The 72,089-nt window shown below is 32.4% G+C and overlaps 4 protein-coding genes across 4 annotated transcripts; 2 read left to right on the top strand and 2 right to left on the bottom strand.

Moving 5' to 3' along the window:
• Positions 1–1,460: 1,460 nt before the first annotated feature.
• On the bottom strand, positions 1,461–4,936 carry LOC132757640 (cytochrome P450 1A1-like). Its single transcript, XM_060748968.1, has one exon. The coding sequence runs from the start codon at positions 4,762–4,764 to the stop codon at positions 3,256–3,258; it is 1,509 nt and encodes a 502-aa protein (XP_060604951.1). The 5' UTR covers positions 4,765–4,936; the 3' UTR covers positions 1,461–3,255.
• A 1,739-nt stretch (positions 4,937–6,675) lies between these two features.
• LOC132757647 (uncharacterized) lies at positions 6,676–15,467 on the top strand. The gene is made up of 9 exons (XM_060748975.1): positions 6,676–6,878; positions 8,539–8,656; positions 9,126–9,229; positions 10,719–10,860; positions 11,459–11,553; positions 12,462–12,567; positions 12,928–13,012; positions 13,709–13,910; positions 15,140–15,467. Exons 1-9 carry the CDS (start codon positions 6,738–6,740, stop codon positions 15,266–15,268), a joined length of 1,122 nt encoding a protein of 373 aa, XP_060604958.1. The 5' UTR covers positions 6,676–6,737; the 3' UTR covers positions 15,269–15,467.
• An 8,491-nt stretch (positions 15,468–23,958) lies between these two features.
• LOC132757639 (zinc finger MYND domain-containing protein 19-like) lies at positions 23,959–40,801 on the bottom strand. Its single transcript, XM_060748967.1, has 6 exons — positions 40,624–40,801; positions 29,300–29,359; positions 28,382–28,488; positions 27,015–27,292; positions 26,231–26,345; positions 23,959–24,666 (listed from the first exon to the last, which is right to left on the bottom strand). Exons 1-6 carry the CDS (start codon positions 40,672–40,674, stop codon positions 24,567–24,569), a joined length of 711 nt encoding a protein of 236 aa, XP_060604950.1. The 5' UTR covers positions 40,675–40,801; the 3' UTR covers positions 23,959–24,566.
• A 12,157-nt stretch (positions 40,802–52,958) lies between these two features.
• On the top strand, positions 52,959–54,375 carry LOC132757625 (steroid 17-alpha-hydroxylase/17,20 lyase-like). The gene is made up of 2 exons (XM_060748948.1): positions 52,959–53,222; positions 53,557–54,375. The coding sequence occupies exons 1-2, from the start codon at positions 52,959–52,961 to the stop codon at positions 54,358–54,360; spliced, it is 1,068 nt and encodes a 355-aa protein (XP_060604931.1). The 3' UTR covers positions 54,361–54,375.
• Positions 54,376–72,089: the final 17,714 nt, after the last annotated feature.

Below are 72,089 nucleotides of genomic sequence, written 5' to 3'. Positions count from 1 at the left end.
GAACATGCCATTGCTGGGGCACACTTGTACAACTCAACTGGTCAGGTACATTACTGATGTTGTGTAGTTTCAGTCCTTGAAGGGTTTTCACTAGACCAATAATGTGGGAACAGTGGCCTGTTAATCTGAAATATACAAGACTGCACATTATTATTGTATCAAACAGTGATTCAACAATGATGATGATAAATCATGAGGATGATGATGATGATCATTTTTGTTATCATAAGATCTTTTTTGATTAAGTTGACAGAAAAATTTCACCATGACTCTTTTATCTGTCTATACAGTAAATCGTTTTAACAAAAGCACGAAAATGTTTCTACAAGACTACATCAGACTCAGTACAATTAGGCCTATTCAAGGATGGTTAAATATATTTCTTTTTCTGCATTGAAGGGAATTAATAAAAATCCGACATAGTTATTTAATAAAAAGGACTACATAATGGTGTATAGTCTATACATTTTTTTTATATTTTTTATTTATCTATTTTATTTTATTTTATTTTATTTTTTTTTGAAAGTGGGAGGGGTGCAATTCATTTTTTATTCTAAAATAGAGAAATACAGAATCCCCAAAGAAAGCCAACTTAAGTTGTTGACAAATCAAATCAAATCAAATCAAAATTTATTTATTGTCGGTATACATATATAACATTTTACAAAACATAAGCTATGTTAATGTATAGCTTTTGACCGACAATTTTACGTACTTGATTACTTACCCAACCTTACAAGAGCAGTATGACTTTGTTATAGTATCTTTAAGAATCTCAATGTGCAGAGTGTGCGGCTTTTCGTTTTTCCTCATAGATCTCCAACACCGAGCAACAACCTTTACCTTGGGTTTATCGTCAATATGAACCCTGATTTGATGGACATAGCCTTGTAGATAGTAATTTAAACCTCTTTTTATAATCCTTTCCATAAGACTTCTGTGATTAGGTAGAAAACTAATAGATATATTATCGGGTACATCTTCTAGCTAGTCGGTTGCTGTTGATGAAACAGGTACGGCCGCCATTTTGGATGCCGGCTTGTGAGGCATAGCAACAATCACTAGGGATTGCGCAATAGGCGGAAATAATCGGAACGGTCCCTTGCCCCTCACCGCTGTGGGTTCGAATCCCGACAGGGACTTTGGATTATTTCATGTGCAGAAGCTATCCAGCTAGCATACTGAACGTCGGTGGTTTAGTCAGGTACCCGTTCGTGACTGAAATGGTGCACGGAAGGGCACCTGAGGTTTTCCTCCACGAATTAAGATGGAAAGCCGCCATATGATCTATACTATGTCGGTGTGACGTAAAACCAAATTTAACAGACAAAACAGCTACTTTTTTAAATGTTTGAATAATGGGCTACATTACAGTTTGTACACAACGCCAATGACAAAGAGTGAAAACACACCATTATTTCTGCTGCTTAATATTTATTTAAATATTATGAGTATAGCACAGATATTGTGTCTTTATGATGTGTAGAGGTTGTAATCACGTTTTGACCAATTCAATTATTCCGGTTGTTAATTTATCTAATTTTTTGTGTAAATTTAATTAATTGATTCGGCGTAAACTTACCTTCTGATTAAATGCTATCCCGTTAAAGTAGTGCATCATAGTAACGTTTTAGTACATATCTTAAACATGATAAACCAGTAATAAAACACTCAAAAGAAATATATGAGAAATGAAACCAGACCCATCACATATGACTTAAGATAAAACAAATAAAGAACTAAATCACTTACATCCATTGTTGCCTTAAGGCACTGAAGATATTGTCATTGGTGTGTGAAATAAAATATCACAGTCCAAAATTATGTCAGCCAATAGTGTTCATAAAAACTATACAAACGTATGTTTAAAGTTGAAACATAAGATAATAACATATTTACAAAATGACTTTTGACTGACAACTTTGACAGTAAAAAGTTTTATAACAGCCATGATATACAACTGATTTTGCGCCATTACATTTTACACTTTGGAAACAATATAGAATAAACTTTTACTTGATCTTGTCTCATATAAATGAATATAGTTTTTTACCTATATATTCAGCTGCATCACCGAAGTTTTTATTAAACTAACGACATTACAGTTCCACTCTTTTTTAAACAGGCAACTTATTCAAAACTTTAGAATGTTCATTCTCAAAATGTGACATAAGACCAGGATTATGTACGAACAAAGTAAATAGATTCAGAAATTAGTAGTGTCATGAAACTTATAACGATATGGTCATTAAAGCATGTTTCAGATCTCTTGATTGAGGTTGGCCCTATAGTAATATCTACAGTAGATGACGATATATGGCGTACTGTTAAAAGAGCGAGATGCTGCTTATTAATGATGAAACATATTACCAAAAAAAAAAAAGAATGATTTGACAAACATTAAAAATTGAAATCTTTATGAACAAACATAGATGTAGACTTGGTGATAAATAGAACTTTAAAATAACATGATGTAATGTAATATAATGAAAGATATATGTCATCAGAATCAAGCATTCAAGATGTTGAATCATTAATTAACCCTTCTTGAACAGGTTCATAGATGTAATATTGATGAGATATTGTAAATGAAAATATTGATAATATATTCTTCGTGAAAATATAGTCAATCCCTTTACTGATTCTAACTGACCAACTGAAGGCTCTCAAAAAATGTTTTGTGAAGAAAATGCAGTAATGATATACTAAGTTAATTATAAGCGGCAAATATGCTCAGTTATAATTATAGTGAATATAAACGTTCAAAGGCGAAAGCGGTCTCAGTCTGATTAAATATGTTATTGTTTAGATAAAACCTTTCATATATGAAAATTAAGTACATAAACAATAAGAAAATCCCCTTGATACCCCTACTCTACCGGTCCGCTCTTTGTATTTGACAATTTATTGTTAGAAACGAACGTCACAGACGCGTTATAAAAAGCTCTCGGTACGATAAAGAAGGCTTTACAGTGATGTGATGCACTTTTCCAAGATAAAATTACTTAATTACTTAGTTTGAAACAACACAGAACTGTTTTTTCCAAAAGTAAATGAAAGACGAAGGCCGCTTAAAGTAGTATTATGAAATAATCATCATACTCCATTGACAAGGTCCAATTTTTTTAGGATCAGTCAAACTTAATATCGATGATATATTTATCTGTTCCCTTTCTGTCCAAATTTGTTAATACACCATCTTATTGTCTTCATTAGTTTAAAGATTTATTAACATCACAGGAATAGAAGTTTCGTCTAGAATCTTCTTTTCACAATGACTTTGAATGGTTTTGGCGACAGAATAAGACCTCTAATGGGTTCAAGATCAAGGTCACATCCGTCAGGTTTCTGAAATGAACAGCGCTGTAGCAAAGTTGAAATTACAATGAAAATGTTCATTTTTGCTAACGCCTCACCGAGACATTGACGCCGTCCCGTGCCAAATGTGGATAGAAGGATATACGAGGCTTTTTCCCTGTCCAGTTTACCTGAATCATCAAGAAGTCTTTCAGGTCTAAAGATTTCCGGATCACCCCAATATGACTCTTCGTTTGCTACTGAATGATAGTTAAAAAAGACAACTGTGCCTTTGTCGATGTCATACTCTCGCAGTTTTGTGTCATGCAGTGTAAAATGAGGTAGAGCGAATGGAGTTATTGATGCTTTTCTCATAACTTCAAGGATAGTTGCCATTACGTACGGAAGGCTCGCCTGATCTTTTTCAGAAATATTCCTGTTACTTCCTAATTCTTGATCAATCTCTCTCTGTGCACGCTCCTGTACGTCTGGATATTTAGTCAGATATAAGATGATGAACAGTAACAGGCGACTTGTTGTTTCAAACCCGGCACCTTGCAATGTCGAAATTTGAAATTGTAAAAGTGTGGCTGATGTTTTACCGTTGCTGTCATGATCGGGTAAATCCTCTGATAGCTCACATAAGACATCTAAAATATCCCTTGTTTGGCCATTCTGGTATGAAGTTCTATGTTCAGAAATCTTCGATTTTGTGATGCCATAAGTTGCTGTTATCGCTTTTTTGAATTGATCCACCTCCATTTGTTTCACATGCCTTAACCAAGGAATAACATCAACTAAATTTCCAGACTCGACAAATTTTGTAAACGTGTCCGATGATTCAATGATTAAGTTCAAGTGTGGTTTTATTTCATCTTCTTTTCCTCTGCCGTAAAGCATCTGATACAACGTACCTATAACAGCCAACTGAATATCTAAATCTAAAGATACGGGCTCATCACATGGATATCTCAATAGTTTTTCTGTTAATTTTTCAGCTTCTTCCCGAAACAGTTCATTTGGAGGATAATCGCACTTATTGATATATGTTCGTATGGCCGTTGTTGTCCGTTTTCTGACTTGAAGATACGTCGGTGAAAAGTTACAAAAACTAATAGCTTCTAAACCATCGAATTGCTCTTTGATAGCAATTTGTGAAACGAATTCGGGTCTCCCGGAAAAGGCATCGTCCTTTCGTTCCGCGGCATCTTTAATAGCTTCATGTCCATTAACAATTATTGTTTCCCAACTACCAAAGCGTATACGAAAAATATCTCCGTACTTTCTCCGCCACTGCAAATACTTTAACTCCGGTTTTTCTCCTAATAAAGGCAGGTGTCCTAGTATAGGGAAGCCCCATGGTCCAGGTGGATACCGTTTTTTACTGAACCATTTTGTCCACCATGACAACACAAGTAATGTTATCAAAGTCAGTACAATACCACTTAATGTAAGAGATGCATCCATTAGTATAACTGTCTCACTATCTAAACTTTCAAATTTTCTTATAAAACCGAATCATAGCAAATGACATACAAAAATGTCTTTTTAACAATATTTATGTTCAATTTGTTTCACATTACAATTTCATTGCACATGATCCAACAAAAGGTAAAGCGGAAGTTTCATGGTCGGTGACTTCATATGAAATAAAATGATTGTGACAAATATCACATTCCTATAAGTTTTTCTGTCCATTATTCGTGAAAATGCGCAGTTAAACATGTTGCATGCACGGTAAATTTATCTCATTCAACATATCGCTTATTATGTCAGTGTACATTACTTTATCAGTTACAATTTGTATAATGCGTGTATATTTAAAGCGTATGTTATGAAATATTTCAATAAACTTTATAAACAGTTAAATTATTTTGCGCCTATATTAGTATGGTTGATTCTCGAAATAATTGTAACATAGATTGTCTCTGTTATCTTACACACAAAGATGTTTCCCGTAAACAGAATAAAATGCTCTATATTTCTATTTTACGTAGAGATTTAACCGATCATCAATCTCTTCCTGCATGCGCATTTTTTTTTCTAAAGGAAATATACAATAAATTAATTTAATAAGAAAACAAATTCAATATACAAAAAAAAAATAAGAAAAATACAAAATGTGTGTGCAACAGATACAAAAAGGAGTCAGTTAACTTCCGCCATACAAGTGCACGAATTTAACTCTAAAAACTTTTATGTGACCTAAGGGTTACAGTTACAGTTTAACTAGGTAAAGATATTTATATAACCTGAAGGACAAAAATAAAAACTGAGATCAGTATAATAGTGTTGTATCATAGTTTGGGGACCTTTCTGTTGAAAATGTGTCAGAGTTAAATCGTATACATTTACATGCACAGTGCGTTAACTTGAGTGCAGGTAAAAGTTACCCGCACGGTAGGGCAAGCCCATTGATTGGTTCATTTTGTCTGGGGTTTACATATTGTGACGACAGAGAAAAGGATAGCGATGGAAAGATGCTCGTTCATTGGTAACTTTTTTCTGTGGTTTCATATTGTGACATTAGGGAACGTGTTTTTATTTTTGACTATGATACAAAAGAGAAAGAACATCAAAACACTCGGCAATCTGATTTATACTCGGGGGCTACGCCTCCTCGTACAAATCAGATCTCCTCGTGTTTCGATGCTCTTTCTTTTACTTATGGTTTAAAGTTGATTGGTCTACAACGGGCACATTTTTCATAAGTATTCCATAGAATTCTATTAACAAAAGAAATGTTATCCAAATTATTCTTATGAAATATTTTTGACAAATAAATTTTTGAGATAGTTCTAAACAGATTAAGTATGAACATATACTTGTATATGATGAATCTAGAAAAGTTGCTTTTTGCTAATTATAGACATGTCATATCGGATCGTGTATCTTCTACTTGCCGACGACGTCCACTTATGTAATTCGTTCGTGGTTTGTTATCATCTATGATATCAAATAATATCAAACAATTTTTTTTATGGTATTGAAGACCTTCAATTAAAGATTATCCTTAAGTTGGCAGCCTGTAGAGGGCAGCCTAAAAGCCTAAAGTTGCTAAAGACCAATTCGATAAGATAAACAAATGACAATCATTGAAATGCATGACCTAGTCAGTGCAATATTATCTATCTTGGTAATTGTATACCACCCATTTTTACAACTGCGTAATGTAATAGGGCGTGTACATCTATGGCTTAAGCGAAGTGCATTTCACTCCAAATTGTACGTCTATCCGAACACCTCTTATTCTAAACCATATTTACTTGCAAAATGAGGTAAATGCTGATGGGTTTTAATCTTACAATTTATACCAACCATTGTATTTGTACTTGTATTTAATCTTAACTTGTCACAAAAGGGTGTCAGATAGGTCGATAGTAAGTATACAGATTGATAAAGATTATTTCGATAACAATTATTGTTCATAGGAAAACACCATGGCCGATATTAAAAGTTACTCGGGATTTACTGGGGAACGTTTCCCTGAAAAGTTTGATATTCGGGCTATGCCAAAGCAACCAAAGGTACTAAAACCCGGTCAGCTTCCAGAGGATGAAATCAGGAATTATTTTACAAAGGTAAATTGTTCACTTAAGTAATATTCTATTAAAAAGTGCACATTCACCACAAAATGTTAGTCGCATCTCTAGCTATTTAAAGAGGTCACTATAAATCGTCTTGAATACAAGACTTTCGTATGGATAAATATTAATAATATTAAATATGTCCGAAAAAGAGGTCTAGAATGCAAATCAATGAAGTGGGCACAAAGATCGACATTAAACATTCAGTTCGACATTCGATTTATGAATGTCATGACCGGATGTGAAGCTGGTTAGAAGACATTCAGCACAACATTCAGCTCGACATTCGTTTTTGTCTCATTTGGCAATGTCGAGCTGGAGTGTGAAGCTAGCACAACATTCAGCAGTGGAGAATGAGAACTATTATATAAATTTTAAGATATATTATATTAACTCTAAGATAATGCTTTTACAAAATAATTGAATACTATGCTCATACTTGAATAAAATATTTCAATCACTGAAATTTATGAAAGTTTTACTGAATATGTCTAATTTGAACAAAACAATGAATAAACTACTCCTATATATGTTTAGGAAGCTTTATTCCCTATTAACGGTTAAGTAAAGTTGTTTATTTTTTCTTACAAAAAAAAACTGCTAGTCTTTTAATAACATAATATAGTCATATTGTGATCACCTACAGTGTTTGTGTAGAATTTTATACATAACATGTTACTTTGTGTGAAGTCAAAACATTGTAATGAGACTGTGTACGTGTAGCCATTATCAATATTTTCTAACTTTGGACATAGTGTATCTGGGTTTATCTGTACTACATATTAATCTGTCAAGTTAGAAAATGTTTGGGTGAGTAACAAAAAGTAGGGTGAAGTGATTTAAGTCTGGTATCTCTGAAATAATTTTCAAAAAAAGTGAAATTCATCACCAATAACACGACGGGGACAACGGGGACATAAAAAACTACGTGTACGATCAATATCAAAATGACTACATTTTTTCAATAGAAAACAAATGAATCATGGTTCTAAATTAACATAGATATTGGAAATATATCTTAATAGTTTTACAAACAATGAGTATTTTACTATGAAGGATAAACTTAAAACTTAAGGGATTATCAACGTTATAATATCGATCTTGTGAAAACTGATCTTAACGCATTCTCTTGTACTTGAGGACCTTACGCCACTTTTCATGGAATGACAGTAACGTGTCACACGCTGTGGATCACTTGCTTTATGTAGACTTATGTATAAGGAAACACATCTAATATTTAGGTTGAGAACGAGAATGCCAAGAGCTTAGATATTTGGCATGCAGCACTGTCTAAAGGACCTCTACAAACGTTTTATGAATATGAAATTACTCCTTCCCTCGGGATCACTTAATTAGTTTCATATGGATAATTTAGATATAAGAAATTGGACGAGTTTCATGAATGGGTCTCTTCCTTAATTGAAAAGGTCAATTTTGATTACGCAAACAAATTTCATTCGGGACTATAATTATTGCCCCGCCTTTGCGGTGATCTTGTCTTAAATAGGTATGGAAAGTATATGTGCGCACGGATTGATATAATTCCGCGTAATATAAATCCGTGATGTGCGCAAGCAGACGCTTGAACCTTTGTGGTCCACCAAAGATTTTTGTAAACTGTATCAAACTTTGGAATGAATAATATTAATTACAGGGATATTTGGTGGTAAAAGATTACTTCACTGCCTCAGACCTAGAGCCGGTGAAAGAAGCCATAAACCAGTATGTGGACATACTCGCAAACAAACTTTATAAGGCTGGCAAAGTTAAAGGTAACTAAGTTATAACAATATTTCAAAATTTAGATGTCAGGTCATACTTACATTTGATTAGAATATCAAATATCAAGTTTCAAAACTTGTATTAACATACTTATAAAGCTATTTCAAAGTAAATCTCTATTATCTGCTTTTTTTAATTAAGTTTAGTTTTAAGTGACTTAATTATGCACTTTTTTATACCGGATGGCTTATTCAGACTTGTAGCTGCAGGAGGAAGCCTTCAGATTATGAAAGTAAATTACCATTGCTGCGACGAGCTACAAGTAGATTTACATTGTAGCAGTTTTTATTTTTTATCTTACACAATTAAATACCGCTTTCCTGGATGTATTAGACACAGATCGTCTATGATAAGATGGTCAAAGCGAATGGCTTCTCCGTGCGACAACGTTTGGTCCTATTATTATTTAATACATACACGAACACAAAAAAAAACTTTAAAACCTGTTACATATTTCAGATTTATACAAAGATCATGGTTACCGAGATAGACTATGTAAGCTAGAGGAAGACTTCCCGGGTGCAAACATTCTATGCTTTAAACAGATGGGCAAGGTCCCAAAGGTAAGGATTTTTAATATATGATTGAACAGAGCACAAGAAAGTCGTGCAATATGTGGTGGCGGCGCATGGGGGTATGGAAAATCGGTTAGGATATCGCCTGACGCGAACTTACTTCCGCGTTTTACAGCAGTCATTGGATTATATTTCTCTGCTGAAATATATTATGTACGGTGTCCTTATCGTGTCATTTATAATGTCGCCCGTAGCTACACGAGAATGCGAAATATCATCGCAGCAATAAGATAGAAACTTAGAAAGGCTCGAGTATATAAGCCTTGGAAGGCCACTTTTGAGTTTCGACTAGGGGTGTTATGAGTTTTGACTATCATTGTACAAATTACATATCGGATGGCAGCATCACTGTCAAGGTAACTTTAAATAGACAAATCACATGAAAGTGGGATAAAAAGATAGAATATATAACTGAAAGGAGTTATAGTCGGTAAACGCTTTCTCCCCCTAAAAGAATAAATTTATTTTTAATATATGATGGATTGCAAAATTCTAAGGATTTTTTCCAAGGTTATCTATAGAACCCATAAAGAAGTTTTGTCCTTTTGATGCGAAAACATTAGACTCAGACCTACGGCTTTTATGGTCAATTTCTACGCATCAGCACTCCAACCGGTTTTAAACAGCCTTTAAACTCCGCTGATACTAATATTATCTGTTAATTAAACGTAGTTTCAAATTTCCTCTTCACTGTCTTCAATCACGTTATTATGCCATGTCGTCAGGAAAATGCAACAAGATAGATCTGGATTTCTCTCTGGACGTACTCTACTATGAGTGTTGTCTTGTCTGTCATAGACGTTGATTATACCTAGATACTTGGAGTTAAGCTTCTATATTGCAATCTGCGATTCCGCTGCTAACGTTCTGACAGAGCTAATAGAAAGTGCGATATTATTCAAACGTTACTTTGCAATGTAGAGAGTCGCTTTAAATTTGCATTGTCAAGCGTTTATGGCATTGTCGCAATGTCATTTCGCAAGGTCGCATTGTCAGTGTTGATTGCCGCGGTCACACTTTATTATCATTATAAATGACACGATAAGGACACCGTAGTTATGGACTAGCTATGTTTTCTGTTGCTACAGTTCATTTAAAGTAGCAACCTACAATTTAGAGCTTGATTTGATTGTACGCAACGACATGATAATTTGGTTATTTATAGGTGGCATCGGCTTGGGTTTTTTTAAAATATGCGCTCAAAACATAAATGCATTTTCGTGGACAGATAAATCGTATAAATTGATTTAATTTAAAAAATTAGACATAACGTACTACAAAACTGATTTTTAGTTTAGCACTTTTTGAACTTTTAGGCTTGTGTACGTCTGTATAAGTGTGTACATAGTCTACTTAAACATTTCCAACTGACACCAATCCAAAAAGTGCAAATATATCATTATTAAACTTAAAAGTATATGTCTATACAGCTAAAATATTGTAAAAATGTATCCTTTCTTCTCTTTCATACACGCAGGCACTTAAGGATTTATGGTCTAACGAGCGACTATTAAACCTTGTTGAACAGTTGATTGGTCCTGATATCGCGGGAAATCCCGTCTGGAACCTCAGAACAAAAACGCCGAAAAATGAGGCAACAACGGTTCCATGGCATCAAGGTAATAAAGCCGTATTTGGGTTATATAACGAGTGTTATAAGGTCTAATTTTTAGTGACATTTATATGAACATGCCAAATGAAGTTATACTATAATGCTAGAAAATGCAGTGTCGAGTTCTCCTACGTGCAAATATTGGCGTATTTTTTCAAAGTTCTGTTGAAATAATCTTACTTAAAAGTCAGCCGGAGTTACATTTGCATAAAATAGGCGTTATATATTGTCCAAATAAAGGCATTTTTCCAAATGACACAACTGTTAAATACCCCGCATTTAATCTCGTTAGTGTTCCCAAAGATCCCCACTTGCACAATTGTTAGGTGCATGTCTTTTTCTTTAAAGAATAATTTTTTTTATATACCTGTTATTGCTTATGTAATTATTCATATATTTTAGATTGCTTCTAAGTATACGGACAATAGCTCCTTTCATAGTATTTGTTCTAAGGGCATAATTTCATTTATTTTAGATTTCTCCTATACCGACAGGCTCTTCTAACATTATTTGTTCTAAGAATATAATTTTATATATTTTAGGTTATACGGACACTAGCTCCTCTAATATTATTTGTTCTAAGGATATAATTTTGTATATTTTAGATTGCTCCTATACGGACAATAGCTCCTATAATATGCTAGTTCCTACCGCGTGGATTCCTTTCCTCGATACTGACGAGAACAATGGGTGTTTACAGGCAAGTTGTTCTTGTATTTTACTCCCCAGTTACGTTAGTTTCCTCTACATATTCCAAGTTGAATTTTATGGTGATATTTGTTTGTCATTGTTGTCTACGTCGCTTGTGTTGTCGCAATAGTATTAGAATTGGCATGTTATTAATTGCTTATCAGTTGCATGTATGATATTCTATCGTAATCCCTTTTTACTGTAGGTCGTTTTCCAAACCCCAAATTCTGGAAAATAGTTGGGCCGTGGGGTCTTCGTCTTTTTGATAATCAAACAGCTGGTTAAAGAAAAAACTGCCCCGCGAGCACAAATGGTAAAATCCTCGCTGAATGACAATTTTCACTATACCCACATCCACACTGCAAGCTGATATATCCCCATTACAAATCCAAAACCAAACCTCTAAATTGACCCGCAATTGCGAGGACAGCTGGATTGCTAACTTTCCCTTCCCTGCTGTCTCTCAAACTGTATGGGAGCCAGAGTGCCAATAGGCACTTGTACAGATTGGCACCATAACTTCAAGTTGCTGTCAGTCAATACTTTTGGTGATATAAATACATATGCTTCAATTTGTTGATACAAAATAACAGACTCACCAAAAACTATGTTTTCGCTCTTTGTTGTTTTCTTATAAGACAACAAAGTAAAATAACTTTTATGGTTTTAACTTTTAATGGTATAAAGAAAAGACATTGAAGCTCTGGTTAGATTTTATTGCAAATATAAAGGAACAGTCTTTTTGATATTTGTGTCTAAAAGTCTGTTGCAAAGTTAGAGAATATTCTTACCTCAAGAAATCAATGCCTAAACATTAATTACTTGTAATGTAATTTCATAATACAAGTAGCTCTAAGTACTTACCTATTGGTTTTTCGACTATAAATCTCTTATGCCCCTCATTTCGTATTACTTCAGATGATTGAGAATGGTCACGAGAAAGGATTGGTTGCTAGGCATCAGTGTTGCTGGGGAGGCACCTGGTATACAATGCTTGATGACGAAGAAATGAAAAACACATTAGGTAACAAGCAGACGTATGATACTGCGTTTGTTTTTTTTTCTTAATGCTAAAAATAGCGAACTATATAGATTTAACCGAGTAATTTTTCTTGCTGAAAATATTATTTTCAATAAATCATAGTAATTTTCAACTTGAATTGTGTTGTGTGCAGAAAACAAATATGCTATGTTTTTTCCCGACCAAGCCGATGTACTTGATTATAAATAAGAAGATTCGAAGCAATTATGCTTGTTGACAGCGACATGTACAATTTTAAACAAATTCGAATAAATGGTTTAGTAAGGCAAACTTACGTATTCAGGTTGGAATTGATAAATAAGATGAGCAAACTCTTAACCTATTTTATTTACATACTTTTAGGAATCGACATAGAAAAACAGTTGAAAACGTTACCAATAAAATACGGCAGTATGGTTTTATTTAACAACGTGATACCACATCGCAGGTAGGCAAACAATTTAAGTTGAAGTTTCATGCCTCCAGAAGTGCCAAAATATTTCAGTTAAATCAAACTTGAAAAAATTGTAGTCAGATTTAAAGTAGAAAATGAAACAACGGAAACTGCTTTATTATTATTAATATTATTATAATTCTGGTTAAAACTAAATGGTATGTCGTCTTGCTGGTAGGAGTTAACTTACTTTAATTGATCTAACGTTAGGGTTCTATTCTATCATGTTCAAATACAACGTAAGAAAGGACCTAACCATGCTGAAACAGAACCGAACATCACATTATCAAGGGGAAGAACTCAGCCTTCTAAAAAAAAACTCTCTTCAGCATTGATTTACCTCCCATTTATTGTTAAATGTCTGAGATAAACTTTAATTAAAGGCCCATTATGCCTCAAATGCTGTCGTTTTTATTTCACAAAACTTTTGAAATTTCCCAAAAATACTCATTTATCTTTTTTATAAACTATCTTTGCTTCTTTTGTTTTATTGGCAACTTTCTTCAGCTGTTAAACATCTAACATAATATAAATCCACTATTAAAACATTATTCAACGCATGTTTGGCCTTTCTAAAGAATTTAATAAATATGGATTTCTGAGACATAGTGTGTCATAGTGTGTTATCAATTAAAAAATATATAAAAAATTAAATAAATGTTTCAAAAAAAGAGACTCACTATTCCACAGCCTTGATAATCTGTCCGATCACGTGCGCTGGAGTGTTGACTTGAGATGGCAGCGGTCTTCAGACCCGGCTGGTTTCTACGGGCTTAAAGACGCTGTTGTTATGAGATCATCTACGGACCCGGACTTAAAAATAGACTGGGACAGTTTCGATTCTATAAATAGACACGAGGCACAGGACAACATGCTAAAGGAGGAAGAAATGGTCAAGTCACATACATTTTTTGAATAAAAAAATAGACAATTATGTTATTAGGACCATTATAAATTCGGATTAAGAGTTAAAATGCGAACTATAGAGAATAATAGGTTGGTGCCGCGGATGGAGAAAGTTTATCTGGCGAGGCGGAGGAATTTATTCGGTGAGCCGAAGGCGAACCCAATAAATTCCGGAGCAGAGCCAGATAAACTTTCTCCATCCACGGCACCAATCTATTATTCTATTTATCCTGTCACCGTTTTTTTAAAGAATTTTATTAGGCAAACTAGCTTTAATCACACTATCGGAAATGTTTCTATATAAACAAAGAAGGCCCGAAACGTGCATTATTCTACAACAATGCACTCGCCGTTCTTATTATCTCCCTGTGTATTTTCACATTGAGGGCGCCATTTTGTTTGAAAAATGTGATAAAAAAACAACAATTTTTTGTCGAATTTTGTTGTGAAAACTATCTAGAATGAAAGAAAATGGTCTTACTAAGAAAATGAATTCGAACACCAATATCTTTTATTCAGTCGTTAACGCTGTACAGAAGTTTAAAGTATTGTTTACGTGACGTCACAATGTAGCGCCAAACAGCACGTGCAAAACAATCAAATCAATTACGCTATTTTAATGTCGCAAACGAGTTAAGTTTTACGTTTATTTCACTTTTAATAATTTTTATTTCGCTTGAAAAATTATAGAGTGAAATAAAATAAACAAACAAAGTTTTATCAAAGTTTCCAAATTCGTTATTCTACACACAGAAGATTCAACGACAGTTTTTATATTTTTTCTTGAAAAGTAGTCCGGCAAACATGCATACCACGTGATCAAGTGCCGTAGATCAGTAAAAATATACGGCACCTTGTTATCGGGCCGAAATTGATACAAGTGACAGGATAAAATCATATTTTTGCGTCATATTCAATGTTCTATGAGAAAGGCATGAAATGATAGGAAAATACATATTAATCGTTGAAAGGAATGACGTAATTTTTCTTTGTGGATATAACCTTAGATAAAAATACAGTTGACTCTCGGTATCTCGAGTCTTCAGGGACCGAGCTTGATTGTACTGGAGATAAAACTAAATTCGAAAAAAAAAAACAAAAAGAACATTTATTTAAACTTTTACTAGTAGCAATTTTATACTTATAATTTATGTCGTTTAATTACACGTAAGAATAACTGTTTAGATTTTGTATTCCTTCTTCTTTAAATTATAGGCTAAATCAGTTCCGCAAACTGACCCGGATTTCGATACCAGAGTTTTAGGCCCTTGGATGAAGAAATGGGAAATTGTGCATATGAACAGACACACGGAGGAGTTCGCACGGTCCGAGAAGGATCTCTAGAGAGAGAATAAAACAATAATTATTTCCTATGGTTTATATTTCAAGAAGAATATGTGTGTGCAAGATGTATTTTCATGTGTGTTTAACTTGTAATGGTTAAATTAATATGACAGCTATATGTGTTGGAAAGCTGTGAGATGGAAAGAGCTGTAGCCAAATTTTAATATGTGCTTATTTTGCTAAAAACGAATAAAAAAAATCAAGTTATCAGATTCTGTATAAATATATGTCGGCTTGTCCGCTCACGTGTCCGTGTCAATTATTCCTATTCATTGTTTTGCTTTGTAAACGAACCCCATACATGTACATGTACATATCGACCATAGCTTGGTAGCACATGTACTCGTAAATAATTTGTAACAATGTGGTTCGTTTTAATGTCGTCAAGGTCGTTGCTATGCATACAGTCCTTGAAATAATGAGCAAAAATTACAGCTGTCTAAAACAAAGTCAACAATACATGTAATTTCTAAAATCATTAGTGGCTTAAATAAACAAGAGGGCCACGATAGCCCATATATCGCTCACCTGATTATTAACGTTCTTAGTAAATATTGCAATGAATGAAGAGCAGATGAAATATTAAAATCTAAAATAATATCCTAACATTCATATCTGCACATGAAACAGTGCAAATAAAAAGGTTTTTTCCATATTTAATTTTGGCTGTCAGCTAACTTTTGACCCCAGATGGCCCGTATTTGAAACTCTGTATAATGGGCTAGCCCTGCTTTGAATTTGGAACTTACCATTGTAAAGGCGAGGTATTTCAAAGCTAATATTTTACAACCATCATTATAGTCTGCTTCAATAACATAGGTGTTCCGATTTCCGGTCTATTATCATAGCAACGGTCTATTTTTCATAGCAACGGACAGCGTCGTAAAAAGGTCTTTATTTTGTTGACACAGGCATAAGTAAGTATCAAAGGGCTTTGAGTGATTACTTAATTCTCAAGAGGGTAACAAAAGAGCAAGCAAAAGTCATATTTTTTAAAAAGAATGTTTATTTTGAACATGCAATTACAAAAAAAAATACAATGGAATGATTCAGTAATTAACAGAAAGTTGAACTTTTTGGGAGAACATCAAGGGTTATACAAGATAAGGAGGACAGAATTCTAACAGGAACATTATTATATAGAGTTGTTCAAAGTACATGTATATTGAGAATAAACTTTCCTTTTAAAAATATACTTCGTACTTAAAGCTTTATCTCTTTAATATACACTCCAACCTCTAAAAGGTGACCCTCTGTTAAACAATAACCTCAGTACAATAAAGCTTATAAGAGAATAATTTTCACTTCTCGCGGCAACAACCAAAATCTTTGTCTCCAAAATGGAGTTGCTCTGTAGCAGTTTAACTGTATTTTTTCAAAATTTGATGTTTAAAGAACAATAACACTGGATATTCATCAATAGGTAATACATATAGCAAACATTCATTTAAAACATTACACAAATGTGCACTATATCAAAACCTAAATTGTCCCCGTAACAAGTCAATACAATTAATATCTCATAGCACATATTCTAAAATATCTTAAGTTATTGCCAAATCTTAGAATTCTAAAAACAGAAATGAGGACGGTCCACTTATAAGTCATTGAAAAGACAGCTCTGACAAAAAATTAATACAGTATCAGTTATTGCACAAATGGAGCAGTTAATCTTAAGAAAAAAATAATAAACTCTGGGGAATGATTTTTGGCATAGGCATTTGCAACTTTAAATATGAAATGATGAAAAGTATTTCAATGAAGTTTACTAAATGGCATTAAAAGCATTGCAAATAAATTAATAACATATTTTCAAATACAATCATTAAGGAAATGAAAACTGGGTACAGTTTCTGGATAAAGTTTCAGAAAACAGTGTTAACTCTTAACCTAGTGCAATTGCATAATGGACTTGCCCAGCTTGAGAGTTTGGAACAGTCCATTCAAAGTGTAAGGGATTTCAGAGTCAGAAAACAAAAACTGGGCTACCAGAAGTATCGAACCCAACCAGACTGCATGGATGTCTAGGCTGGTCCAGCTCCATACCGTTGGCAAAGGCAAATCGCATGCGGTTCAAGTAGATAAAGATTTAATAAATTAATTTGCTTAAGATTGAGAAATGATCAAAAAAAGAAGAGATAATATAAAGTTTTAAAGCTAATAGCTAGAATATATAGTTATATATATATAATTATGAATACAACAAAATGACTAAAATTTGTTAGCTCTAAAACAAAACTGGACTAGGAATTAACTTGTTAGTAAAATATATATAAAACGTGTACATCGTAAATAAATATATATGACTAGTGGGTTAGGGCACTCGAAAATCACTCTGTTAATTCACCACAAAACAATAAAAAATATACATAATAACACATAATTTACATATTTTACGTAAACATTTTCCATTTTCATGTAAGTTACAGCACTAAGAAAAAGTTCTATTTTTAGAAACTTAGTCTTACTTTTAGTGGCTTAGTCTAATAATAATAGTTCTTACTCGTAGTGACTTAACTATCAGCTTTTTTTCTACTTTTTACAATTTCAAATCTTAAAAATACCATTAAATTTTGGTTACTTCGATATATACACATTATATATTCAAAATCATGGTAATTTTTCCACTCGGAAAATCTCCAGTGACTTAGTACAAATTTTTACTTAACCACCATATACAAATTTAATTTTACATAAAATCTTTAACATCTAATATTTATACTTTTAACACATAAAGTTGCTTGTTTCCATAGTAATATATTAATGACCTATGTCTTTATACCACACATTTGTATATACAACATCATTATATTATCACTCATTGGAATGATATATGGTTAGTTATAAAGATTTTTGACAGGTTATATAGCCCTTTATAAATAGTTGATTGGAAATATATTGATTGGTTATATTGCAAACAACTATTTATGTATGACCATATAACATGTCCGGAAAATTTATAACAAATTTTTAATACGGCATACTTCCTTCTTAAGAGAAAAAAGTGAGATTTCTTCCTAAATTTATGGTAGCCGTGTATATAAAAAAATATAAATGTCATCATTATCCAATGATACAATGCAACATTACAAACGCGCAGTATTATAATTATATTAATCATTTGTTTTATGTTTTATCTCTAAACACGACCCAGGTTTTACAAGTTGTGCTTCAAGATTTACTGACTCTTTCCAAAACAAACTGAGATTAACTAAAGAAATACAAAACAACATTATTAGCTTTTTAATGGAAATTTTAAGTCACACCCATGCTGTAACTGTCATATGAGAACATTCCAGTTTATCCGGACCCCAGTTGCCTTTTTGTGCCGAATTCCAGGCATCAAATTAAAAACTGCCAACTTTCCATATGCAGCATGTAGCTACACAACTTCCTCACATGAAAAGAATCAAATTTTTTTATTATATTTTTGGTTGGGTTTTAACATTGCACAAACACAGTATAGGTCATAATGGTTACTTCCAGCTTTACTGGTGCTCTTCTGTACATTATTTCAGACACAAAGAACACCTGAGTAGAACCACCAACGTTCCTTAAGCTAATTGTAAAAAGAACCAAAAGGCCCGCTAGGAATTTGAATCCATAACATAGACTGTACAGTGATCTGAAGTCACCAACCATTACCGTTTGATAACGGACGCCCGATAAAACAAAATGGGGAAAATTGTAAAAGAAATATACACATAATCAGAATGTAAATAATGTTACAGACTTGATAAAACAATAAATCTTTTCTCTCATGGCTGGATTAAAATTAAAGTAACAAAAGTAAAATGCACAAAAAATAACTATACAGTTCATATGAAGAAGAAACAAAATGGCACAAAAAACAGAATATACATAAAAATTAAATGCGTAGATTTATAGACGGTAACTGATATTAAAATACATTTTTTTTTGGTAAAGAAAAGAAAGGTCAATTAAATAATATATTACATATCGGGAGACAAAATTAAGCTGAGCAAAAAAGCATCAAAAAAGCTAGTACAATCACTGAGAAAATTTACACTAAAACTCCTTTTGCAGTTTTTTTAACATTATAAAAGTGGCTGGCCAATTATACATGTACAAGACTTTTAAACAAATTTCTTTACAGAAAACTTAAAGAGCGCAAAATGCACTTCATTTAATCTTAACAATATTACATAATACTATACATGTACATTTTTTTCTCACAGAGTTTAATGTAAGATTGTAATATGAAAGTATATATGGCAACTTTCCAATTATGACTGGTTCCCCATTGTACATTGTTTCAGGAATTAATATGCTTCTTAGCGGAACCAGTCTAAGGTATCTTCCTTATATGAAAGAAATAAAAATCTCTGAAATATATTTAGCATCTGAAGGCCAGTGGACTATATCATTTACCAAACAATCAAAAATACCAATTATGAAAAATTGTAATTGAACAATCAACTACTAGTATTCCAACAGAATGATTTAATACTTAAAAAAAAAAACATTAGAAATTACATATTTCTGATAATTTACTGTAAAATCAGAAATTTTCACATGGGATTAAATTTTGCTAACTTTGCAAATTGAAAATTTTTGTTAAGTATCACATAAATTGAACAGAACTAAGTGAAGAAAGTTAGAACTTTTTTAACCCCACCAATTAGTCAGAAGTGTAGATTTCTCAAAATTTTAGCCTTGCGAAAATAATATCTTACTTTACAGTATCTACATACATGATTTTTACATCTGACTTTATTGATCATAGATTGCAATCTATTACAATCATTACAATCTATTTATTCAAATGTTTGTACATTTATACTTCAAAACAATCGAAAGGTAAATTCAAGAACATGAAATATGAAACATTAGCACATAAAAGTTTGTGTCAAATAAACATGAAAACTATTTATATACACTCTAAAGAAATATGGGACTTTACCTCTATCATGGTAACATGACAAGAAAAAAGAAAAACAACTAAAAACGTAACTTGCATGCTTAATTGCTTGCGTAGCAAAGAACCTTTAAACAAATAATTTTAAAACATGATCAAGTCCCAACAAAAAGGTAGGGGGGAGGAGACACCCATCCAGCCCCAAAACGTTTTTCCTTGTAAAAAAAATGATTATAAAAAAAATGGCGCAAAAATATTCAGAGGAATGTTAAATGCAATTTCATCGGAATGTTTCAATTTTTTTTTTACAAAATACTGTTATTCTCTATATGTGAGGCTAGACAACTCTAGAAGGTGTTCTTACATTAACCATTTAAAAAATTTTGATAACCATACTCCCATTTATTTTGTGCCACTCTATAAATAACTGGTTTTTAAAAGAGAGATAATATTCATCACTCATTGTCTATCACTTACTTAAATAGATAAAACCATGACTTTTGTTCTGTAAAAATAAAACGAAAACTTGTTTGTTATGCAAGGAATATTGAAGATGAATTCACCTACTTTATTTTCTTGGGCTTCAAATTTCGTGTTTTTGTCACAAAGAACATATTTGCGGGTTTTAAAATTTGTGGACTGTTTATTTTTCTACAAACAGGCACACAAAATAATCTTACAGCAGATGAAATGAAATTTTGTTTGATCCTAAATTCATGCATTTACCTATCCACGAAAACACCACAAAAATTAGTTCCCCACAAATAATTATAATTTTGCAGTAATACCAAATTAAATTGAAACAAAACTAAATACATGTGTAATACCTTTCCTTCACTCGGAATTGAGGTATTATTCAGTAACTTTAATACAAATATATATGTATATATAACTTATCCTGTAAAATTGTAAAATATTTCCTTCTCTATTTTGAGACTGGCTTTAAAAAGATCTAAAAACATGAACTGGAATGTTTAAACATATCATGCAGTTAATACATGTATATATTACATATTATAAAATATTGGTTATAAATCAAATATGAGAAATACATAACATCTTATAAAACTGACACATTGGAATGCTACAGTATAAAGAAACTCATTTTTAAATCACTGAAATTTGCAGGCTTCATAAAAAATTGTATGTCACACTAGTTTCATTTCTAAATCAGAGACCAAACTTAACATAATTTTCTTTTAGTTTCAAAAAATATATTCAAAACAAAATATCAAAACAAAATCAAAACAAAACTTTAGACAGTAACAAACCTACCAAAATTGATAGCAATGGAATGCATTTGATATACTCATAATACAGCTTTGGTATTCTTTGCAGTGTTTTAACCAACAAAACACGATTTCAAAACAGTTGATTTACCAAACACATCTACATATTTCTTTGTCATAATCAAAATAGTACATATTATTGCTAAAATGTGAATAAGAAAATACAATAAGTCTTAACAATATTTTTCAAGATTTAAAGAAAAACAACATTTTTTTTCCAACCTAAAATTAGTACTGTGCAATTTTCGACTCAAAAATCAATTCTAAAAGCACTGTTTCGAATCAAGATTTAAAAACTTTATTCCTCAAAATTTATTTTTTCAATCAAATATTATTAATTTAAACAACAAAAAAGTTGATCTACAAAGTTTTGAGTTTAAGGGCATCAAATTCACACCAAAAATTATTCTAGTATATTTTTGATTTTTTTATCATATGGAATGTTGACAAAAGAGGAGATTTTAATTCAAAAATCCGAGTACAAAACAACATACATGTATAAAAGTGAGACAGATCCCTCGTAATATAGTTTCTACAGATGAATATGTGTGCTCATTTATTCCAAAATTTTAAAACAATTCATCGAAAAAAAAATGAATAATATATATTATTCAAACATAACAAGATAATTGAGTTTATCAAGAAATGCATGTGTCTTTTGAAGACTTGAATGTATTGATGGAATAATTAAAGGGGCTCCACTGAGGTTTTTTGACATGATGGGACTGAAAATATTTTTCCAGATAAATGTACCATTTGATGTAGGTTTAGACCACTAATCTTTGTGCAAAATTTCAGATCAATCGCGCACTTTGTTTTTTCCAGAATAATTATTCAAATTGTAAAAAAATTACCAAAATTAAAAAGGGTCTAAACGCTTTTCACTCAAATCGGGCTAAAAAGGGCATACAAATACGATTTTCAATTTATTTCAAAGTATATTTCTTAACTATCTTTGCATATATTTCTGTTTAAAGTGCCCCACCTCATTTATGTAAGAAATTCAAATGTTATGTTTTTAGGCTTTTAGACCTCAGTGGAGTTCCTTTAAATTATTTTTTTTTAGTTTTTAAATACTTGAATGTACGAGGGATGATCAAAAATTAACCGGACTTTGTAAATGATTCTTAACCTGTTAAATGAATTTACATAAACATACACGGAAAATAAATCGGAATCTATCCCCTAAATGATACAAAAATACCAACAAGAAATATTAACAAAGACAAAAGTTATGCTGTTATTGGCATGCACATGTAAAGCAATGCGGCGCACGGTAAAACTTTAAAATTGACGTTGACGACGTCACAAGCGTATTGTCCTTAACGGAGCAGATTTTTACTCATTCACGGAGTAGGCCAATATGTGGTACAGTCATGTTATTTATGCGGCGGATCCACTGCCTATATATATTTCTGTACAAGTAGGTATCATATTGTATTTAATAGGTTGAATGGTGATAAAGAGCTCCTGTAATGACGCAAACTTCCGTTATTTCCTTCTGTAACTTGATTGTTGAAAAAACCGCACATGCAATTAACTATATTATGTATTAAAAATAATGTAAAATAATCTTGCTGAATGATAATGTATCATACATACGAAAAAATAACAGAATAATACAACTATGATCAAAATTGTCATTATTTTAAAATAAATAAAACGCATAGCCAATTTGAACAGTGACTGTCTAATTGTTGACACAATTTCTCCATAAGACTACTGCGTAAAATAAGAAAATAATTGATACAATTGTAAACCAAGAATACAATACATGTAGTTAATGAATTAACTATTATCATTTTAAGATCCTCAGAGTTGACTGCACCGTCCCGTAGTTACTGTCAAACATCGTTGACAATGTCCGCAGTCAATCGACTGTCATTTTTCAACGTCTTGGCGATTGACGTCACCAACGTCCTTGAAAATGTCTTTTTTCTGTCTCTCCCTTACTTGTTTCTATTTCTCTATGATCCTTTCTTAATCTTTTAAGCTAATCAAAAAATATGCTGTGGCTTTCTGGAACTTTTCCCTTGATAGCCATAATCTTTTTCTACGTTTTAAACAGTTTCTCGTCTTACATTTGACAAATTTTTCCTATTGATCGATTTTCGAGACATTCCGCCGACATAAGTTTAACGCGAGTATTTCATTAACATGTGACGTTTGAATTGTGATTGTAAATATAAATGATTTAAATGAAGTCATTTTTACTGACAACGTCAAAGATATGGTACATGACGTTTTGGCGTATTTTGAAATCTAAATGTGCCATATTGTAAAATACACGCAGCATAAAGCGCCTCATGTCAAGGCGAATTTACGCACTGCGCCGGGTGTGCGTAACCATGGTTTTTGAATTCGCTGTTACGGACAAGCTATTTGCGTTATCAGATTTGATATAGTATCAGTTTACAGGTATTGTTTTCCGATTAAGTGTGATATATAACAATAAGTGATAGTATAAAAATTCTTCAATTGCCAGTCACAGTCCGGTTAATTTTTGATCATCCCTCGTATTATTGAATCTGTAATGAAAAATCTTTCTCGATATAGAAGTATTGCTTAACTTGTTACAAAAAATAACAATAATATATACATTATAGAAGAGGAAAATTATTTAATAACCAAATTCATCGTGAAAATAGGATCAGTTATTGAGAATACATTTGATGACTTACTGATCTACAATGTACATGTGTATCTTCAAAATATATTTTTAAAAATCTGATTGGTAAGCAGTAAAATCGCGAGACAAATATTTGTCTAAAGTAAAATAAAACTAAAGTAACTCTTATCTTTAAAGCCTTTTCAATTATACTCTTATTGCTTAAAAAAATGCATAAAGCATTACATCAAACAGAGAATTTAAATTTTGATTATTCACAATATGACAAAAAATCTTTTTTATGAATTATATTTGCTAAATGACAATATCAGCAATTCAAAAATAAGTAAATGAATAAAAAAATGCAAGTTAAACTTGTGAAACTAATGAAATATGTGATGGAAAAAAAATGACTGGATCCTATCTAATCTGAGTCAGTAGATGTTTGATGTAAAATAACAAGATCTGTGTAAGCTAAATGCATGATGAACACAAAGAGTACTAAAGGGGAGTAACTCTGTCTTATCTGTCAGGATATTCCATAATCTCAGGTCGAATTCTCTCCCTGCATAACTGTTTGTGTACAGGCCAGTCCTTCTGTTGGCAGCCGACACCACAGTATCTACAATACACAAATACATAAATACATAATGCATATATTTAATCAATAACAATTTACACATATGTCAATATGAATTGAAACTTGGATATTGAGAACAAAACCTATTCAAGATATGAAACTGAATTTCTAAAATAACAGAATATGTCTTCGCAGATTTATAATGTTTGTTGATTTAAACAATATTCATTTCCTCAATGTGTACTAAACTTTGTTTGTTTGGGTTTTACTTCACACCAAAACAGTATAGGTCATATGGCCATGTTCCAGTTCTACTGATGGAGAAAGACCTCATGACTGTGCCCTTTGGTGCATTATGATATTTTAGGCACGTACAAGCAACTTAGTTGAACCAGGGATGTTCCGTAAGCTATCTCTATAGCTTCCTCACATGAAAGAATCTAAAGTCCCTGTCGGGATTCAAACCAACAGCCGTGAGGGGCAAGTCGTTTGAAGTCAACAACCTTAACCACTTGGCCATGGACACCCCCATGTTTATGTACAATACAATTCTTCAAAACATACGTATTAAACTATTTAATATTTATAATAAGGATTGAGTAGAAAGCTTAAAACATTTTAAAAACATTTGTTTATGGAAATGAATTTGATTACGTTTTGCACTGATGAAGGCATATAGCCGAAACTTATGCAAATTTACTGTATGTTTGTGTTTGTGTGGCTTGTCTGTTTATTTTATTTAAAACAATTTTTGAAATTCTCTGCTGGAGAGACAATACATGTTGACTGATTAACTTTCGTTAATATTTGTCAGATCCTAACCTCCCCTGCTGTGATAGTCAGAGCAGAGCTCAACTTGTTTTGTTTTTCAGTCTCTCTTTTGATAACTTTTACCTTGGCAATAACATCTTTGTGCTATAAACTAGATACTTTGATAACAAAATTTTACTTTACAATCAATTGTCAACTCTTTCTACAGCAGTAACAAAGCCACTTGGTTTCTACATTGGACTAATAAATTTAAGATTGCTGGCCACCTGGGTTCAAACCCTGTCAGGGTCAAGCCTTTGTTTCCTTGTGATAGAAATTTGCACTCAACTTTGACATATTCTCTGTCATTAAACCCACCCCCAAATTCCCTGCAAGTTGGGGAAAAAGACTAAAGGAGAAATCTTGAATCATTTCCTAACAGTCCTCCTGGATGGGAAGCTAGGTAACAATTTACTGGGGTATTATTATAACATGAATCAGTATAGTACATGTACCAGTTTTACCTTACAGTTTGTCATGTATAACCAGGGTTTTCATTTTTATGTGAGGCAAGAGATGTGCCAACAATAACAATAAATTTGGCCAAGGGTAAAGGAGGATATTTCAATCTTCAGACTGAAAATACAACTAATTTAAACAGCACTCCAACCGATAATATGGATCACCAATCTGTTAATAATGAAAACCCTGTCTATGACTTTAAATTCTTTTTGACCATCTTACAAGGAAACCCCAAAATAAGCACCTTACAGTTTGTCATGACTGACTTAATTCTTTGACGAACATACAAATATACCCAAAAACAAGAGGACATTCCAAACAGTGATAGTCTTACCTTACAGTTTGGCATCTACCACATATACTGTACTCCCTGACATGTTTCTCCATGTTGGTACAAGGTGGGTAATGGCACTCGTAAAATAGCACACAACCAGACTCGGATATTGCAACTGAAAATTGACAAAAACACCATGACGCTTGAGTAGAGAAAATTTCTTGCAGATAAAATCAACCATAAGGAGTTCTATAAGTACTGTTGTTGAAATATATCTATATTAACTTATCTAAATGCTTTTATCTATACATAGTATTTTTATTCTATGATCTAGAAGATCATGGAAGGTCAAGTATAAACACAAAACCATAAGATACAATTCATGTAACAAAATTCAATTGATTATCTGGTTTTTAGGCAAATTTCAATACATTTCTTGAGTGGTGACATGCTTCTTATAATGGTCCAAAACAAAATTTGAGTTTAATATACATGTACACAACACTGATATTTAATAATCTGGCATGTAATTTATTTTAGATCAGCTATATAATTCTATGAAACAAAAACATATCTAGATGTTTCTACATAATACTCTATTCTATTGATCAAAGTTCAATCTCCACTATAATGGTCATTTTGGCAATTTTTAATTCCATTTCGGCAATTTTGAAGTTGTAAAGTTGCTAAATTTGGGAAAAGGGAGTCGAAACAAAAAGCCAAGCTGTTTAGTTTGAAAAACATTTTTTGGTGAAGAATTATGAGCATTTCTACCTCAAAGGAAACAGGACTGTTCACCACACCATCAAAAGATTAAAAAATAAGAACAAAGTAAATTATAAACCTTCTTCGCTGACGGGGTCACCATCTCGATCCAACAGCCGTGTAAACACTGACTCTTGTATATGCTGATGTAAGGGATCTATATTGTGCAACTGCTGTACAGCTATCCAGTAGAGGCTCTGATCTTTACTGTATTTACTGGACAGCTCCGCTTCCGGACAAGTCACTTGTTTAAAATGTTCCGGTACTAAACACAGGTTTTCTAAACGATTGTCAACAGTAATGTTGTTTTTGTGTATAACTTTCCATCCTGGGGCGATTCCACCACTATGCCTCTCCCTAGATAGAAATATAATCAAAACGATTCAAAATTTGACTAGTAAAACTATTTTTACCTTAGATTTTCTGCTTTTTTACCCTGATTTCAATGCATATTTTGCTCATTATTTGACAATCCATCTGACTAGACAGCTTTCCTATATAAATATCAAACTTATAACCATAATCTCTGCAAAAGACTGACAATTTCTTAATCAGAATTGAGTCAGTTAAGTTATATATTAAAGATACATGAACGCCATGATAGCAGCAGACGGATTCAAATTTTCATCTTGATATACCTAAAATTGATAATGGACAGTTCCAGAAGTGGATAATTTGAATGGAAAGTGTGGTACAATCTCATGTTAAATGAGGGTCAAATTAAAAATGTTCATCAAAATTCATAGTGTTCATCCAAGCTGGTATCTCACAAAAATATTTATCATGTAGTATTTATTAAGTATTTATCAAGTATTTATCGAACTTAAAACTGTTCGCCAAAATCAAACGGTTGAAATGATTCACAACATTGATCAGCAATATCATTTGAATACTTGTCATGCAACCTTCTAACTTCACGTGCAATTTAATAATCAGCAAATATTTGTACCGTAAAACTTGCATGCAAATATTTCCGTTTATTAGCCTTTACATCTGAGCAGATTTAAAACCGCCCTTCAAGTGAACCGCTTTGCATAATTCGCAGACTAACCTTGAAATTCGGATTTAACATATCAATTAAAGGTATATACAAATTTTGTCTGGACATGATTTATTAACAAATACATAATTCAAAATTAAAATGCCACAATTTAATTAAATTTCTAGCCTGAGATTTAACATACTGAAATAAATTGCTGTCACCCTACATATCTATGGTAATTGACAACAAATAAGACATTTAATTACAACCAATCTTATATATTATTTACCAATACAAGTTCAAGTAAAAGAGTAGTGGTGGCCTAGTGGTAAAGGTGTCTACCTCTCAGGCCAGGGATCATGGGTTTGAGCTTTAATCGGGTCACAACCATGTTTTTTCATATGACACCAGTACTGGTTAGTTCCAGGAAGCGGACTAAAAAGTGATTGATAAAAGTAGCATACCATATTATCTCGTGTAAATGCTGCCCTGTGTGTCTACCTGTATGTATTTTATATGCGTAAGCATAAACTCTGGCCCCGGTTCCATCCTGGTCAATTTGGGTCCGTGCCTGAAATTTCAAATATAAATTTAAGTCCATAATATTTACTTTTCTGGACTTGTCATATGAGTATTCAACTTTTAACCAATGCGCCATCACAAAAGCTCTCCTTGATGACATTGTCCTCAGGTGAGCTAAAAATCTTTGAACCTAACATATTGTCATCTTAGTGAAGAAAAGGATTAACTCAAATCATAAGGAGTTACTGCAGTAAATAATGTTAAATACCAAAACAGACATGCATGTAAGTTTGATGATTCATGCATTATTAAAGCTTTTTTTTTCTGACAAAGATTTGAACATTTGTGAAAAGGGTGGAAGATTTATTATTTAACATATCTTTATGGTGGAAGTGTACTTTGGACCTGGAGCCTGCTCTTAGATTCAAACGATCATTCATAGATCTTATAAACAATCACCATTTAAACTGAATACCGGCATCTAATTTAGAGCACCGCAATGAGCAGTGATAACATAGGTAGATCTATAGTAGGTTTGGTTTGTACAGAATTTATTTTCTTTAGACTCTAGGATTAGCTTATAGACATACTCTCAAATCCATTCCTGGGACCTGAACCAGTACTGAACAATGAGAGTCAAGTTTCTTGCTCAAAGAAACAAAGGCTCACCCCTGACAGGGTTTGAACCCACACGGATAATGATCCTTAGACTATTGTCCCGATGTGTTAACCATTCAGCTATGACGCCACAGATTTAAGGTTTAATTATCCATTCATCCCGTCAGAGTATGTACTTGTCCACTACCTTTATCATAGTTATCTAATTAAATAAAGTAAATAACTAATAAATAACTAATTACCTCAAAAGCATAGTCCTGCACCAGTGATATGTCTCTTTCATCTAACAAAGCATACTTTATCTGAAATGATTTAAAGGCATAAGATATTTATTATTTATTTTTATTTATCTTTTTCAAGGGATTTAATAGCGGGTCCTCTTTTCAGAACTGAAAATTTCATGTAATTTCTTAAATTAAAAGGGGACAATTACTTAAAAGAGAACAATTTTTAAATGAATTGACCTCTAGTTCTTCCAGAATAAGTAATAATACGTATATAATTTTCTATCATAATCTAGGGAAATGACCTAATAATTATTAGCAATGATTTTGACTTTCAACATTTAGATAATGTACTTTACTTCAACTGAATCAGATAATGATATACTAATACACATGTATATGTACTGCAGAAATATATTTTCAGTGATTTTATTTTTCAAAACAACCTAGGGCTTTCTGGAGGTGAAATATAGCACAATAAATCAGAAACAGGAAAAAACCTGAAATCAAAATCAAATTCCAATAACTGAAAATAGAATTTACCCACATTTTTTTTTTATTTTCAATTTCACTTCAATGTAACATACAACTGGTACACAGCAGACGCTGTCTATAGGGACACCTTTCTGTCTTTCAGTAAATTAAATTTATCAACTAGCTGATATACCCCCGTAAAATTCCTAATAAACGCCCCTCCCCTAATAAAGGCCCCCCAGGCCTTTTGATAAGAAAAACAATCTACTCATCAGTGCTGAACTCATGAGTAAATCCATAATTTCATTCAAATCATTCAGAATCCATTTTATTTCACAGTATGAACTTTTTTAAATTTTAACACTTTTTAATGTTATTACCAACACTTGCTAACACTAAATGTATCTACAATGATTTTTGGATTTGTTCTAATAATAGCCCCCCTTTTGAAAAATGTTTAGCCCCTGGGGGCATTTAATAGGAATTTTAGGGTAAGTCAGCATGCTGTTAAGACAAGTCATGGTTCTCAGGTGAAGAATGCACAGGGCATTTCAGGGGGAAATATAGCATTTTTAGGGGAAAATATACCTATTTTGGGCTAGGAGAAACAGCCTTTATTAATAGGTTGTAAAATAAAGGGGGTGGAGGTGGGAAATCAATGTTATCTGTGGAGCATATTCATCACTGTTACAACAATCTGTAGATAAATTCAAATCAAAATTTCATCTTGACAAGATATTTTTTGTATAAGGGGAGAAAAAAATCCAGTCATTCTGATAGTTTAACGCCACACCATCCTATCTCAACATGGTTAAAAAAACAAGATGCAACACTGTCAACCTTAACCATTCAAAATCTTTTATCAGTTTGACCAATTTGCCATTTAAGTCACGGACTCCAGCATTCAATTACTGTATAACTGGGTTATAAAGGGTCAATTATTCTCTCATCAAGGTCGTAAATGTCACTATATAACATCCGTAATTAGTTGTGACAATGTTTGACAATTGTCCCACATGTCGCTGGCTATACAATTTACAAATGACCTATAATGGCCGAAACCTGACCAATAATCTTTTATGCAATTATAAAACAATCACACTTCAAGTATAACAGTTAATATTATTGTTTGACTAACATAAACAAACATGAGATAATGTACATGTAATACTATGTACATCATACATGTATATACTGGATGACTATAAAAATGTGTCATTTAAATTTCTGCAACTTAAAATTCTATAATATGCTTCAGGAATGCTTGTATTTTTTTTATTTCTCAAAAACTTTTTTTTTTGGTGTACTTGTATGTAGTATTCAAAGAATTACTCATAATCCAGTTACCTAAACTGTCTTTTTCTTCTGTTGCTTTTTGGCAATTAGTACTATTATACTAAAATGATTTTAAGTATTTTATTTTTGAATTGAACTACTTTGTTTACATTTTGCTACATTTTTCACAAATATTTTTTTTTTAATTAAGCACGGTTTATTCATGTTACAAACATCTAATATGATCTAAAAACATCAATTTAACATTATAAAACCTTTGCTAGCCCTTTCTAAGAAATTTATTTGTTTCTGAGGCATGATGTGCCTTTAACTTATTTACAATGAAAATAATTATATATCTGCATAATAAACTTTGGTCCTGGAGTTATAATTTCCAAAAATTTAGGTCTTCGATAAAGTACCTGCCACAGACTAAATTTCAGACTCTATTGTTTAAACAGGTGACAGACTCTAATGTACACTCGTAAATACAGTTCAACCTCTTGTGTAAGTGACCCTCTGTACAGCAATCACCTCCTTATAATAATAGAAACAATAGAGTCTGATGTTATCAGGAACTCTGCAAATGTTGGCTTTTCCAAGTACAAGTACAACCAAACTTTACCGTTATAGCTTCATGGTGCTCTACCCGTCACAATAGATTAGCCAACAATAATGTTGGCGCTTTTTTATGCCACCGCAGCATCTGCGATGCGGTGGCATATAGCGATTCACCTGTGTGTGTGTGTGCGTGTGTTTGTGTGTGTGTTTGTGTGTGTGTTTGTGTGTGTGTTATATAGATTATATAGTGAACTTAAAAAATCTTCTTGTGAAAAACCACTAGTCCAATTTCAACCAAACTTGGCAGGATTGTTCCTTGGGTGAAGGGCTTCCAAAGTTGTTCAAAGAATTTCATTCCATGCAGAAATCTGGTTGCCATGGCAACCAAAAGTAATTATAAGAATAAATTTAAAAAATCTTCTTGTAAAGACCCAAAAGGCCTAGAGCTTAGATATTTTGCATAAGGCATTGTCTGGTAGACCTCTAACAAGATTGTTCAAATTATAGCCCTTGGGATAAAATTGGCCCCGCCCCGGGGGTCATTGATTTTCATTATGTACATATAGTAAAATCTTAAAATACCTTCTTGTAAAATCCCAAAAGGATTAGAACTTGGATATTTTGCATAAGGCATCGTCTTGTAGACCCTTACCAAGATTGTTCAAATTATAGCCCTTGGGTCAAAATCGGCCCCGCCCCGGGGTCATTGATTTTCACTATGTACATATAGTAAAATCTTAAAATACCTTCTTGTAAAAACCCAAAAGGATTAGAGCTTGGATATTTTGCATAAGGCATCGTCTTGTAGACCCTTACCAAGATTGTTCAAATTATAGCCCTTGGGTCAAAATCGGCCCCGCCCGGGGTCATTGATTTTCACTATATGTACATATAGTAAAAACTTAAAACACCTTCTTGTAAAGACCCAAAAGGCCTAGAGCTTAGATATTTTGCATAAGGCATTGTCTGGTAGACCTCTACCCAGATTGTTCAAATTATAGCCCTGGGGTCAAAATCGGCCCCGCCCCGGGGGTCATTGGTTTTCCTTATATGTATATAGTAAAAACTTATAGTAAAAACTTCAAAAAAAATTCTTCTAGCAATTGACAAATGCTAGAGGTTAGATATTTTGCATGAAACATTGTGTAATAAACCTCTAGCAAGATTGTTCAAATTATAGCCCTGGGGTCAAAATTGCCCCGCCCTGGGGGTCATTGATTTCAATATATACATATAGTAAAAAATAAAAAAATCTTATTGTCTGAAGGTAGAAGGCTTAGAGCTTTAATATTTGTTAAATAATATCATCTAAAGGTACTCTACAAAAGTTATTCAAATTTTGCCTCTTGTGTCAAAATTAGCCCCGCCCCCTGGGGGCCATAGGTTTTCCTTATATGTATATAGTAAAAACTTAAAAAATCATCTTCTAAATTTACAAAGGCTAGAGTTAAGATATTTTGCATGAAACATTGTGTAGTGAACCTCTTGCAAATTGTTCAAATTATAGCCCTGGGGTCAAAATTGGTTCCGCCCCGGGGGTCATTGATTTTCATTATGTACATATAGTGAAAAAATAAAAAATATTTTTGTCTGAAGGTACAAGGCATAGAGCTTTGATGTTTGATATATAATATCATTTATAGGTCCTCTACCAAAGTTGTTCAAATTTTTCCCCTGGGTCAAAATTGGCCCTGCCCTGGGGCAGTGATTCTCATTGTGTACACATAGTAAAAACAGAAAATAAAACAAATGTTTTCTGAATGGGAGAAAGCTATAGCTTAGATATTTGACTTGAAATGTTGTTTGGTGGACCTGTATCAAAATTGTTTTGAATTAAACCCTTGGGTCAAAATTATGCCTTGCCCAAGGGGACAGTGACCTACTTCCTTGTCCTTTGATGTACAGCAACGACATTTTGACCATGTGCACAGTTTTAGTTGTAAAATTGAACTTTGATATCAAGTGACCTAGATTTTGATGATGTGACCTACTTTCTTGTCCTTTGATGTACAGCTATGAAATTTGAACCATGCGGTGGCATAGCATTTTTCTCAAATGCAATCTTGTTTCGAAGCTGTAACTGTAGATCTTAAATCTATGAAATAGTGGTGATGACAGAGATATTCTAGGGGAATAAAGGACACTTAGAAGAAACAAATATCCAAGAAAGTGTTTTAAACTCGTACAAGGAATAAAAGCAGACCTTGTCGTTAATTTTGTTCAATCACTAATATTATGACTATATACATGTAAAATTAACCCCTGAATAAATAAACTTGTCCCATAAACCAAAAAGCTAATGTACATAAAAGTCATTTGTACAATGCAAATGAATTAAACCTTTGTACTGATAACTTACTTTCGATATTTTACATCTGAAAATTCAGCTTAATACACTTTATTTTTCACACTCTAAGTTTGACAAACTGATTAATGCTTATTCACTTTAACAAATTTTATGTACATTTGTATATTTGCAATTGACAGATTTATGACACTTTGCTGTGCAAATATTCCATTTACTCTTGATTTAAAGATATACAAAAAAAGCTTTTTTCCTATGAGAAGTAAGAGTTTCCTTAATGTAAGAGAAAGGTCCCTTATAATACTCTATCTATAAAGTAATTGAAATTCACTATTCTTTTAGTAATCAAATCTTTATATCATACAAAAAACTATTTGGCATGATTATTATCAGAGTTGAAGCTTAATGATCATAAATGCCATCAAAGGATCAATTTCTGTACAAAATTCAATAGCGCTGAAAATTATGATTGCATTAAAGTTATAATACCATTCAACGATGATATTTTAGCCTACAACTTAGTTTTCAGAAATTATCACCTAAATCATAAGTATATCCTCATTAATGATGAACTGCTTTACAGTTTTAATCTTATTTCGCCGAAACACTCGGATGCAACTGGATATAATATCGCCAGTTTTTGAAATCCCCGCCATTTGTAAAAGCTCTCGGGCCCGATCGGTTTCATTCGGAATTAACTCATTTGCATACGGAAAAGTTCGGAAATGCTATAATTAGAAACAAGTTCGGAAACGCTATAATTAATTTATTTCTCGTATACGTGACACACCTTTCGTATTGTCCGCCATTATTTTGGTTTGGTAATCATATCACGTGACTCAGATCCGAACATTTACGGAAATAATCGAAGGGCTTCCCGCCAAAATATAAATCTTATTTGACTAACCCAGTCAAATAAGAAAATGCATTTTCTAGAAAGGTCAGAAATGTTACGGAGAGCGTTTCTAAGTTGGAAAACTTTGTCAATACTAGTTAAATAATGCATTTGATAACAATAAGGCGTTAATTTGACAATCTGTTTTGATGAATTTGACCAGGAATATAACTTTAAAGATTAAGAGGTGATCTGAAAAGGACCTGGTATATTTCTCAGACTACAGTTGTGGTGACAATTTTTGAACTCTCATAAATGTACATAATCTTGCGTCATAACCGCCATAACCGTGATCCTCTTGAAATCTTATCTACTGGATTCCTCCTGAGCTTTGAATTGTTAATATGACAAATCTGAATATCTAAGAAATACTAATGGGCAGACAGCATAATTGAGCGTCTGGCCCAGTGTTCACAAAGAAAAGATCAGGATCAGGTGATCCTGATTTTATTTTCATTGTTTTATAAAAACTAAAATTGATTGTATTATGCTAGAATTAAATGGTACATATTCGAATTGTAAATAATTGCTTATTTGCAAAGAAACCAACCTATTTTGGGATAAGATCAACTAATAACAAAACAAATACAAAAATAATTAGATCAAAATGAGGATCAATTTTAGGATCAAGATCAAAATTTGGATCAACTGTAAAATGCCCATTTCTTGTAAAAATAACAATAAATTTATTCTAAACTTTCATAAACATGTTATTCTAAGTCCAGTTTCATCAATTTAATATTGAATATTTAATCTATAAGCAGGGCCAAAACACCATTTTTGGGGAAGGGGCCTCAGCCTTTTTCTTGGGGAAAATATGTGTGATTTTGGCGTACTTTGGGAAAAGGGGTCTTAAATTCAACACAAATTTTTAACAAGTTCTTCAAAATAGAAAAGCAAAAAGCACAGGGAAATACTAATAAGGCAGTAAAAGACTTTAATCAACACCATCATTTAATTTTGTTCTAAATTCTATGGGAAATTTCAAAAGACTGGGGAATTTTGAGGAACAAAGTGGGGAAAAAAAGAGGCTATTTTGGTTGGGGAAGTAGCCTATATTCGGCCTCTACAAAGAAGGGTTTTTTGGCCCTGATAAGGGTAAATATTATGGAGAATATTTGAGTTTTTAAATTTGATCCTCATCCTTAAATCTTTGTGAACCCGGGGCCTGGTCAAGTGTATGGCATAATGATGAGAATTTGGCTGAATATAGATTGCTCTTAACATCAAACATTTATACATTTGTATTAAATAATTTTTCAGTGGCATATATCGTTACCTTAGTGCAGAAATGGGTTAACTCCTTATATAATTTAATAAAACTTAACCCGTTATTGCACTAAGGTGACAAAATATTCTTGTACTTTAAAATGCTAGTGACAGGGAAAAAAAAACACCAAAAGATTTGATTTTTCAAACATAATTCTGAATATGGGTTAACTTTAAGCTTGTAAGACTTAATTTCATGATTGTCCTTAAACCTATATCATCTCACTACATTTAATACATAAACTTTTATAGCTTACGTATACATCTACAAAAATGTTTTCATGGTAAGGTCCTATAATCTTTCAAACAGTTTGAAAACCGAGAGTAAATATTTGATTTCCGATAAATCTATTTCAACTCTTTTGTTGCGGCGTTTTATTATATTGACTTTTCAAGATTAATCGAGCATGTCTAACGTAGCCTGAACAAACCAAGCTTTCAAAATACAATCGTGTTACAGTGATTAACATCGTGTTTCGGTGATAAACATCGGTGTTTCGGCAAGTCTCGCTATTGTTTCAACTTGAAAGTTGTTGAGCACTTGGGTGATCATAAAGATTTACACTTTTAAGTGTTTTCATATATCCGTAACTTAATGATTACACTGGCCTTTTCATGATTACACTGTTTTTTTGAAATCTTAACATAATCTTTCAACATAATTTATATCTTAGCAGAATTATCAGACTTAATAGAGATATAGATAATTTTATTGAAGATACATGCAGAAATGGTTTTTTTGTTGTTTTTTTTATTTTTTTTGTTTTTTGTTTGTTTGTTTTTTGTTATTAAAGAAGTTTGAAATTATATAGTTAGTAGTTAAACTTTAAATATTAAGATTATTTGTGAAAAAAGTTTTTTTTTTACAAGTAATGAGTTAATACCCTAGCTTTAACTACAAAATCATGGTCTTAGTCACGACAAAGCAGGAAAGACTGCATGAAACACAATTGAACTAAAAACAATTGAAATAAAACAAAGGTCTGTTACAAAGTACATGTATGATATGTGTAAACATAACTTTCAACACTCCTTTTTTTTGCTCTTCTAAAAAATTAAATGGAAAGTGTCTCTATTTTAATGTAGCATAATAGAATGAGCACAAAAACGAACTAGTAAAGAAAACCATTCATCAAATAAACTTCAATAGAAATCCAATAACTAAACATTTAAATTTCAGATCACTCGAACCTTCACTAAAGGCTGAAGCACTAAATTGAAAGTTATTTCACATTAAAAAAAGAACAAGGCAAGTTAGGTAAAGTTGAATGAAGAATACCAAATCTCCCTCAACACATCAGGACAATAAAAATAACTTTTTTTTCAAGCTTTTCACCACTTTTTTTTCCTATCAAACTTTAACTACCAAGAAGCTATTTATGTTTTGACTTACAGTTTTCACAAAGCAATTGTTGCTTTAAAATTAGCTCTAGATCAGAGAAAACAAGTTTTATCGACGTTTTTTTTTTTTTAAACATATTAATTTATTGTAATTAATAGATAAGCAATTTGCCTGTATTTTTTTATGCCTGTATTAAATATACAAGTAATTATAAAAAACAAAAATCAACTTAATATCAACAAATAAATTGAAATAAATGATTATGTATCAATTTGGCAAATAATTTCTTTAATCATATTTCATAAATCTGACAAATAAACCAGTCTATTGTACATTTGTTTACATGACTGACCACCACAAACTGTTGCAATACCAGACTGTGCAAAAATCACCTAAGGGACAATCTGTGACCATTATACATACAGTACACAATGGTAAAACGACTAGTCAATAAAGGCAAAGTTGAAAACCAATAGGGGAAGACAACCTAAGGTCTGCAAGCTGCTATCAACATCTGGTCAAAAACCAATGAACTTGTTCAACACCATGACAGATATGCACAAAACAATCAATATTACCCAACACAGCCAGACTGGTACTGTCAAGAATTTCCAATACATTGACTGGTCCCCAATTTTTTTCTCTCCAATATTCAATGGAGAAAAATAGATACAAGAGTATTGGTAATAAGTTTATTGTTATCAGATTGCTCCCTATCTCTCCAGTTTCATCTACACAAAAGATGCCTGCTTTGTCATATCTATGCAAAGATGATAAAAGAATTAACTTTAGCTTAAAACTTCAGATAAACGTCTGAGTAAGGCTGAATGATATCTGAATGTTGATAAAATTTCCAATGTTACAATATTGTTCGAAATAAAGCCCTTTCTTCTGAAGCCAATTTATGCAAATCATTAAAAAAAAAATTCCCACTCTTGTCACACAGGGAATCTTGTATTAAATACATTATTGATAGTTATATAGTAACCATTAAATACAAATTAATTTATACAATGTAACAAAGTTATGTTTAGATATTGACATGATATGATTAGTGTCCGCCTATCAACCAAAGGGTTTTAGACTTTCTCGGTTCACACAACCATGTTTCCTCATATGAAATCAAAACTGGTCAGATCCAGTCGACAGGCATGGGTTTGGGAGTTATTTATAGCTATCTAATTACTTTATATACATTTATATTATACTGTCTAAAGCTGTATAACTTGCAAGACTTTGTTTCATTATCAAGCGTAAATAAATAGAGGATATTTGTTTAGTTCAGTGTAAGATCGGAATATATTTCTCCGAGTGAGCACCAAAAGGTATAATTCACGAGTGGCGCAGCCACGAGTGAAATATGAACTTTTGGTGTTCACAAGGTGAAATATATTTCGATCTAACATTGAACTAAACAAATTTTCTTTTTATTATATGCAAAGAAATGTTTAAAAAGACATTTTAACCTAGTACTAATTGAAATGGGCACCAAATAATAATACAACGTGACATCATTTACGATGTCACGTCATTAAGTTGGTTTCCAGTACTGTGAACGCTTGTATTTCACTGAAACAACGTAACGGGCTCAAATATTCAAAACAGTGAAATTATCAGTTCTTATTTCACTGATATATTTCTATAAACCACCGAAAAGCATGTAATAAATATGATTAAACTTAGAAAAGGTTGCTTTGCTGCCTTTTCAAACATTGGCCTTCGGACAGCTTTTGCGTCCAGTGCTGACACCATTTCAGCCCGCACACCACTATTCAGTGAGGACATATTTTAAAATTTTCTCTAAAAATGACAAATTTATGTCTTTATTTGTCCAGACTGAAAAATGAGCACAGATAATATTTTTAAGATATTTTGTACAGTAAAACATTGACTAGTTTCAATGTAATTTCTGCTACACATGTTAATTGTTATAAGGTCCAGTGTTTGACTCCCAGCCAGAACTCAAGGATTTTAAATACATTATTTTTTATCAAAACAGCACATTGTTTCTTAAAAAAAAAAAATTAAAAATCCCATGTAAATTACATGTATTCAACCAGTCATTGGAGATCAGATGAACGTACATATATTTTTAATTTTATTTGAAATGTTTTATCATACATTTAATATTAATCTACGTTTTAATTAATTTTGTAATGCCTGCAAAAGTTTAAAATGTCCTGCAAAATTTTAAAATGTAAGTTAGAGAAAGTCAACAACCAACATTGACTACAGTTCTATAAATATAAGACATTAAAAGATTTCAATTATTACTGTATGATAAATAACTCACTATTAAATATTTTATAATTAACAGAATGTATAAATTTATATATGTATTGGTTATTCAATTTTTTTTACTTTACTTTAATTTCAAGATATTTGTATCTAATGCAATTTGTTTTTCAATAGATGTGACATCCTTAAATATATACAAACATGAAGCAAAAGCTATCATTTCATGTAAAATATGTTTATTTTGTTATTAATTGATTGATCCTTACTCTGACCTTTAATTTGAATAACAATAGATTTAAACACAAACATGGACATGTGCTCTTCTGTGTGGTGAAATTCTTATTGTATCTATTTATTTAATTATCTGATACTTTATCATTAATTAGAATTAGACAGGTCAGGAATCTTTCTGTCTTTTAGAACATCGCATTTAGACCTTGCCTTGATGTTAAAATATGTTATGTTTACAGTAGATCTACCAATAAATTAATTATTTATTGTCTTAATTAAACTAGACTCTAATTTAAATTTCAGATTTAACAGATTATCTAATTTGACTTCAGGACTTCAATGATTGAAAATAACCTAGATAAAGTATTACAATATTCAAACTGTCATTCTATAATCTCAACAAAAAATGCGGAGAGTTTTTATTTTATTGATCGAAATATTCCTGTTGCCAGTCTACACAAAAGATAATACATGTGAGCTGTAGCCTGTACATGTATAACATTGATTTTCCCGGTCCATGGTTCCTAATCATATATTGCGCTTGTCGGTTAAACAAACGACAATAAACCCGGTTACAAAATTTAATGAATCAAGTCAAAATAACAGAAGCATTCGGTTACACACGTGACAGAAATTGTCAGGGAAAAAAAAGCACACAATAAAATCATTATATTCACTCAATTCAGACAGAAAATGGCTTCCAACCAGAAATTAACTAAGTGAAAGTGATCGTTGATTAGAAAGTTATTCACCTTTCCTGCCGCTTGACCAAGTCTAACAATCCCAAGTTTGAACCCTGCCATGCAGCTTCTATTTTGTGCTATCTCCAAAGACACATTCGCTAGAAATGTCCCATTTAACGGGATTTTGACACACAATAAAATCTCTCCACCCTCTTTGTTTCGTACACACGTGGGAATGAGGCCGTGTGTTAACCAATCGTATGCGTACTATGTCTTCCGTAAAAGGTTAAAGGTTATGTTTACTTATTTTCGCTTGAGTGAATCGCGGTAACAATAATTATATACAGTATTCTGTTGTTAAAATATCGGGGTTATCAAGGATATAAGGAGGATATAACAGTCAATGTAATTTATATGGTCATAGAAAAAAAAAACGAATTTGAATTATACTCGGTATTTATAAACTGCATAAAATATAACTTTTTTTAATTAATTTAAATACCCCACGCTTACCACAATATCATGAAATTTAATTACTTATTACTTCAAAGTACATGCTAATATTTATTAATTTTTTTTTTAAATGTACATGTGTTACTAAGTAAAATAGTGTGAAGTGAACAAAGTAAATAATTTTCACATTTCAAACGGCACTTACATGGGTTACCAAAAAGACGTCAAAATATGCGAAATAAGTTCTTACTGCGTAAACTTGTAACAGTAGAAATATGGTGAAAACTACTGCAAAATCGGTCATAATGGCAAGTTATGGAAATTATTTATTTACAGTACCACGTATTTTTTAACTTTTCTTAAAAATTTCAGTACTTTTTCTCAAATTTGATTTTCTTGATTATTTTGACTCACCTGGATGCATGCAGCTTAAATACGAATAATATTACATATAAAAAGTAATTATAACATAAATTACTATTTTTGTCATCAAAATCATATTTGTACAATGGATAAGGCCTACTTTGCAGAATAAGAAAGCTCATTCAGATACTCAATATACAAACATTTTGACAGGTTCTAGATAGAATACATATACAGTAAACCTTTTGTATGAAAAAGGGCCAATGAAATTGTTCAAAATTTAAATTATAGAAACAAGAAAAAGTATTAATTTACTAGGTTATATTTAAAATAAAATTCAAATGTTTTCAGCAGACAACACAGAGACTAATATTTACGTACATTGTCAGTACAAAGTAATTATATAGTGAAAACACCGCACGATGAGTGAGTGATTACGATGATATTTTTTTCGAGCCTATATAAATCCCATTCAATTTATTGTTAGATACTGGTCTAGACGAGTATAATAGCACATAGTTATTTAACTTCGATCACTGTAACTTTCTTTGGAGCTTTCTGAATTTTAAATTTTTAACTTGTATTTTCTTGTGAGTCGAAGAATTACAACTGCTAGATAATACTATATATAAAATGTGAAACAGAGATATTGCCGTTTGGCCGCTATAGAACGGTGAAATGAAATTTTCAAAGCAATACTGGTTTTAGCGGTTGATCATGAACCAATACAAATTCTACCAAACCTAGCTTACATGAATTTTTTTCTTATAATATTTCATCAGAAAAAAAAATGTCCGAGAGATAATGCAAACCCGATTAGGCACCTATGAAAGATGGTACTTTCACCAGATAACACCAAAGAGAAATGATAACCATCGGAGATGGCGGAATAACACGAACAGATACGAAAGGTTGCAATCAATTTTGAGGGCCCTCCTTTTCCAAGTGGCTAAGAGTATTTCTTTAAATCCTGACCGAGACGTCGTATTCTCGCCACAAGTCGATGAATTGTTAAAGGGAGATAACACAAACTGAACAATGTAACGAGTTGGCGTACGAGTGGTCTCTCTTGTATCCATTATGACTAAGCAGTGTATCTGGATATTATCATGAATGTTATTTGCTTACAGTAGACATACTTTTCACATCATAAGGCTCAGAAAAAATATTTATTATATACTTTTAAATGAAATATTGAGAAATATTGATGAAATAAAATGCGTATTTTCATTTTCCGTATTTTCACTGTAAAAATTTATTTTTCACTGCAGTGAAACATATTTTCCGTATTTTCACTGGTGTCTTGCCGGACTACTTTCTTTTAAATTCTGCCAGTACTCAAAATTTGAGGGAAAGTCTTGCAAATTTTAATGTCCAGAAAGAGAAAAATGTATATAATAAACAGAAAATTCAAGTTTTTTCTATAAATACATGATTTATTTTCATCTTGTGACATGAAAATTACCATATTTCACTCGTGGCTACCGCCACTCATGAAATATTTATTTTCATACCACTCGATGAAAATAAATCATGTATTTATAGAAAAAACTTGAATATCCTCTATATCATTTCTTAATTTCGCCTAGAAAGTTTGTAATCAATAATTTGTACTATAAATGTTACATGCAGGTGATTTGATTTTACACGAAATTAAAGAGGCCGTTGTAAATATGCTATTAAACCCGCCTGGTGAGCTTAAAGCTGCATGCCTCCAGATGACCGAAATCATACTTGACAAAATTACTAAGATTTGAAGAAAAGTAAAAAAAAAGATTCAAGATAAATGTAATATTTTTCATGTTATGAGGCATTTATTACCAATTTTGCAGTATTTTTCACTATCTTTAGACTGCGCTACTAACGCGGTAAGGGCAAATTTGTATATTTTGACCTGGGTTTTTTTTGGTAATTTTTATGGTCTGTAAGTGCCGTTTGCAATTTGAAAATTATTTTCTTTGTTCATTTCGCAATATTTTACTTTTTAATACATTTTCAAAATTTTCATGAAAATTAGCATAAATCTGTAGACTTGCTGATTTAATAGAGGGTGGCAGGTGTGTGGGGTGGGAATGCGAAAACAATTCTGTGACATATTTTGGACCAGATGCAGAAAATATATCATACACTTGTGAAAACAAATTAATTTATGTACATGTAATAGCAAAGAATACTTTTTGCACGTAGGCATCTTTATGTGACTGAAATAACGTTGCAAACAGAAATTATTCCCCACCTTAATTTACGGTCCCCACCCCAATCCACTTAAAGAGACAATTTCAAGAAATATTATCACTGCGTATATTTCTATTTATAACGCTAAATTCTGCTATCAATAAAACAACAACAGCAACAAAAACATAAAACAAGAACAAACGAACAGGAATGAATAGAAGAATGTGTTTTACATATTGATATATATATGTAGTTCAACAGGGAAGTTTTCAGATATACGCTTCACAATTTCCTGTTAGTTAGGATAAGTATGCAATATAAAAGATACTTGATGGAAGTTTCTCTAGTTTCGAAATGTTGACTACGACGCACTGGTAAGGACATGTGATTAACTGTCATTCATTAAAATTTATTTATGAACAACGATAATCCCTTATATTTATGTATGTAGAGTAGATTTAATTTATTTTGAACAATACAATTCATATTATGCGAGCTTCAGGTGAGCAAAATATTGTTTTATTCAACGCGTTTAATAAATTAAGTATTGAATCTACACGAATATAATATTCTATTTATCACATTTCTGAAATAAGAACGGTTTTATAGATAAGACAGTCATTTTTCGCTGACGTGCCTACCGCATAGTGTAACGCGGACATGTTTGTATATCACGTGAATGACGTCAGGTCAAGGTGTTTTTACACTATTGTAATATCGTTATTATTAAATGGCTTTATTACACCCCTTTGCCGTGGTTGAATTTATTTCACACCATATAAAATGCATAACTGAAAGTGTACTCGTCATAAACTAAACATTTACTTTATTGTTTACTTTATAATTCTGCAACTGTTACTGTATGATGGCCCGATTTAGACGCCGTACTGTATGTAAATGCTATTTACTAAATAGATAGCATAGAGAAAGAAAAGAAAGTACGATGGTGACTAGAATCTATGTTTGGAATCCATCTTCTCTTAAAAGTTTCGGGCATATCGCTCTGGAACTTTCGGATGGATCCTATGTGAGTTGGTGGCCAAGGGAAGAACTTAGTTCGCTGGTCGATGCCATCACCGGCACACAGGCGAAGTGGTACGATGACTTTCAGAGTGAGTTAATGGTAAATGGGAATCCATCCAAAACGTATCATATGAGTGGATTGGATGAGGATAAAATTAGGAAGTTTTTCAAGAAACTTCTGGAAGGTTCAAAACGATGGGATCTGATGCAAAGAAGTTGTTCAAATGTGATATATCACGCTTTATGTGAGGGATCAGACTGGTTTGTGAATCGAGCTGGTGGAACAACGACACCATCGGCCGTCGCAGGACTTGCCGAGGCTTACACTAAGAATAAGGCTGACAAGAAGATTAAGATTGCAGGATTCTGCAAATAAAAAAAAAATAGAGAACTTTTGTGTATAGGATTTTTGAATGTTTTCTTGAGGTTTTGAAATTAAGTGAATTTTTATCAGTGAACAACAACAACAAAAACAATACACAAAAAAAAAACAACAACAAAAAAACAAAAACAATGCAAAACAGGAATAATGCACGGATTTTTTTTTACGTTGTTGATTTTTGTTCTAAAACTGTTTATTGTTGTGCGTGTTTGTGGGAGATTCTTATTATTTATTTGAGACAAGTATGTTAATGTCACATGATCAAATTCTAGAGGTGATATTTTCAGTGTATGTATTAAATAACCTGCCAAAAATTAACTATGACCTAAAATACGGTTTCAAGAGTTTTTATAAACACTTAATATCTAGTTGCTTCTAAAAGCGCCACTTATTTTTGAAAGCTTGTACAAAGTATTTAATATTTCAAGAGGAAGAATGACTGTTACGAGACATATATTTTTAACCCCCTTCCGCAAAGAGGGGAGGGTGTATTATATAGGAATGGCCTTCGTCTGTCTGTCTGTCTGTCCGTTCGTAAAAATTGTGTGCATTTTCCATAACTTTTAAACCGCTGATTTTTTTGTTTGTTGATAAATTAAATTGGCACAAGTGGTCACCATTATGAGACGATGTGCAAAGCGCAATAATTAGGTTACTACCCTAAGGTCAAGGTCACACTTAAAGGTCAAGTGTTAAAATGTCTACATTCCATATTGCTCCATAGCCTTTCAAACGCTGAAAAAATGAAATAACTGGTCACAAGTGATCACCAATATGAGACGATGTGCAGAGCACAATAATTGGGTTGCTACGCCAAAGCCAAGGTCACACTTAAAGGTCAAGTGTTAAAAAAGTTTACATTTTGTGTCCGCTTCTTAACTTTAAGCTGCTATAAATTTTTTGAAATAACTTGGCACAAGTGATAAAATAACATTACAATAGCTACAAAGTTGATCACCATTATGACATAGTGCAGAGCACAACGTTCAATCAAGTCATACCCTCAATGTCAAGGTCACACTCAAAGGTCAAATGCTAAAACATCTATTTTTCATGTCCCCTCTCTAACTTATTGAAAATTATTCAAATGTTTTAAAATCTAATCCCCTTCCGCAAAGCGGGGAGGGAATTATAGGTCTGACCTCCGTCTGTCAGTCTGTCCATCTTTCCGTTCGTAACACTTTCGTGTCGCTCCATAACTTTTAAACCGTTGAAAATGTTTTGCAATAACTTGGCAGAAGTGATCACCATTATAAGAGATGTGCAGAGCGCAATAATTGGGTTACTACCCCAAGGTCAAGGTCAAGGATAAAGGTCAAGTGTTAAGAGTCCATATTTTCCTGTCCGCTCCTTAATTTTTAAACTACTGAAACACATGGATAAGACATCATAACAACCATCATATGACACTATAAGGCAATTTTCATTAAATCTCTATAGTCAATAAAAACTCATGTACGCTATTCTTTAAAAAAAAAAAAGAATTAATTTTCAACTTTTAATATGTGTATATCAAAGACGTTGACATATTTTATCTCTTTTCGCATGTGAGAAGGAAGTAGTGAAAAATGCGCTAAGCGCTAAGTATTATAATTTATATATGGAAACAATGCTCTGTTACTTTGGAATATGCTTTAATCGTACCTTGTTGAAATTTTGCGACCCCTACCGATGTCATACTGAAACAGCACCCGAGCAAAAAGCAGGTACATTCACCCATCCACTCCAATGGTCCTACACATATATTTAGACCAAGCGAAACCCCTGTCGTTGTTATGATATTGTATGAGTTTGTATACTCTTTCTGCATTGTATTTCAAGGACATATTTTTTAAATACATACTAGTTAACACATTATGCATCACTTATTAATAGGTTAACGCGCTACTTATATTTCATTTCTTAAGTCGTATGTACTTATGTTAATTTGGCTTCGACACAAGGAAATGTTGGAAGCCACTTGTCATTTCCTGTATATCAAAAAATTATACACTTTTCATTGACATATGATTATGTGGATACATATTAAAAAAAAAACAATTCTAGTAGCTGATATTATAAAAAAAATAACAGGAAATGCTTTGAATAAAAAGAAGAGCAAGGTGCTACTCCAGTCCCGTCAAGTAAAAAGACCTTTATTTGAATCCTTATAATTCGTATTTTGAGTTTCGTTGTTTGTTAGATCCACTTAGTTCTTGACTCGAGAGTATCTAATTATTATTAATATTAGCATTACGAAATGCTAAAATGAAGGAACCAGGAGTCTGTTCAGATTGCATGTATGACTAGTGACACAGGGAACTGTAACTATAAAATTGGGGTACAAAATGAGCATGGAACGAGAGGACTACCTATACTTTGACTAGAAGATTGCATTTTAGTTTAGTCTATTGTTTTTGTTGAAGGATAGTTGTCATATATCTATTGCTTTCAAAGACCAATGCCCATAAAAATAACCTTACATATAATATAAACCGTGTCCGTTCTGTGCATTCTTACTATTGTATTCGACTCTCTTATCCATAGTTTGACGGAAATGGCCGAAAAGATGCGTTTGTCCTTAACACCATATATATTTTTCGTGTTACATACTAATTATGACATTTTTAGTCACCGAAAGTACGAAATGTACGTTGACAATGTTTCAGGTTTAGTTGTCATTGTATGCTTTCCGACATTGATTCTGATTGTCAATTATTGATTATTTTTCAATCTTAATATTACCAAAATATATGTCTTTTAATTTCCAACTGATGTCAAATAACGTTAATAAAGTTACTCATTATACATAAATTCCTGTAAATAAAAAGGAAGAATTATGTTTATTGAAATTCACTGGGATGTGACGAAATTAAATTTCACCTAGAAGTCAAAAGCATTCAGAATGTTTGGGCTTCATAGGAGCTCCATCTTGATATTAGGATGGCATAGTATCTAGTACCAGACGACAGAAAACAGTAAATTTGTGATTATTGAAAAGAGAAATCAAGGTTTAGTTTAAACAAGCAAATAGGTTATTCCCCATCATAGATTTATCTTAACTACAATGTATCATATAAAATGTTTAATGTCGTCCTAGCTTCTTCGTTTTATGTAAATACATAGTGCTCTCCCTTGTAATCGGACAAGGCATCAACATTGTTTCGTATGGTCTATTTCCAGGTTAAATCGACCTGTAAGTTATAGACTGTTTCAAAGTCAAAGCAAATTAACAGAATGAAATAAGCAAGCGATAAGTTCGGTGCTTTCTCAGCAACATTTATCCTTAGGAAATTACTTCTTAGAACTCAACAAAGCTATCGTAAATTATATAATTGAGTCGCGTCACGACAAAACCAACGTAATGCGTTTGCGACCAGCATGGATCCAGACCAGCCTGTGCATCTGCGCAGTCTGATCAGGATCCATGCTGTTCGCTATCAGTTTCTCTACTTGTAATAGGGTTTGTAAACGAACAGCATGGATCCTGATCAGACTGCGCGGATGCGCAGGCTGGTCTGGATCCATGCTGATCGCAAACCCATTATGCTGGTTTTGTCATGACGCGGCTCATATATATTAAAGATACAATATTTTATTTCCGGCTCCTCCACCTCGACTCCAGTTTCCTGGCCTCGTGTTCATCAAGAAAAGATCATGATCAGGATCAAGTGATCCTGGTTTTATTTTCATTGTTTAATGTTACTTAAATCATTTGTGTTTTGTTGAATTAAATTGTAAATATTCAAAATGGAAAAAAATGCTAATTTGCAAAGAAACCAAACTATTTTGGGAAAATATCAATAAATTATATAACAAATACAAAAATATTTGGATCAAAATAAGGATCAATTTTAGGATCAGTATCACTATTTGGATCAACTGTAATCATACTTTGGCAAATCCAGTTTTATCAAATTAATATTAGATATTTAATCTATGAAGATAAACAATGGAGAATATTAAAGTTTTCAAATTTGATCCTGATCTTGATCCTGATCCTTAAATCTTTGTGAACACGGGGTCTGTTTATAACCATATTTATAAATTTAGTATTGCACTAGAAGGATTTTGGTAGGCTAAACTTGTAATAACAAACATTTGCAAATTATGTTTTATAAACTTGATCACGTGTACACAATATTCACAACTGATTAGTTATTTATAGCGATCAAGGTTGTCTCTTAAATAAGACGAGCTTATCGATACTTTAATCTGTGCAGTTCTTTATACAACATTCAAAAGTCACAACGATTAACGATTGAATGACAAACTATTTATTAGTCGTGTATTATTATCAAATAATTTCTACAAACACTTGTTAAATCATATATGAAACAAACAACACTGTTATAAACATTTAGAACATGGGTTGGTTATGTTATGTATATAATATATTGTTAACAAATTACAGAAAAGACTTTCATACTGAATTATTACCATTCAAATCGCTTTCATTGTTAAAGATGCTTAAACACAAGATAATGATCAAAGAAAGTTAACAACACGGCTCTTTCTTGCAAACTCCAGACACTGATCTCGGCACAGCAATGGATACTTCTTTAAAGTTTTATTTACAAAAAGAGCTAAATTTTATCTTTTTATCCGTTTTATCATTTCCGTAAGCCTCAGCTAGTTCCGCGACGGCTTTAGGTGTTGTTGTATCACCAGCTCTACCCTTAAACCACTCCGACCCTTCACATAAAGCGTTATATATTACATTAGAACAACTCCTTTTCACCAAGTCCCATCGTTTAGAGCCTTCTAGAAGTTTTTTGAAATATTTCTTTATGTTTTCTTCATTTAAATCGAACAAATTAAACGTTTTGCTTGGATTCCCATTCACCTTCAATTCACTTGGGAAGTCATCGAACCACTTTGCTTCCGTACCAGCAATGGCTTCCGCGACGTTTTTCATTTCTTCTTTAGGCCACCAACTCACATATGACCCGTCCGATAGTTCCAAAGCAATATGCCCAAAACTTTTAGAAGAAGCAGAATCCCAAAAATAAATTCTCGTCACCATGTTCAACACTTTACGGACAAACACAAAACTACCAGTCCACAATAAAATCCCGTTTATGTAATGCAATACCTTTATACATAGATATCAACACAAAATACATATTTCTATGCTTTAACTTGTTTATGTTTAAAACTGGTTCATTATTATTTATATAGCTAGGAAAATAACAACATAAAAATGTATTCCAAAACTTAATCTTCGCATTATCTTTTTAAAACCATACTACAATTAATCCAGTTGTACTAGCATGTTAAATTTATAATGTAGATATTAGGCTGATTAAATGTGTATTCCTGCAATCATGTGTACACAGATGCATGTTCTGTAGTCTAAATATAACATACTGTAACCAGCATAAACTTATAACCCGTTAATTCATTTGGTTTTGGTTTGTAATATAATTAAGGTACAATTTAATGTATAACCGCCCTAACAACTGAAAAATTGACACTATAGGCCATGCAAAATTTAAAAGAACATTACCGTTGGGTAAACGAGTTATGGCTACTTTTCTGAACTTAAGCTTGTATGTTAGAAGAGCCTTTTTCAGAAATGAGGAACCTTTATCTACAGTATCATCCTTATAAAAATATTTCCCATTAATCTTATTGTTAAGGAAAAAATAATAATTATCAGCTAGCAATCCACACAAGCAAAATTATTGTTTCTACAATATGTATAAAAATGTATGTTACCCTACCCACCCATTTAAACATGTGTTTGACTATTCTACTTAAGGCCTCAACAGACGGTAGGATTTTGAAGTACAACACCAATTAAAACTAAGATGTACAGGCAAATCTTCATGTGTGAAGGCTACTATTTCTTGAATTCAGAAGCCTTAAGTCTAGATGTAAGGGATAGGACATGTTCTATTCGTACAGATTTCTACAGACCTCCCACAATGACAAGTAACAGATTACCAAAGTATCTCCTGCTAATGGGGGTAATGAATGAAATTCAAGAACAATTAGGGCTAAAAGGTAATCATAGTAGTAAGATGGGGTAAAAATGATGTTGAAAAAAAAACTCTTCAGGAGACCCAAATTTGTGTTAGGTTCGAATCCCAAATTATTCCGAAAATGATAATGTCGACGGTATTGAACTGTTCTCTAATAAGGGGAGGGAAAGTTTTTTGTAGGCGGCCGGATAGCTTAGTCAGTAGAGCCGCAGAACGGTATTCCGAGGGTCCCAGGTTTGAGTCTCGGTCAGGCTTTACATTAAAAAATATATATATATACATTGTATATATATTTAAATGGAGGTGTTTCAATCATTACTCATGGCGAAAAAAGTATTTAGTGAGTAAAGTATGTAAAGGATCAATTGGGAGGGATCCTTTTTAGTGAAACCTCAGATGATTCCTACAGTGTAGAATTACCGTCTGAATGCAAGTGTTGTATTGCTTTGAAAAACGTACATCTTATCTCTAATTAGTGTTGTACACCTAAATCCTACCGTCTGTTAAGGCCTTTAGAGAGCCTAAAAAATCCCTAAATTTAACTAAAATTAGGGACTGTTTTCAAAGTTTTCCTAAACGTTTTCAGAAATATATGTGTTGATCTTGTATAATAACAAAATCTCCGTCAATATGTTATGCAACTGCTATGTAAAATTTAGACTATAACTTGGTACAGTAAAATGTATGGTGTAACTAAATGAAAAGTTGGTCTATCCATCTATTGAATTTTCATACCGTAACGATGTGTAAATTATAACTACCATTTACGGATTAACTCTTAACCTACTGAATTTGGTTAATGGATGGGTCCATCTTCGAATTTGGAGCAGTCCATTTAAAATTTGAGGGATTTCAACTTTAAAATAGATAATAATTCTCCGATCCATTTCATCGCATCTTAAACCTTAACTACTTTTATGGTTATAAAATAATCATATACAGCACACTAAAAAGCAAATGTAGGGTAATGCATTTATACATATCAGATTGCAGATTTTACCCTTCACAACTGTAGACCATGAATTATGTTTATTAAGCCATTTAAACTCTAAATATAGCTTTTCACATACGAGGGATGATCCAGAAATATCCGGAATAAAGTCTCAGGTTTAAAAGTATTTATAATACGTTCAAATTAACAAAACACACTATACGACCAACAGCATCGTCAAAATTGACAAAACCGCCTTCAAAATGCCTGTGCCACTAACACACCCTTGTATGGCTAACTTGCTATGTTAATTTATGAGATTTCCTTTAGAATGAGACTTCCCGAACTGCTGACACAAGCTTATGACAGTGTCGTTTTTCGGAATCTTTGATGACCAAGCTTTCAAATAAATGAAATTCGCAACTACCCATAGTCGTGTCACAAAATTTAAAGCTCAAACGGCACGACATTTCAGTATGACCTTCATTAGGGTTATACACGACGTTCCAGAGACTTTTTAAAAAAGATTCACGAGTAGTGTATCATTCTCTTTGGTGTACAATAACATATCGACGTATGTTGCATTAGATTAGGGCGATACCCTGGTTATTTAAAGTGTACTGAAATGGTACTATACGGCATTCAATAACTACCATTTTATGAATGAGTTTTACAGATGAAAATTACGAGAATAATGGACACATCCGGAGATTTATGGGCCACCCCTCGTATTTTTATCAAAGTATGATGGTGTGGAAGTTGATATACCTGTTATGTAGGACGATTTTAATTTTTTGTAAAATATTTAACGACATTAGTGATTCATAAGTGTATTGTAATTCATTTTAAGGTTAAATAGAAAGGAAAAATATTGTTACTATTGGCATTCATTTCTATGAAGTTCAAAATTAACTTTTTAAAAATCACTTATCGTTCACTTTTGATGTGAAATAAAATTGATCGAAACGGAAAATTTATGATTAAATATTGAGACAAACAAAATAATGGATGTATCACTTACATTGAGTGGTAAAATACTAACTTTAATAACATTACTTGTGTTGTTATGGTGGACAAAATGGTCTAGTAAAAAACGGTATCCACCAGGACCATGGGGACTTCCTATTCTGGAACACCTGAGAATATAAAACCGGAGATAAAGTATTTGCAGTGGCAGCAAAAGTACGGGGATATTTTCCGTATTCGCTTAGGTAGTTGGAAAACGATAATTGTTAATGGATATGAAGCTATTAAAGATACAGTGGAGCAAAAGGACGATGTCTTCTCGGGTAGACCCGACTTAACAACCCAAATTGCTTCCAAAGAAGCATTGGATGGTATAGAAAGTATGTCGTTGTGTAACTGTTTCACCCACGTATGTTCAAGACAGGAAACGAACAATTATGGCAATAAGAAAATACTTAAATAATTGTGAATATTCTCTAAATGATCTATTTCGGGAAGAAGCTGAAAAATTAACAGAAAAACTATTGAGTTATCCATGTAATGAGCCCGTATCTATAGATTTGGATATTCAGATGGCTGTTATAAGTGCAATTTATCAGATGTTATACGGCAGAGGAAAAGAAGATGAAAGTACACCACAATTGAGATTGATCATGAAATCCTCGGAGACATTTAGTAATTTTGTCACTTCTGAAAACTTATTTGATGTTATGCCTTGGTTAAGGTATGCTTGGAACACATAGGTGGACCAATTTAAAACAGCGTTAAAAGCAACTGCTTGTGTCGCAAAATCGAAAATTTCTGAACACAAAACTTCATGCATAAATGACCAAACAAGAGATATTCTAGATGCCTTATGTGAGCTATCAGAGGATTTACCTGATAATGATAGTGACGGTAATATATCAGCCACACTTTTACAATTTCAAATTTGGACATTGCAAGGTGCCGGGTTTGATACAACAAATCGCCTGTTACTGTTCATCATCTTATATCTGACTAAATACCCAGACGTACAGGAGCGTGCACAGAAAGAGATTGATCAAGAGTTAGGAAGTTACAGGAATATCTCTTGGGATAATCAAACTAAACTCCCGTACGTAATGGCAACTATTCTTGAAGTAATGCGAAAAACAACCATAGTTCCATTTGCCCTGCCCCATTATACCCTCAGAGATACGAAATTGCAAGAATACGACATCGAAAAAGACACGGTTGTTATCTTTAACCTTAATTCAGTTGCTTATGAAGAGACATATTGGGGTGATCCTGATAACTTTAGACCAGAAAGACTTCTTGATGATTCCGGTAAACTTGACAGGGAAATGTGCTCGCATATTTATCTACTTTCATTTGGTGCTGGAAGGCGACAATGCCCCGGTGAGACTTTAGCGGAAATGGACATTTTCATTGCAACTGCAACCTTGTTACAGCGCTATTCGCTTCGGAAAGATGACGACCGTGACCTTGATCTTGAACCTAATCGAGGTCTAGTTCTCACACCAAAACCATATTTAAAGTTATCGTACAACGAAGAACGTAGATAAGGTTGTCGTCATCAATCTAAAAATCATGAGGCCTGCAGTATCGAAAAATTTAGGTCAGAGATGTTATTTTAGTTTGTACCAAAAGGTTGGAGCATAACAGAAATGTGGTGTATAAATTCACAAATTGGTTCAAGTGCCATTTAATACAGATTTTGTCTCCATATCATGTTATCGCTTAATTTGGGTACTGTTCTATATTTTCCATGACTTTTCTTGGAATCGTTCAAAGGATTTGCACTGATTTTGTCTGAAAAGTACATGAAACATTTATAACATATAAGTTTCGTAAGCAATGGATTGTATAATCATAACACAGAATACATAACAAGTTAAATGTTGATGCTTCCCATCAAAGACGCCTCGAAATGATGTGAACAGTCGCAGGTAATGTACAAATCAGCCTTGACAATTGTTCTCTATATTACAGTTGAATATCCGAAGCATAATTATAAATTTTTCTTCATGTTTTTTTGGTATGTGCGCGTTGTTTAGTAATTAAGTTGCATACTTTTGATAAAATTGTATAAATTCCATAGGGAAACGGCACAGTGTTGGGATAGTGTAAAAAGTAATTCTAGAAAATAATATATAGTTTATATGTAATATTATATATAAACTATATATTTGTTTTCTATAATTACTTTTTTTACATTATCCCAACACTGTGCCGGGTGCCTTTGATCAATTCAATATGTGGTGACATGTCTGAAATGTTTGTCTGTTGAGACAAAGATTGAAAAGGTCTGGTGGGAGCAAAAAAATTGAATTGCAATTAAAAATAAAATGATTGGTATACTGACTTGAAGGTGATGAAATCAAGCGTCAAAATATTGGTGCGAATTGCATATCGTTCGAATGATTTTGAGGACGAACTGTCCTGTTATTTTACAAATTGCAAAAATATGTCTGTAATATCAAATAAAAATTATAAATAAATTGTAAAATATGATCAATGCTTAGCAATGTATTGTTTACTTATCTATACCAGATGAAACTATTTGATTAAACACAATATTGCATATTTGTTTATCGCTTACCGGGGAACTTAGGTATAGAACCACTAAATGTAATAATAAATAGCAAAAGAGAACAATCGTCACAGAATCCTTCAAAACAACCTTTTGCAAACATTTGTGATACATTTAAAAACAAACTTACTTTTTCACTCTCTTAATCTGTTTTATACCTTAAATGTTAATTATTTTCATGAATAAGCATAAGCATAAGCATAAGCCTGTTTTACAAAAAAAAGTTCGTTGCGCAAAAAAAAAAAAAATCTCCGTTGCATTAAAGCCTAGGTCACAAATAAGAAAATGCCGCCGGGCGGCGTCTGTTTCTCCAAAAAATCGCAATATCGGCCGGCGTCCGTCCGGCGGCAGTGAGTATCGGACGGCAGCAGCTGAAAATTTTGCTCATCGGGCGGACGCCTTCGAGTTTTAAGTAATACTTAAAAGCTAACGGCGGCCGGACGATAATTTTTGGGGTCATTGAGTATAAATATCATCGAGCGGACATCGTTCGGTCGCCGGGCGTCGACCGGGCGATGATTTTTTTGATCGGGCGATTTTTTGTTCTACTAAAACAGCGTCCAATTTAAAAGGCGTCCGGGCGGACATCGGCCGGGCCCCGCCCGGTGCCAGAATAGAGACAAGTAGTCAAACGATTATCGCCCGGTACCCGGACGATTCATGTACAGGCGGTCATCGTTTTGTCATCCGGCGACCGGGCTGCTTGTGTTTGTTGTAATTTCAGCTTGAAGAAGTTGTAATTGCCTCAAAAATATATTTGTGAATTTCTTTTGAATACTAGTAAACATTAATTTTTTCTTCAATGTCCATGCGAATGTCTGATTGATTTTCGCCTTCTACGGCCTCGATACTGGTCGTTGGTGACTCGCTGTCAACAACACGGACCAACTCCTTCGCCTTTCCCTTAGCTTTGGCAGCTGACTTCTTTGCTGGCATAATTACAACTAGCTGATTTATCTAAGATGTCATTAAATGTAAAGTCATTGTCGCCCGGCGCCCGCGCGGCAACATTTCGATTCACTTTTAAATCGCACAGGCTCCGTGCGGACATCGGGCGGCGACCTCCTGATTCGTTCATTCTTTCTGTAAAATCTACTCGGCAAAAATCGCCCGAGGACTGTTTCATTCATGACCACGCAAGGTATCAGATTTAAAATCGCCCGGCGTCCACGACATCAAAAAATCTGCCGATTTTATAAAAATCGTTTAATCGGACGGCGCCCATTTTATTTGTGACCTAGGCATTACTCATTACTCCTTTGATCTGCATGCTTTTGTAATAAGACCTAACCGCCTACTAAGTTTCAAGTTGTTCTGCCAGAAATCGTGAAGATTCAATGGGCTCTGGTCATTTTCCTATTGTTATTTTATTTAAATAAATGAAAAATAAATAATACCAAAATTGAGACTCCAAACAAATTTTAAATGTTAAATTTAATTATGGGAAGGCAGATTGATCTATTTTCCATATATTTAATAAAAGCATCACTTGGCAAGTCTAGAGTGATTATACAAATTCCTTTTTAAATAATTTAACAAAAGCCATCATTGACAGGGCTGAGCTAGCAATCCCGGCTCCCAGCTCCAAGTCAAGGGGGCGAAAACCGTTCCATGGTGGAATGATAAATGTATTCAACTATAAATTAATATTCAAAGCAATTAATAATCTCAAAATATACGCATTAGATATAAAGTGTAAATATATATATATTTTTTTTTTCATTTTTTTTTTCAATAATTCAAAAGTTTAAGTGATAGATTCGGTGAATGATAAAAGCGATGTAATTAAAGTTTAAATCTCGTTTATTTAGAAAAACAAATCTACAGGTTTGTGATAGCAGCATATTTTATATATAGATAAAAATCAGTCATGATCTTACCTTAGCCTAAAGCGCTTATATTATGGTGAATAACCCCTCCATGAACCACAGCGTGTACAAACATGGCCAACCTTTGATAAACAATATTTCACTTTTATAGTGCATCGAATCCGTCATTGCGAATTATTTTTTTTTTATCGTTACAGTGAATAATCATTATTATAGATATTATTCAATTTATTGAAAGCAATTGAATTAATGTAGCTGTGTGTGAAATTAAACATAGATAACATCAGAAATGTCATCGGTTTTCATCCCTGGTAAAACATAACAAATACGCATAATCATCCCCATTATTTTTAGATTGATAAGTATCTTGAGCACATTCTAGTTCAAATGCAAAAAAAAATCAAATATCTTTAACTTCTAGGCTCTAAAGCTGATGTTGGTTTTGCTGTTGTTGGTTTTTTTTTCAATATCTTTCAGAGAAATTTTAAACAGAATCTACATTTATAGCATTTACAGTATCTTTGTTATACACAGGTCTGTCTGATTGCTGGACATCTTAGGTTGAAACTAGGTAACCATGTTGAATTAGAGAAAACTGTCTTTAAATATCCTGTATGTTGTGATCAAAGTGGTAAATCACATTAAGTGAAATTATATATACATGTATGTACATAATTGTGCAAATAAAACAATTTTCAAACATCGGAGATTATTTAAAATATGTACTGCAAATATTTGTGCATATTATATGTAATCATTAAAATATATGCATTCATTTCCTATCGTAAAATTTGACTTAAACTTTATAGAAAATAAATTTTTATTACCTCCCTTTTTACATGAAATGTTAAATTCGGTAATATATTTATAAATAATGTTTTTTGGAAACTACAATATTGATAAATCTTAATTTGAGCATCATATTTATAATTTTAAAATATCAAAAATGTGTTACAGGATCTTTAACACTCTTGACAGCACAATCTGTATTTCATGCCCATCAAGCTTTGTAATACTGTATGTCTCAATTACCATAATTTACAGTACTCACTCAATAAATCTAAATTTCTTTGTAGATCATCCGGACTTTCGCCTAAAATCGCCATGTCGTCTGCATACATAAGAAGCATTAATGTAACTTCTTTTAACGTTATTCCATTTTGATTTTCTTGTAAATATATTTCAATGTCTTCAATAAACAGAGCATAGAATAATGGCGAAGTTATGTCCCCTTGTTTCAAGCCTATAGCAATATTGATAAAGTCAGAGTATTTTTCACAATGTTTGATTTTACTCCTCACTTCAGTATACATAGATCTAAGCATACGGAACATCTCTCCAGAAATCCCTAAATTATACAGCTTATACCATAAAGCATTTCTGTTAATAGAATCGAAGATTTTCTTCATATCTACCATAGCCACATATAGTCTTTTTCCATTATTCAACATATTTTCCACTAAAGTATGAAGAGCAAAAATAGCGTCTGTTGTAGAAAATCCCGCGCGAAATCCAAACTGCGCATCCGTATTAATATTATATTTACAGGACCAACAAGTAAGTCTGTTATTTAGCACTGATGTAAACAATTTAGCTATACAACTTATTAAAGTTATACCGCGATAATTATTAACCTGATTTTCGTCACCTTTTTATATAATGGTATGATCAATCCCTCCATCCATTGATCCGGAAAATATCCACTATCAAAAATGTTATTGAAAATATCAACAATATGTCGGATTAAAATATCTCCTGCTTCTATGAAATATTCATTAATCAAGTGGTCTAAGGAGCCAGCTTTACCGCGTTTTAAATATGTTACCGTATTATCTTATAGGTATTGTACACATATAATGATTGTTTCTCTTTTGTATTGTTTTCATTCATTAATTGTTTTATGTTATTATTGAAATATTATATTCATTTATTCAAAAATGTACCGGTAGAACAATGATAAAGAAGTAAAATTTGGAACAGGAAAATTAAGGACAATTCAACTTCATGGTAGGATAAGGCTACTGGTAAAATATTAAGATTGTTCATGACGTTTAAGATTAAATGTCACAACGATCTTATACAAGATATATGTTTCCTCTCAATTACTTACAAATGTGTAATATAGTAATCAATGGACTGTGAGTTCCCCACTCAACTATCAAAAAATTGACGTTGTATTTTAGCCGATAAAAGCACATTCTGCTCACATTTGAAGCTTTACAAAGAACAACGTTCTTCCTGTGATTTATTGTGATATTATACCGTTCATCGTCCTGTGTCAGTACGTCTGCTCTTACAATTTGGTTTTTATGGGGCCATGGGTATAATAAGAAACAGTAAATTGTCCTTGTTCAAAATTTTTTAAAGTGTTTAGTCCATTTTTAAACCTTAAGATCTTTCTTGCATATATTTTGACATGTATATATGGAATACAAATTTAAGTGTATATAGCTATATCTGATGATGTTTATTTTTTGAACAAAATGACGGTAAAATTATGGCGTTTTCATATTGAGTAGTGTATGGAAATAGGATTAAATGTTCCGGAAACAAAATATTTAGAAGCTATTCTTAGTTCACTGGACAATGATTTCACACCTGCTCCACTCGCTGTCAATAAAATATACTGAGGAATACTTTCATTCTAAGTGTTCTAGGTAATCATTACAATGAAGTTGAATATAAACCTCTTTTCCGCTTCTGCTTAACGTCGTGATATTAATTTTAAATGTAACTCATAAATTTAACCATTATTCAGACTGTGGGCCTCCATTAAATGTGACCAATGGTACTTTGCACTATACCGCAACAACCTTTGGATCAACCGCTTCTCTTGTCTGTGATAAAGGATATGATGGAAATGGGACAATAAGCTGCCTTGACACTGGCAGTTGGGAAACACCACCAAATTGTTCTATAGGTCAATTTTAATTTTATATTCTTATTTTTTGTTATTCGTCAATAATTTGTTATGTATATTTTTTACTACAATGTACTACAAGTAAGCCCGTACGTTAATGGGTTATTAATGTGTGACTGTAAAGAATATTTTAAAAGATCAATCAATACATACACCGTATTATCTTATAGCTATTGTACACATTATGTGATTATATGATTTTTATTATCACGTTTATATTGTACCATTCATAAATTATCTTAAGTTAATACGGAACTTGGCAAAGCCTATGAACAGGGAAGTCGGTTAAGGTAACTTAATATTTTCCGTTTTCAAGGTGTAATTCAGTAGTTCATGCACCACTTCCGTCTTCACTCGGAAGACCCAGACGAATATTAAGCCGAAAAGTTCCGATTGTTCCGTTATTGGAATAACCCGCCTATAATCATAGAGTAACGTTGAAAATGGCAGTGCCCAACTAGAAATGACATTGAAAATTTCACTGATACATTAAAAATCTATATATTTTTGAAATGTTATTTTTTGTTTGATTTCCTTTTCAAATTACACGTAAAGTCTATAGCCGGGCAAGTCAAAGCCAGTGCCCGCTTCGCGAACCTGGCCTGTGACTTCCCAAATTTTTTTTTAAGTTTTATATTCAGCTATTTAGTGTACCTCTAGGACAACGTTTAAGAATTAAAATATTGAACAGGGACATACAACTTCATGATAGGATGACGCTTCAGATAAAAACAATAATGAATTTGGGTCATGACGTTAAAAGATGAAGGTCACAGTGATCTTTAACAAGATACATGTTTCCTCCGAATAACTTAAAAATATGTAGCATATTAATTAATCAAAAGTCCCCTCAATGACACAATAATGGTTAATAACGCAAGTTTTAAAAATTTTGTCAAATTTCACATGTTAGTATAGTTTGCAAATTTAAATATTTTTGCTTAAATTGCACTTATTGAAAATGACACATTCAAGTCGTGTTTGCATAGGTCACATGTTCGACGGTCATCATTACTATGACGTTGAATATTTAACCTATTATCGTTAATTTTTATCCTCATGATTTTATTCTTAATATTTATTAATTAACTATTAAAGTTAAATGTATATTAATAATATACAATCTATTGTCCTTTATAAAGCCTTAAGAACTTTAGCTGTTATATGAAAATGTATTTTATGTAATACAAATTTAGTATTGATATAATCAACTATTCATATAGTTTTTTTTTTAAAATGAAATGTAAAGTGGATAATATGGTTTTAAAGACTGCTCATAACAATTGTGTATCTCACTGCCTTTCTTCACTTACCTTAATAATGCTCTCCTATTTTATTTGTCTTTGTTATTTTGTTGATATGTGTTTACTTTTAGAATGTTCTGAAGGATGGACCGGATTTCAAAACAGTTGTTATCTGTATGAAAGAAAGAAAACGACATGGGAAAATGCCAAAGTAATATTATTTACTGTTTAGCAGTTCGTCCCACTGATGTTACGCCTCTTACTAATTTATATTTAAAATACTCCATCTACATCATTTTTTATAGAAACACTGACTTCCTTTATGGATAAAAAGAACGTATATACCATGCGAAACAACCTTTATTACCCAGGCGCTTTTTTATTTGAGCAGTATAATCATTTCGAAGAGTAGTAAAGGAGTCGGTTTAACGTCATGTGCTGCGCGTGCGCGATGGATTCTAAATGAAGAATGACATATTGTTTTATAATCGTAAACAAAAAGGAAGATTTTTTTATTTGCAATACAGATACGAGTAATGGACCTCAGTACGGACCCTTACGAATTTGGAACTAGCCTGGAAAGCTACTTCGTTGAATTTGAAAAGATACTTAACAAGAAATATCTCTAGAATAATGGACAACTGCAACAGTGTTCATCTTACGTGTGTGGTCCCTACTGCGCGTACAACGTCAAAAACGGTATCAGGGAAAAATTTGAAAAGCATTGTCAAAGAATTAAATGTGCACCAAAAGAAGCGCAATGATCGCTTAATAGTGTCTCAAATGAAGAAACTGATTAGCAAAAAAAGACGTGATGTGACAACAAGCGATTAATACTAATCCTATAACAAAGTAAACAAGAAAAGCATTGATGCAAAGCATCAAAGGGCGTCCAAGCAAGAAATGCAGCAAGTGAAAATGAACTAGTAGACATATGATGACAAGATATTCTTATAAACTAACAGAAATGTATATTACTTATGAATAAGCGGACGAAAGACATTGTTCATTATGAACTTTGATTGGCATGCTAGAGATTAGAATATTACTTGTTATTTATTTATGATCGTGGTTATTAATAGCAACGGATATTCGTGTATACAATCATTTATAATCCATATGTGTAGCGCATGATCAACACGTACGACACTTTTGTAATTGTCCCTTATTATGTTATCGCTATTAGCGAAGACCCCCTCTTTAGGTATCTGTTCACACTTAGTAAAAATATGACACTGGTTATATTACCATGTTGATCATGTTGAGCACAATTGTTTATTATACAATAATTGTAATATCTATTAATTTTAATAAAAAAATATACAAATTTTATGAATATTGTTTTCTTTTCTTCATTTTTTGTGTGTTTTATGTGCTATTTTAATACTGAGTTTTTATGTTTACTACTCTTTTTTTTTATTAAAATTGTAAAATAAATTTTAAGAATTCAATTGTCATATTGACCGACGATTATAAGTCAAAACTTAACTGGAAAAAGTCAGTAAAATATGGTTTAACTTTCAATATATAATATTGTTTATTCTTAAACCATGTACATGTACATTTGTATTTTTCTTTATCATTTTTTTAAATTATCAATCAATTGAATAATTCATAAAATCTAATTTGTAACTTTGAATAATTCCTCGGCATCTTTACTAATAGATAAAATGAAACATGCTATTGTTGTTGTTGTTGTTGTTTTTTTTAATTGTAACGATATCAAACATCTGCTCCAAAACCGGGAGAGACCGGACAATAAACGTGTGGTCAGTAGTAAATCCCGGTCAAAATAGACCGGGAGAGACCGGGAATTACCGATAGGAGTGATAAATAGATATATCTATAAATAGATTTTCGGAATATTTAGGTCATCAACTGATCATTCTAGGATACATGTACAACAATAACATACCATGATAACCCACTATGTACTACAAAATGATAAATAAAAAACCCCGAAGAGCGCGATTTATTGACGGAAAAGGTTATTTCATTTGAAAATGTTTGCATTGCGAAAATCTCCAGTTCGCTATTGATATCGCGACATTTCCTTCTTAATTAATAATCAAGCACCCTCATACCGATCGGAATGATCGGCTTTTATTATGACCGACTAAAAGGCTCGAGAAGTTGCTGTCGCCCTTTCACAAAATCTGATTTCATTCCATAAGGGCGCCGCGCTTCGGCGCGGGCGCCAATAAAAATGAAAATATTGACATATATAGAAAGTTTATGTAATTGATTATCTTTGCCTCTCGACCTTCCAGAATGAAATAAAAAGAATGACGCATGACTAGAATCTTTATGAAATCGATTTCTCATTTCAACTTAAGGTCATAGTTTGCCACTTTGTACCTTCGTAATCGGTATCTCTATGAAAAACGTTTATGTTGAATCATATTGTAAAACTATGATATATTTATACCCACGGGCGATTATATTTGTTCAAATTGAGCAACATTTTATAAGCTTAAATGATTTGAACCATTTTTTACGGTATTTGTTTTGTAAGTTGTCAAACTACTTTTGAAAAAGGCAAGGCTTTATCATACTTAAAAAGGGACAATAAAATATTACAGCTTTTTATTTAAATCGACTGTAGGAAATAAATGAAATAAAAATACTTTCTTTTAATAGTGTGTACATGTATGTATTTAATAGAATTAGAAATCTTAAAAAGAATTGTGTGTCTGTTTAACAAAATCGTATCCAAAAAAGAATGAACGCATCGGGCGGTGAATATAACAAACGTAACTATTTCGATTTTTAACCGATAAATTAATAATACCTATAACTTAAGACAAATAACGTTTCTGGTTATACGTTCATTTAAACGCTTGTATTTGATTTTGTAAAGCATTTGTCATACGTATAATTTAATTTCTATATTGAAAATAGAATGATGTGTCATTATTCATATAGAAGCCAATAATTCCACCTCGTACTGAATATGTATATGAAAATGTAAGTAATGAAAAATATGATATGGACAATAAGAGATGATAAGAGTCATTTTATCGCTAGACGTCTAACATCGTCATGAAAAGCAATATTTTCGGTTAAACTGTATCTATTTTAAGTGTTGTTTAATGTAAAATGGAATAATAAAATGTTTTAGATAGTTATTTTGCATCGTTTTTTACATAATTCAATTCGTGTATGGAAAAATCTATTATATTATAAAATATATTCTTTATAAATTTCTCTTTATCTGTAATTAAACATTTATTTACTTATACTGCTTAATAAGTTTTATCATCTCTCCGTTTAAAACTGAGAACCTGACTCCCAATGTCCGGCCCTAGATCGGGTATACTTCCGGGAGATAATAAAATAATGATGTTATTCTTAATTTAAAACGATGTGTCATTCTTTATATAGTATCCGTCGCACACGCACAGTACGTGACGTTAAACCGACTCCTCTACTACTTTAAAGGATAAAGTGTGTTTCTTATTTGAACATCTTTAGGAAGATATCGTTTTAAATAAGTTCTTCAGAAAATAAGAGAAGTCAGTATTCTTTGATAACTACCTACTTCGACTATTTCATATTTATCAAGCTGTGCTGTAGATTTAAAAATCAGATCATATTTGGCCAATATTTTGCTATATATTTCTTTCTTATAAAACAACTACAAAGTCAATCGTTGTTAACTATTTGAAATAGTTTTTCATATTGTTATAAAGTGGGCAAAACGTGTCTGCAGATAGTTATGATACAATTCCCCCTATAAGGCAAATCATTTCAATTCCTGCAAACTTTAAACAAGAGGGCCATGATTGCCCTGAATCGCTCACCTGAATATAAAATTTCTCTACGACAATGAACAATGAATATTGTAAACTATAAACAAAAGCAGATATGATATCTTAATCTGAAACTGATATCACAAAGTTCATATTTGTATCTGAAATAGTGCATGCGTAAAACATTACTGGTTGCTACTGCTAAGGGAAAACAACTGTTGCAAAGATGTGTAAATGTAAAGAGATTCAAAGAACCCCTGGGCAGGACCAATTTTGATCCCAGGCTTGTTTTTCGAACAAACTTTGTAGAAACTTATTAGAAGATGTTCCATGCTAAACAGCTAAGCTCTTGCTCTTTGGTATTGTTTTTTTAATAGATTTTTTTTTTAGTTTTTACTGTAAATATTTAAGGAAAATCAATGTTTTTTTCTTTCGGTTGCCAAGAGTTGAAGCTTTGATAAAATTTGCTTAGCGGTTTATGAGGAGATGTCGTTCAAAGTAAAAGTTAACGGACGCCGGACGGACTGACGACGGACGGAAAGCGATCGCAAAAGCTAATTCAGCATGTCACTTTGTGACAGGTTAGCTTAAATTGTGAAACATTTCAAGGAAGTTGAATTTCGTTTCTTAACAATCCTGTACTTTTGTTTTTAAGATATGCAGTATATGAAGCTAGTGATAAATGACAATCTTTAGTTCAGTTTAATGAATTAACTTTAGTATCAGTTTGATGAAAACTAAGGTGATGCAAACTGTCATGAAAAATCCAATGCTGGGGCTAGAAACGTACTCACAATTCCTGTAGCACATGAATCACAAGGCTAAACGTCAATTTATGACAAATGTAATGAATTAAAAGAAGCAAAAAATTATAATAAGAACATTTAAAATGAAGCAGATTTGTTTTCAATGACATCAATAAAAACAATTATTTCAGTTTGATAAGGCATCAGCAATGACATTTTTTCTCTCTCTGTCACAATTCCGAATAAAGACACATTTGTTTTCAGCGAAATTTAATAGTGATACTTATACCTTTGTTAAGAGATAACTGCATATATCACATACATGTCACAAGTCCTGTACATTTGAAGCTGCTTTATTATATTTTCCTTGGCAAATACTCTCGCAGAAAATGATTTTATAGAGAGAGAAACAAAAATGGATCAAACTTATGTACTAAAATATAATAGGACACAGAAGTTTTTATTTCTAATCATTAATGTATGAAGTTGCTTTATCTCCTGCAAAATGATTGCGAGTTAAAAGATGGATACCTTGTTGAAATTACCTCTACCTCTGAAAATGCCTTTATACACGAACAGCTCAACTCTGTGGACTGTAAGTAAAACGTTATAACACAATAGCATTTTAAAGGGACCAGCTTTTTATTTTATATTTGGTTTGAGTTTACGTCACAGCAACACAAAAAAACAATATGGCGACTTTCCTTAGTTGTTTGGTTCATTTTGTGTATTTAACCAATTCCACTTTCTTACAAACTATAAGAAATAATGTTTTGAACGTCAGAAAGAAGAAGTGTACGCGAGACCCATCCCTGCACGCATGCATCTCACTGGAAAGACCCCTTCGTTCTAACCAATAAGTTTTCTTTATACAAACTACACATGTTCGTTTGAATTGATTTTGACGTTTGAAAATAAAGGTCGCAAAAGTTTGCTATAAACTTTTATTTTGGATATCTGACTGCTCGATTTAATAATCTTCAAAAATCTATAGCTTCAATTTGGCATTTTTACAACTGACAATGCAATCAAATCTTTTCCAAAGGACACTTTCGAACGATTTGATATTTAACATTTTATTAAAACCCAAGATAATTTAATAACATTTTTTTCTAAAAACAGACATATTTTTCTAATATTTGCTTAAACATGACGACGTTATGCAGAACGAAGCTGCACAAGTCCGATATATTTAAACTAGGATAGGGTAGGCAAAGAACTCTGCATGTTTGTCACCGTGTACCGGACATGTCTAATATAATCCTGGAAAACATAATATTTCAGTTTAAGTTAGGATATTTGCTCTTTATCTTCGGAAAGTTGCTTATTAGGACACTTCTTGTTGCAATAAAAATATATGTTTATCCCGGCTGTTGCCTCGAAACTGTAATACAGTCTCAACCATATCTTAATATTTTTGGTATTGAATTCTGTCATAAAGACTAAAGAGACAAAATATGCTTTTATACTTTATTTTAGATGCAGCATTTCTGATCAGGATGATGATTATAAAACGTTTAATTCAAGTCTTTGTTTAAGCTTGTCAATAGAAATTTGGTGTTTGTTGAGAGGTCTCGCGAAGTCTTGTCTAAAATATCAAAATCTAACTCTGATTCTCACATCACATATTGGTCAGGATGTTGTGTTGTGCCCATTAAAACATGATCTGTAGATGGCATGATTAAGAGAAATACCCGTGGTACCTAATCCTAATCTTTTATAGACAGAAAGGCCTACTTGTACCATCTTTTCCCGCTTCGGAATTGATGACGTATCATGACTCTTGCAAACATATGACGCCCTCAGAAGAAAACAGTGAAAAGGTTTAGCTTTTTTGACATTAAAAATATTAGAAAATATGGTATCCAACTAATACCAAAAGTTATAAAAACAACCACTACATATAAATATTTGTCAAAACAGGCGCCCTTAGATGCATCGAAATGGAATTGGTTATATATTTAAGGGTGACAGAGGGGGCATTTTATCAAATATTGACACTTTCAGAAGGCAAAGAAAGGTTGATATTATTTTTAAGCAGTAATACGTAACTCTAGACATAAAATGAACGGCCAAGGATCTACCGCCTAGATAAGCCTTGAAAGATTGTGTTAAATTGGCAGTTAATCAATCGAAAACCAATGTGTAATGTTAAAATAAATTATTTCGTGAAAAGTGTCGAAATCAGAGTCTTTGAACCGAAAGTTTGTATAATATAATCAAGTCAGTCCCTTTTATGCTTATACAGTACTTGCATATGTGTTTTTTTTTTTGAAGAAAAAAGAATAATTTAAAATGAATTTTATTGGCCTTTATTAATAATAACGCCTACATATGAAATGTATACCATGTACATGTCTGCCATTTATTCGTTTCTTTCTTTAACAGATTATTTTTTAAAGTCATTGATACGATTTCACATAGATATGATAAGGCAATTGATATACCAAAAGACAAGACTAGAATCTTACGCCAGGTAGCTTATATTTCTCTTAATCACATGGCAGATAAGGAGTCGCAGTCCAGTTCACGTCTCAGATGAACTAAACATTATTGACGTTACATTACGAACTTTAATTTTAACTGCCAATGTTTAATCTTTATATACTTGTGAAGCGAGCATTATAAATAAGAAAGGTCATAGAACGTTTCAACATGATTTTTCCAACATCTTTAGAAAACAGTAAAATCAAAGCTTGACATTTTTTAAAATTTCATCCGATTTCTAGAGTCGAGAAAACTTATGAAATAATGAAATATTTTAAATATATAAATCTAGAAAGACAAGGCAATGTTTCAATACTGATATCATATTATTTTATACTAATAAGTCGCTAATATGTAATGATTTATCATGTGGTTTTATCAAAAACAAGCCTTTTTGAAATTTTAAACATGTATGGCGTCCTTTTTTATTTTTTCGGCCATTTTGGATTTTCAGAAATGAGTCCCATGCTCACTTTTTTTCTTATATAGCCCAAAGTTTATTTCTACCAAGTTTGGTGCTTTTTTATTTTCTGAAGTATTTTTTCACAAATTTACTGGACTTATGACTTACTGTACACATTAGCATGATAATTGGATATATAGCCAGATAGATCTCCTTGAAGAGAAATGCAATGAACAGGAATTAGGATCCCATCCTTTTATGGTTTCGGGGTTATTACTCTTTTGTTATTTTTCATAAGTGTTCAACTAAATTAGCAGAAAAGTGGAGCTTTAATCACAAACCTCTTTTTTAATTTTTTTAAATGTCAGTCTGTGTCAATGCATGATCCTCTTTTTATATGGCACTTGTTTTGTTTGACGGGAGATTTTACACACAAACACATTACAAATTAATTATCATTTAATGATTATCCTGTCCGTGCTCTGTCTTTGCCCTGTCCTGTTTTTGTTTGGGGTCCCCCTGGGCTCCTTGCCATTGGTTCTTGTTGCTGGGTCATGTGGGGGTTGCGTTCATTGAACGCCGCCTTTCCTTGTTGATCTTGTTTATCATATTTTACAGTCTGTAAATGCTTCTTGTTTCACCATAAAACCTGGGGTACAATGTCATTCTTTTAAGTTTGATATCTTAAGAAAGAAAATTGTACATTGGAACTATAAAATATTGTTTTTCAGATATTTGGATAGGATTAAACGACATAAAAACAGAAGGTACATTTTTCTGGGAATATTCAGGTGCAACATTTGACTCTTCCAAAGTAGGCTTAAGACTTTATGCAAATAACGATATTAGAGATTGTATCGTCTACTATGCATCTTATGAAAGATGGGATATAAAACCTTGTGAAAACACAAATAAATATATTTGCGAAATTTCACTCTGTACGTATATTCTTTATATAGGGTTAACGCACGTTTTTCCGTGTTATAACGTCTGCAGAGTCCCGAGGAACGGTTGGTGCCCGAGCCCGGTAGGGCGAGGGCTCCAACAGTTCCGAGGGACTCTGCAGACTTTATAACACGAAATAAACGTGCGTTGACGCTATTATAGCATAAATTTTCAAACAGAGTCGTGATGCATAGTTTATACAAAACACAATTACATTAAATTCTTGTGCTTGGACGGTATTTATCCAATTCTATGTTTTACGTATGCGTTTCATTTTCCGGGGCCAACAATTTGGAAAATTCTCGGAACCGAACGAAATTTTGAATTTTAATTGATTTAACAAAGCTTGGCCTTTTGAGATTTATTATCTCTAGAAAAAAAACTTTACATTACTCTACCCTCTACCCAAGACAAAATATGACCCTCAGAAATTCTTAGAATGATTTCAGATTGACGGTAGAAAAAGATCGGTGACATCAGAAATACAGAATCGGTTTTTCTTTTCAAGCAAACAAGTTTACAAACAAATCAGGCACTAAGCATTATTCTCTCAAAGAAATATAAAGAGCATTTATCAACATAAACATAAATAAAAAACATTTTCTCATATTAATTTTGTGTTATCTAGTTTTGTAAGTTAATCGGAGTGTTAAACTGAATGACAGGTAGATTCTATTTGTATTTGTTTACATTGACAACTGTCCGTTTCTTAGAAAGGGCGACAACCAAGATTAGCACCGATGTCTATACGCCGTTTTTCCGGCATAGTTACTTGAATCTCGAATCAATAAATTTCAATATAACAAGAGCGCATGACTCTTTGGCAAACAGGCCAAATCGTCATTTTTTGTTTGTTTGTTTACTGGGCCCTGTATGTATTGCGCATAGGTGAAACCGGGCTATAACAAGAGCGCGTGACAATGTTAACACATGGTTTTGGTCCCGTTATAACATGGGCAAAAGAGGGAAAAATAGCCGATTTTATGCTATAATAATAATTATGTTTTTTCAAGTGTTTAAATAACAATTAGTTTAAATAAGATATTCTGTAGCGTTACTTCAGTACTGCAACTTTATAGTGTCACGCGTAATCATTTGTAGACCAACGATAGAAATCCTGGAACCTCAGATTACTGTTTTGCAGTATTGATAAATTAATAAATAAATGAGCTTTCGCGGTTGACAATTAGTGAAGGATACATAACCATTAAAGTTTAATAAATATCATTTACTTTAATAACCAGAAAATTGTTCATTCTAACGTTTGTTGTAGGAGTTAATGTATAAGGTTCAGCGTCTTATATTCTATAAATGTTAACGAACACTGTCAATGTGATTCTTTATTTGTTTAGGTGTATCATATTGTATTGACAGCTTAGTAATATTGTTGATTAAATGTAAACCGAACTCAAAGAAGTAGATAATATTTAATTTAAAAAAATTTTTTTTTTTCGGTAGTAAAGGTTTTGACATGGTTCTACACCATGATTCAGTTAATATAATGCATTTCTTCTCTTTCAGAAATATGATGAAACATACCAGGAAAAAAGAAATTTAATAAAGGTGTACGTGCTACGATCGTTTGTTTTGTTGTTATCTTATTCTTTTCAAAATTGAAATGATTCAAACCAAGCAAATTCATCAAATATTGAAAGTATATCAATAATAAATATTACGTTCTGATAGACTATGTGTTGTTTATTTACCTAAGATGACGTTTGAAGTTAGGTACTGGGTATTGATGTAATAATCTACATGATGTATCCATCTGATTAAAAAGTATTGTTTTTTTTCTGAAAGGACATGGGCATATTATTCAGTCAGGGTCTCTGTTGATGATACAAAGTAAATTCACAACATATGGAACATTGTCTGTAAAGGTAAAGGTTTTGTTTATTATAGTGTCACCCCTACTGAATGGGCCAGCCATTTCTGACTTATGCGACACCTTTTGCTTGCATACCATGTACCTCCCAACTTCTACCACTATGCCAGGCGCCAGGCGGATAGAAATCGGTAACCATTCATTTAACTACCTCGCGGCTCACGAGGTACTTAAAAATCTTAAGATTTTATGATGTCGAAGTAAAATGTTATTCCTTTATACATTTATAAATGTTCTTTCTTGAACACAAGGTAAAGCTAAAATATTATGAGCTGCAGATAATGATACAAGTAGCCTTAAATAAAGCAAGTGTGCACCCTAGATAGATTTACGTATTATGAGCTATTAACTTGATCCTAAAAATAAAGGTAACACGAACCAAGAATTATTCTTACATGAGCCTTTATGGAAAAAATAATTTGAGATACTGATAACGCTGATGTGAGTCCACGATAAAACAACATCATCGTCTTAGAATAAAAGAATAAAC

This window comes from Ruditapes philippinarum, unplaced genomic scaffold (genome assembly GCF_026571515.1).
Source record: "Ruditapes philippinarum isolate M1 unplaced genomic scaffold, ASM2657151v2 ctg591_1_1_1_1, whole genome shotgun sequence".
Taxonomy (NCBI): Eukaryota; Metazoa; Mollusca; class Bivalvia; order Venerida; family Veneridae; genus Ruditapes; species Ruditapes philippinarum.
The sequence above is the reverse complement of the archived record's forward strand: the minus strand, read 5'-3'. Positions and strand labels throughout refer to the sequence as shown.

Bases quoted from the DNA above. Each gene is read 5' to 3' on its own strand.
- LOC132757640 (XM_060748968.1), bottom strand. From the start codon at position 4,764: ATGGATGCATCTCTTACATTAAGTGGTATTGTACTGACTTTGATAACA.
- LOC132757647 (XM_060748975.1), top strand. From the start codon at position 6,738: ATGGCCGATATTAAAAGTTACTCGGGATTTACTGGGGAACGTTTCCCT. The intron at 6,879-8,538 runs GTAAATTGTTCA...TATTAATTACAG, and splicing joins TCAGGAATTATTTTACAAAG to GGATATTTGGTGGTAAAAGA. The intron at 9,230-10,718 runs GTAAGGATTTTT...TCATACACGCAG, and splicing joins AGATGGGCAAGGTCCCAAAG to GCACTTAAGGATTTATGGTC.
- LOC132757639 (XM_060748967.1), bottom strand. From the start codon at position 40,674: ATGGCAGGGTTCAAACTTGGGATTGTTAGACTTGGTCAAGCGGCAGGA. The intron at 27,293-28,381 runs GTATGCTACTTT...ATTTCTATCTAG, and splicing joins CATTTACACGAGATAATATG to GGAGAGGCATAGTGGTGGAA. The intron at 24,667-26,230 runs GTAAGACTATCA...TGTGTATTGTAG, and splicing joins GGTAGATGCCAAACTGTAAG to ATACTGTGGTGTCGGCTGCC.
- LOC132757625 (XM_060748948.1), top strand. From the start codon at position 52,959: ATGGGGACTTCCTATTCTGGAACACCTGAGAATATAAAACCGGAGATA. The intron at 53,223-53,556 runs GTATGTTCAAGA...TGGAACACATAG, and splicing joins TGTGTAACTGTTTCACCCAC to GTGGACCAATTTAAAACAGC.